Below are 72,089 nucleotides of genomic sequence, written 5' to 3'. Positions count from 1 at the left end.
AGGTTCAACTTTGTGCTTGTTCTTCATCAAATGTTTCCAGACCAATGATTGTCCAGTATGCCATTTTTTAGAGATAGGATTAGCCCTTTGACAATACTTGGCTTTGAGGAACTCACCTCATAAAGTGTTCTTAGTTCCAAAGATCCACCACTGTTTGTATTGGAAAGACTTAGCCACATCTGAAATTTGTGTCACATCAATACCTCTTTCATCATAAGGATAACTTAGATTCTTCCAAGAGGACTAATGGTATTTCCTCTTGTCATTTTTCCATCCCCAGAAGAAGTTTGTTATGATACTTTGAATTTGCTTGATGGTAGTTGATGGTGGAGAACTAGCTGAAAGCAAATGGATAGGAAGGGCTTGAATTAAATGTTTAACCAGTGTAACCCTTCCTCCATAACTGAGAATTTTGGCTTGCCAACTTATAATCCTAGCTACAACTTTAGAAGTAAGATCTGAGTAGTAGATGAATTTTTGCCTACCAATGTAGAGAGGACACCCCAGGAAGTGATAGGACTGCTCTTTTGCTTGAAACTTGTAACCTTTCTAATTCTTGTCACAGTAGAATTGAAAGCATTAGAAGGGATCAGGAAGTGACTCTTGTCTCTGTTGATCAACTGTCCTGAAACACTCTCATAAATCTTCAAAGTTTCCATGATGAGCTTCAAAGTATGGGTTCTCCCAGAAGCAAAGATGATTATGTCATCTACAAAACTGAGATGATTAATCTGAGGGACCCTATTTGCCTTAAAGAAACCATGATATTGAGGATGCTGGTGGAGATTATTCATGAGTCTAAATAGAACATCAGCACCAAGAATGAACAAGAATGGGAAGAGAGGATCCCCTTGTTTAAGACCTCTTATGGAATGGAAAAAGCCATGTCTTGAACCATTAACAATGATAGAGTACTAATTTTCTAACATAATACTCCATACCATGTCAATAAACCCTTTCTCAAAGCCCATTCTTCTCAAAACTAGATAAATATAGGACCAAGATACCCTATCATAGGCCTTGGCAATGTCAAGTTTGATTATAACATTGCCTCCCACATTTGGCTTTTTGATTTGGTGTATGATTTCTTATGCTAAGATAATGCTTTCTGCGATTCTCCTGTTCTTGAAAAACCCATATTGGTTGAGAGATATAAGATTGGGTAGAATAGGTGCTAGTCTAAGGCATAGGAGTTTGGAAATGATCTTGTTGGTGAAGTTGCTAAGGCTAATAGGTCTGAACTTAGATATTTTATTAGGATGGTTTACTTTTTGGAGAGAACCAAACAAGTATAGGTGTAGTATTTAGGCATAATTTGTCCACAAAAGAAAGATAGGACCACATTGAGGAGATCTTCTTTTATGATATCTCAGCACACTTGGAAAAACTTGCCATTTATACTGTCAAGGCCAGCTGTTGAATTAGAGTTCATTGTGGGTGATTGCGTATGGCTTAAAATATCGCCAATGAAGAGTGTGATGAGATTCATAAGGAAGGGAAAGCTTATCTCGAGGTTTGTTGTCCCATTAGAGATTCTAAGAAGAGTTGGTGGGGTGGATTATAGTTGGCCTTACCCCCTAGATTGTCAACTGTCCACCCGGTGTTTCATGTCTCCATGCTTTACAAGTATATACCGGATGAGTCCTATGTGATTTCGTATGATGCAGTAGAGTTGGGTCTAGATTTTATGTATGAGGAGGAGTTGGTAGCTATTCTAGATAGGTAGCTTCGTAGACTCAGAACCAAGGAGATCGCTTCGGTAAAGATGTAGTTGCAGCATCGGCCTATTGAGTAGATGACTTGGGAGTTAGAGTCTAATATGTGGGCTCGGTACCCTAAGCTTTCTGAGACTCTAGGTAATTTCCTTACTTTTATATTCGAGGACGAACATCATTTTTAGTGGTGGATGTTGTAAAAACCTTAAGGGTCATTTTTGGAAATTTTCATGAAATTATCGTTTTACCCCTCTTGTAATGACCCGTTAGTTAATTTTGAGAACGAGTCATTCTCCTTTCATAGAAGACCCTTTTTGTAAATTTAAACGAAAAATTTTGGACCTTTCGGTAACTTCGGTTAATTAGTTGAGGGATAATTTTGGACAATTAATTTAATTGGTGGGCTAAAGTGTTAATTTATTTAATACCCTATACCACTTTTCTTATATTTATTAAAATAGGTTAGTAGGGTTTGTAAATTTTAATACATAATAAGTTTGAGAAAAAAAAAAGAAGAACAACGGCGAACGCAGAAGCTGGAAAAAAAATACGGAGGAAGAAAGAAAAGAAAGGGGAAAAGAAAAATAAAGGAAACGAGAAAAATAGAGATTTTTATTCCAAAGCATCAAGATAATTATTCTCATCCTTTCCATTAAATTTTTATGTGATTATGAATATATTTTTAGGGTATATTGGTCGAGAAATAACGCTGAAATAAGAAAATATGACCCTAGGGTTCATCATATAAAATCTTGATTTAGGGGTTGAATAACGATCCGTTTTAGCTGAATTTTGACATGTGAATTTATTTTATCATGAGTGGACATAATTGAAAAGAAAATTTTAGATTAAACTTCAGTGACTCGAGATGACGTTTTGACCCAATTTTTGATCCGAAAATAAATATAGCAATATGGGTGTCATTGAATTCGTATTCTTATGAAGATTATGTATTTGAACAGATTTTGATCATTCAGAAGCATTATGAAAGGCTCAAGTTTTAAAGTTATTATTCAATTTAATTGAGGCAAGTGAATTTCGAAACCTCAGTTTAAGCTTGTAGATGCTTGTATTTTCGTGTTATATGTGCTAGGAAATAATGAGAATTGGACAAGGTTATTGATGTATGATTGGCATTAAAAATAAAGATGAGGGATATAAAATAGTGATCTATAACATGTATTGGTGGAATTGATATGTTGTGATTATAGGTTTATTTTGGACATGTGAAATGACTATATTGATGTGAGATAGGAAAAATTATTGTTGTTGTCATTTATTATTGTGAATTATATGAACATGAATTGATTGCATTGGTTCTGACATATTTTGTTGAGACTGAAAATGATATGAAATGAAAGGGGTCGGGCCACACGGTCCGTGTCAGGTATTATGAAATAAAGGGGTCAGGTCACACGCTCCATGGTAGGATATATATATTGAGGGGACGGGCCACACGCTCCATGGCAAGTAACATGGACAAAAATGTTCCCCATGGGTTTTGGACTGTAATTCAACAGATGTGTACCGATTGGACAGACATGCATCATCTTATTGCATTGCATCGCATTTTGTTGATATTTGTGAATTCGTGTTTATCACTTATTGCTCTGTATATGTTGAATTTAACTTGATATGATTCACTTGATAAGACTACCAATGAATATTTATGGACTGTATTATTATTATTGTGTAGAGTTGGACTGGTTTTATACAGGTTGTAGTTGAGGAGGTTCAGTTGGGATGACAAGAGTACTTGTATCTATCGAGCTTTGCTTAGTTTTAGTTATCCACTTGCTGAGTACCGTATTTTTTTATACTCACCCCTTGCTTCTACACTTGTATAGGTTGTGAGCCCGGACTTGCTTGATCTCCTCGCATTTTCTATCACATCTGCAGCTATCATTTCGAGTGTTGAGGTTGCTGTTACATCCATCTAGCGGACGCCTCTTACTCTTTTATTATGTTTTAGTCCTATTCTAGAGACAAAGACATTGTGACTATATTCTATTCTAGAGACAAAGACCAGTCTTGGGGGATTTTGAGATTTTTATTTTCTTTTTTTGACTAAGTTAAATCTTATTTTATCTCAAATACTTCCGCATTTACTTTCCATTGAGTTTTAGGCTGACTTGTCTCGGTGGGTTGAGATGAGTGCCATCACAGTCGGATTCGGGTCATGACACCTCTCGTTATTAACCTCGAGTGTTATTTGATCAGTTTGTGTAGTTGAATGTGTCAAAATCTTAATGGTTTGTGAATTGGGAAGTTTTTGATTTTTAAGGAGTTAAGCTGCTAAAAAGTGGTTTTCGGTACCAACCAAAGCTACGTATCTTAGAACGGGATTCATCAGTTCCATCAGTTCCAGAATGTGGAAATTCGTCTAGGAGAGTCCCAATCGGATTTGGGTTGATATGTGAATTTGTGGTCCCAATTTGGAAAGTTTTGTTTTAAATAAGCTAAGTTTAACTTTGGTCAACAAATCGAGTTCGGAGACTCGAATTGGATTTCTGATGATTTCAATGGTTTCGGGGGTGATTTTAATGCTAGAAAGACATTGTTGTAATTTTTAGAGGTTCCGAGGGTAATTTGGGTATATTAAGTGTCGAAACTAGTTAAGTTGCGACTTATCGGATTCCGGGTCAAGGAGACTCGAATTCAAATTTTGATGAATCCACTGAGTCTAGAATATCATATTTAGTAGGGATTCATATAAGGTTTGTATATACAGGATTCCGAACAAATCTAGAGGGTCGGACCGAAGAATTTCAATTTTGTTTCTGCTGCAGTTAATTTAACTCATCGCGATCGCGACCCTAGGTCACGCGATCGTGATATGTTGGGTCAGTGTGCTTCATGATCGCGAAGTTGAGCTCTATGATCGCGATGGGACATTGTGTCTAGTTCTCTTCGTGACCGCGAGGTTGAGTGACTCACGATTGCGAAGAGTATTTGATGCCAGAATAGTGTTTAATCGGGAAAACCCCCATTTCCTCCATTGTGGAGTCTTTGGAGCTTGGAGATGCGATTTGAGAAGAGATTTTCAAGTAAAATTGTTGGGTAAGTGAATTTTGACCTAACAACTTCCTTTTTCATTAATTATTTCATGATTTCAACTTCAAATTTTTAGTTTCAAACCCCAAATTACTTCGTTTCTTCCCTAACCCTAATTTTAAGGAAACTGGTGATTTCCAATTCGATTTCTACTCCATTTTTATGGTTTTTTCAACTATGAGTTTACTAGTAGAACGTGTTTTTGAAAGAAATTTTCAGATTCGACCTTTTTCGAAAATGATTAATTATTGGACTATTTTATCCCCAATTTTGAAAACTATCAATATGGATGTTATTGGACTCCTTATGACGTATATGTTTCATTCTTGATAGTAGTTTGTCATTTCGAGTATTAAATTAGAAAGTTGATCATCCGGTAGATGTGTTCGAGTGCGGTTTCGGCTATTAAGATAGATTTGGCTATCCTTCTTAGGGTGGAGTATCCCGACCCAACCCCGTAGGTCGTGACTGGGGTCCAACTTAGACACCCATCTACATATCTATCAGATGTAGTCAAATGCGCTTGATAACATACCCGGCCCATTATGGGACTCAGTGAAAGATGTATTAACAATATGCACGAGCAAAGTACCAAGTAACCATATGCAATTTAAATCATCATCTAAGACTCAATAGAATAGTCAAGTGAACCATCACTTGAAAATCAGGGTAGTAATCGTCTCAAGTACCCTCTAAATGTCATTAGGGATCATATCAAATGGAGCCTCAGGAATCATAGACATATATCAAGACAATGCTAAACAGCTTATGGAATCAGAGACATTTGTCATCATAGAGTCCTTAGGAATAGGAGCTTATACATCCAATTACTATTTAACATATAGAAGGATCGAGAGCAATAGCTCCATGACTTTAAGAGTTTTAACATCCAGAAATGAATAAGAGTCATGAATCATACTAGGAGCATTATGAATGGAACTACCCTCAAAGCTCATATCATATATCACTTATGTCTAAGACATGCCAAAATAAAAGAAGGATAGCTTTACATACTTCTACTTTCCATCATATAGAAGACTTGAGAGGCAATAACTCAATTATTGTAGGAGTTCTAACATCAAGAAGTGGATAAGCTTTACATACCTTTTATAGATCAACTATAACCAAGCTTGCTTCGTTACCCATTGAACCTATTTAACAAGAAAGTAACATTATTATGAATAACCTACAACGTTTTAACTTATAAATCTACAACCAACGACCCATAGGAATCATTTCCTCGTTCACACTTCTTGACTAGTATATCGATTGGTTAAGAAGTTATCAAAAATCGGGCAGCATGTCCCCTATATAACTTGCCCAATCCGAACTTCCATTTCACCTCCAATTAACGCAGCCATACCAACAACAATAACCACCATCCATATACAATAAAACTACTTCAACATTATTCAATTCAAGCTCCAAACAGCCCACCTAAAACCATGATATAAAAATATGGTTTTCAGTCTTTATTTCATAAAATTACAACCACACGGAAAAGAATATGACGTGGCTGCAAATGGCAGCACCTATACTCATTTTTAGCCCGCATTTCCAGCCCTTCAACAAGTATAATTTAGCTTCAAAAACAATACCATAATAACGACAACACTAATCAAAATTTAAATCCAATTAGAACGGCTTTAATTTTGTCCATTTACAACGTTAACAATAACTATGTAATTTTCTTACCTCCAACTTCACTTACTACAAATTAATCTCTCCATTACAACATCATTAACTCTAATTTGAAAGGAAGAAACCCTACCTTAGCAACTTGGCTCCGCAACTTGGCTGAAAGTTATAGTTTTACGTTGAACCTCTTTGCTGCCCCAACGATGAATCCCACGTAGTTAATCACCTTCCAATGGATTGACATTACCTTAGAGAATTAATTTACGGAGCAAAACCCAAAGTCCCACTTTGCAGCAGCCATGGACGAACTTGCCATGGCTTGAACTCTCATTCTTTCGCTACTTTTCTCTAACGCTAAGGATGAGAAAAGAATGAACTTAAGGCAAGTTCTTAGTCATCACTTGGAATTTATACACCACCTTTAAAGGTGACACGTGTCATCCCCTAAGGGTGACACGTGTCCAGCCCCAAGGGTGACATGTGTCCAGCTCCTATAGGTCTACCTCATCCATGCTCCAACCAGCTACTGTCACATGTCCTCTTAGGGCCCACCTTACTAGGTGCATCACCTACTCACTCCAAGTAGGTGCATCACCTACTTGGAGTGAGTAGGTGATTAATCTCATCTCACTTTAAGAACCTATGTGATTCTCGCTACTTAAGCTTAATATATACTCATGTAGTTTAATCATGTAAGACACCATAGTCGGTAGCTTAGACAAGTAGGTCAATTACCACGACTCATTACTTGGCCTCCACTTCTTTCGAATCCTTCCTTATAATTATTTGATAATGGCATAGATAACATGGATCATATGACAACTTTAGAGAAGCTAAACAAATGTTCCCATGTACCAAAATGGGGGGTATAACACTGAGATGGGGTGATTTTTCAAATTCTATATTGTAGGATTTGGGATGGGATCGTAGTGTAAATTGGGATTGTTATCTTACTTTGAGATGCTCGTGTGGGGGCTTAATTATATTGTGACAACTGTGTGGGTGGCTTAATTGTGTTGTGTGGACGCTCTGGGCTTTAATTGCTAACTTATCTATTTTAAGTATATATGATTCATGACTTGCCTGTGAGAGAAGCGTGAGGAGACTATTTGACTTGAAGTGCCTGCCTGAGGGGTTGAGTGGGGATTTTGAGGATACCTAAGTATTGAAAAACTATTGAAATCGGGTGAACACTTATTTTGATGTATTTTCTTCCTATTATTGTTGATTAAGGGTGAATATCATGTTTAGGTTAAGTTTTGAGAACTTTGAACCTTATATTACATGTTGAGTTGTATATTACCTCCATGCCTTATATGTTGTGAATGCATTCATCCTCATTCATGTTATCATTGATCATTGGAAAGCTGAGAACTGTGGAAAATTCTTTTTGAGAAAGAAAATGTGATACCTTTCCTATGTCCTTGATTACGAGTAGGTGGCAAGAGGAAGAGATATTAGTATCATGAGTCCGTGACCATAAGCTGGGTGGTCAGGTAGTTGATACATTGATATTGTGATAAGGTATATGTTCTACGAGACCCCCATGGGTCCTGCTTGGTAGCACAGCTGGGCAGGTGTAGACAGCCTTGATCACACCATACCATTATATCATTACATCATAATATTGCATCGCATTGGATTGATACTTATGATACTTGACCTATTTGTCTAACTGTGATATTGAATTATATTATGTGTTTACTTTAATCGCATTGTTCTATATAAATTGGCAGTAGCGTAGCCGGAGTGGACTTTTCTGCATGTAGTTGGAAGCGTTCCTTAGTTTATTTCATAGTTTTTGATTAATTCCTTATACTCAGTCAGTTAAACCTACTAAGTATATGTGGATTGTACTCACCCCTACTTCTGTGTCTCTTTTGATGCAAATTCTAGCTAGGGTATCCATTGCTGCATTTGATTTCTAGCAGATATATCATCATCGGATCAGTGGTGAGATCTTGGGATCGAGATCGCTATTAGTTCCATCTTTCATTTCTAGTCTTTACTGTATTTAGAGACTTATATTGTATATTCAGACTCATATTTGTATTAGATGCTCTTAAACTTATTACATCAGGTTTTGGGATAATTCTTTTATTTCCCTTTATGTTTCGTTTATTCGTGGCCTGACTTTCCTTTGGGAGTCTTGTATGGTTATACTTTTTAGGTTTACACATCGGATTGGGTTTGGAATGTGTGTCATCATGACCTTGGTTTTTGGGTCGTGATAATAATACTGTTTCAATATTTCTTATATACCTTATGTATTCTATGATAAGAGGCTTGGTTGGAGTGCTTCAGAATTCTAAGCATTGTGTCACGTGTAGGGCCTACTTTGGTCGTGACACCTCTAATGTAGTACAATAGATTAGAAGGAAATACAGTCTCAATGTCATTATTTCTAAAATAGAATAAGAACATAATAAAAGAGCAATAGTTGTCCGCCGAGAAGATAAGCAGCTACCTCACAACTAACCACAACAAGCCTCAAACGTAGAACAGAGAAAGAGTAATCAAGATGATCTGAGCTCATAACCTACACAAGGATAGAAATAAGGGAGTGAGTACCAAATAACACTATACTCGGCAAGCAAACAACTAACTCAAAGTAAATCAATATAGAACACATGTATCCTCGTCACTCCAAACGAACCTACACCGAATCAACCCAACCTAACAATTCACATAAAGTATAGTAAACAAAACGTACAACAACACTTTAGCTTAAACATGACATCAGTAAAGTATTTCATATCCATCAATCCCAATTTTCATAAAAGAACTCACAAAGATCACAATAGTATTGATGTGCAATATTATGAAATCACCACGCCTGTATTGTAAATATGCAGTTAGAAATAATCCAGCCAAAGTAATAGGAATTAGACCTATGTTACACATCCGCTAAATATCAGGCCGAAAACCATGAAGAACTCACAAGGTTCATGTATCCACCGGAATCATTTTCCTTCGGCATCATCATTATAATAGATCTCATCACAGTATTTTAGAATCAACGCAAATAGTCATGTTCACACAAATAGTGAGAAGATAAAAAATTTCATATCAATAAATAATTCATATCAACACAATCGGGATATATTACCAATAAAGTGTCAATATAACCATTCAAATCATCCACAACACATCATACACTAATATACCATCAAGTTGCCTTATTATAATTCCCTTTTCATCATTAGAATCATTCAATATGAACATGTGACCACAATATCAAATCCTTCACCAAATCAAATTACTCCCAAACACACACAATAAGGAAATACAAGGTTCTATACACATAACAAAGGATTAAGAAGTCCACTTGCCTCAAACACACAATCAATCAATCTGGTCCTTGTGCTTTCTCTCTCTGTTGGGCCTCCAGATCAACAAAATCTATTCAAAGATGAAATCACAATAAAAATTCAAAACTCCCAGATCAAAGATTTTGGAAACCAGAGCCAAATTGACCTAAAACCCCATTTCCAAAAATTAGGGTTGAATTTAAATTTTTATCAGAATACGCAAAAAGGTATTGAAACTCACCGGTGAAATCAACTCAAAGAGGGGTTAAAAATGAGCTCACAATCTCAAAATTTCTAAAATCCATGTCCTTGAGAAAACCCCCAATCCCGAATCCAAAATCTTGACTCAAATCTGAAATATTTCTTGAAAGAATATCTTGCCTGTGATTAAGAAGGTTCAAATATGAAATTTTATCAAAACAAATTTAAAATCGACCTTGAAATCTTTAATTTATCAAACTTTAACTTTATCGGGAAAACCTCAAATTATACGCGGTTAATATGATCAAAATAATTGATGAATCAACAAGTTTATGCCAAAATCAGTTTACTCATAACATAAGAATCCTAAATATACCTTTTTGTTTATCAAAAACAAAGTCAAAATCGATAAAACCTCAATTTTCTCAAAATATTAATGGATAGAAAAATAAAATCAGTTGAAGAAATCATGAGCCGAATTGAGGGTCAGATATTAACTCTAATATTAAATTAAGAAGAAAGCTCCAAGGATCACTACACTCCTAACTCTAAAACTCCCAATATGCTCAAAATACCAAATGAACATAGGCTGAAATTTATATACATGTACAACAATATCTTGCACCAGAAACCAGAAACTTAAATTTTCACTAAAAGAGTCGTAACTTTCTTATACGGTAGTGAAATGATCCGATTCTATTTCCTCAATCTTCCAAATAATAATATGGAACTACTCGTTTAATCGAAGCTCAATCCTCTACTTGTTTGCCCAGTCAAATATTATTTTTGCGATTGAAGCACAATTATGTAATTGTTTGCCCAGTCAAACATTATTTCTGCTCGGTAAATAATTATTTCCAAGTTCAATCTCGACTTAGCAAAAATGCACCAAACTTTGCAGATCAGTCCTATAATTCATGCTCAAACTTTCAAAAATTTTAAATAATTTTTAGATCCTTAAGACTAATAGCGAACATTTTAGTTGCCACAATTTGCTGAAACAACGCCAAAGCACCCAAGAAGCTTAAAAACTCACCAAAAACTCATTCGGAACTTTCGAACACAAACCAAATATGCTACTATCTTGGAAATAAATTTTGGACTCAATGAAATCATCAAAACTCATCTAAGTACCTCAAAACTTGAGTCAACAGTCCTACTAACCCAAGAGTCATGTTCCAAAGCTAATGAAAGTGATGAAACTTCATTCCGAGACTTGGAACTCCTAATATTGACTAAAGTGAATCACTTCAACTTTTAAACCTCCAAAATTTTGATCCATTTTCAAGTCTAACCTCATATACTGATCAAACATTACTCAAGGCAACTATTAGGAGGGGTAACATAGTAATTTTCTAACAATTTCCAAAAATGATCTTTGGGGTCATTGCATTATGCACCACTACCATGTTCGTCATCGAACATAACGTAGAAGAAAGAAGAGTACTCAATATTACCAAGAGCCTGAGGCATAATTTTTAAAGTCGGTATTTGTTTCTCTAAGTGAACTCATTCTTAGACCATACCATTAGGATCAACTACCCAAAACTAAACTTTTGAATTAAAATTGAAAATCTGCAACTCAGGAGTGATTACCAAGACACGGACTAACCCATGAACCAAACCTGAACCAAAACCCTCTAAACCACAGCACAAATACTAGGATAAATCTTTTTCTCACATAACCATGAGAGAATTTTGAACTAATACCCGTTAAAACCAGGAATGAAGCCAGAACCAACCACCAAACACTCATAATACGCAAAACCATTACTGACCATAGAAGAATTTCATGTTCTCAACATAATCTTCCCACAAACCTTAAGCTGCAAAAACCTAATCTTGGAAAATGCATACTCATCAAGGGAGAACCCAACTAATCTGATCCAAAATAGGAGATGACCAAGTAACCACTTAGTTAACAATCTACCCAAGCATACAGAAGCTCTAATAATGTTGTTGGGATGTTGGAACAGTTGTTGTGATTGTAGACAACACTTAAATACTACAGAACTAGGCCCAACGTAACTCTAAGTCAATCACATATAGCTGAAACATGTTCTCAATGACAAGATAAATACAAAGACTGACGAGAAACTGCAATTCCACATGATAGACCTCATACAAGCACTATCAACAAGGTTTGCATATGCAATGCGACTAGTATATCCTAATTGTCCAAATTCCTCTTTTATATTAATTCAGAATACTCCCTCTCTAGTATCCACAGTTTAAACTTCTCCAATATATTCACACCATAATCCAACAACTGACAACAAAAATTCATACTGAATATCTACTCATGCTTCCAAAACCATCATTAGTACCAAATTTCCTTTGAAATCACATTACCATTCTCCATAACTCTAAATAATGACTTCTCTTTTTTCCAAAAGAAAGATTACTATCCGCCCTAACCCTACTCAAAGCATTCCATATTGGAAACTAGCCCTACACAAGGCCGATAGCACTAACTACAAATTTGATAGTGCTTTTTCCTCGAGCTACAACTATTGAATCAGAAACCAATATCAACCACATGCAACCCTTTGCATGTTATGCCTCAACCACCATTTAGACAATCGTATATTCATGCAAATCTTATAGAAATCCTTGATCACCCCAAAAAATTGGTATAAGTATATTGTAAGTTTATAACCTTTATTCACCACCAAGTGTCTATGTAACTCATCATAATAGTTTGTGTAGCTTCCATCAACAAAGTAATATCAACCCGGCTCAAAATCCTCAATAACCATGTAGAAATGTAAGTCCTTCATGTAGTGCACCCATAAGTCACCTACCACAATTTGAACAATGCAACCCAACATAAAAATGCAAAATCTCTCATACATCACTATTTTTCACCCAAACCAAAACCAAATCTTCAGAAAAGTAGGTGATAACCCATCATAAATCTATGTCGAACCAACCCACCTTGCATTGTCATATCTAAACTTAAAGGCAAAAATCCATATAGTTCTCAACTTTGAATCAAAGATCTATACGTGATGTCATATTTCTTCACATTTCTTAACTTGTTTCCGTCACACAATGTTGCTAGGACATTCGAATTCTTCACTCATACTCACGATCCAATCCTAAATGCTTGAACTCTTTGATGCACAAGACTTTCTTCTTTTTCTTAACTCATTCATCATCATTATTCCTTCGCCAAAAATTCATGCCAAAAATCCATGAACTTTTACCTCGTACTCTAGACCAAAACTTTAAGTGAAACATTTCATTAGGCCTTTTACAGTCAAAATCTCTACAACCAAACCTATGCACAAGTCTTCCCAAATGCTCAATAATCAAAACGATCAATCATTTCTTACCTTATCAATCCATAACTTGACAAAACCTATTGCCACCAATCTATACTTACAATGTAAAACATGAATTCAAATTCAAACCATGTAAATTAATCTCTTATCAATCAACATTAACCCATATATTGAAGATTTTATGAAGTCGCATATCTTGGCTTATCATTGATCACCTCTCTATCAACCTTACCACATCCTTTGTTAGAAATCAAATTGTACCAGCTACCAAATTTGAAACCACAAAAGAACTTTTCACGAAACTTGAGCCGAACATATGTAGACTTCTTTCTCAAATCTTACCCAGCATTTTCTAACCCATATAATGAGAACGTTACCCTATTACCATAACCTGAACAAGACAAATAAAGCCACATCACCCCAAAAAACCAATCTTATAAGTATCATAACCCAAGATATACCAGCCAAATTCAATGAACTAACTAATTTCTACATGCACTTTTTTACTAACATTCTCAATTGCCTTCACACAAATATACTCATTGGGGATTCCTTTACCCACAAACTTATTCTCTCAATATCAATCCACTCCTTTTGGCTCAATATGAAATCTCCAGTCCCCAATTAGATCCTCAAAATACACTTCACCACCTAAACACATTAATACCTTACCAAAGATCCACTACTATAATTTTCCTTATAAATAATGTCTAACTCAAGCATCCGTAGTAACAACCAGTTGGTTTCTCAAATGTGAATGTAACATCGAACTTCATTACCTGAGTGGGTGAAATAAAGGACAACTCCTTAAGTTGCTAGTATTCGTACTTGAACTGATTACTCTACTTCCATATCTCACTATTACCACATCATGAGCATCCACAAGATCCACTACTAGAACACATCATACCCACTAAGAAGTTCCTATATAGATAGCCCACATCTTTCTACCCATTAAGTAACTACAATACATTACCAAATTTGTTCAGCCTCTAGGCTAACGCCATATGCACCCTTTCATAAACTAGTTTGATAGAAAAAGTAACACACTAATACAGGTAAGCAGTCGTATTATAATAATTAATCAATTAAAATTCTCTTTTTTGCTGAAATGCTAACGATAGAAGATAAGATGTTCATGCATTCCCTCAAACCACTGTTATCCCTTACCATTCAAGTATCCTCAAAATGCATCGTTGAACCATAACCTTACTCAATCTTTTTAAAGTGTAGAGCATTCCAAGTCTGACCATACATCTTTTTCATAGGTCTATCACTTCTCTGTTAGTAACATATCTAACTCTAAAAACATGTGATGACATCCTAACTGCACGCACGTAGGATCAAGCATGAGACATCACTATAAGTGAGAGAATAGAATGAAATGATAGGAATTAGACTAGATCAAGGATGCACGGTAGAGAATCAAGTAGTGAAGATTTTCCTAAAAGTCACTATAGCCCCTCGAAGATAAGTAACAAATGCTTCAGTATCGATCTTGAGACTCTATTAGAATTCACTTGTACACACATGTGTCCTATTAATATAGGGTTCTGATACCATTTTTTCAAGACCCAAAAGTGAATGTGATGGCACTTGTTTTATCCAATCAAGATAAGTCAGCTTAAAACCTAATGAATTCAAGAAAAATATAAAAGTATAACAGAATGAGAGTCTAATATAGTTTCAATGACACAGATAACATAACTAAAAAATAACCTCCAAAATTATGTTGTCACGTGTACAAGCTTCTAATGTAGTACAATAAATTAAAAAGAAATATAAGTCTCAATTTCATCGTTCCTTAAATAGAACAAGAACATAATAAAGGAGCAAGAAGATAGGAAGAGTAATCATGATGATCCAGGCTTGTAACCTACACACGTGTAAATAAAAGAGAGTGAGTACCAAATAACATGGCACTCAACAAGCAAACGACTAACTCTAAGTAAGAAAATATAGAAAACAGGTACTCTCGTCACTCGATCCAACCGAACATCCACAACTACAACCTACACAAAATCTGCCCAACTTAATAATTCACATAAAGTGTAGTACACAACATGTACACCAACACTTTAGCTTAAACAGGACATCAATACAATATTTCATATCCATCAATCACAATGTCAGTACAACACTTACAAAGATCACAATAGTAATGATGTGTAATGCAATGAAAAGAAATGTCAAGTAAAGTTATGCATGTTTGTCCTACGATATACATCCGTTGAATATCAGGCTGAAACCATGAGGGACTTACAAATTCAATGTATCCATCAGAACCATTCTTCTTCGGCATATCATCAATAGCCAAAATTATTTCTCGTCAACATCGCAGGAACCATTTCTCTTTGGCATCGCCAAAACCATTTTCCTTTGACATCATCATTAAAATAGATCTCATCATAGTATTTCAAAATCAATGCAAATAGGCATGTTCACACAAATAATGAGAAGATGACATATTCCATATCAATACATAATCCATATCAACACAATTGGGATATATCATCAATAAAGAGTCAATATAAACATACAAATCATCCACAACACATCACACATCAATATACCATCAGTTACCTTTATGTTATCCCCTTTCATCATCAGAACCATTCAATATGAACATTTGACCACAATATCAAACCTTTCACCAAATTTCATTACTCCCCAACACACATAATTAAGAAATATATGTTTATATACTTAACAAAGGGTTAAGAAATTCACTTTTCTCAAACAAACAATCAATCAAGCCAATACTTGAGATTTTCCTCTCAATTGGGTCTACAAATCAATATAATTTATTCAAAGACGGAATTCCAGTAAGAATTCAAAACTAACAATGCCCATATCAAAGATTTTGAAATTGGTACCATATTAACCCAAAAACCCATTTTCAAAACCTAGGGTTAAGTATAGAAATTTTTATAAAACCAAGCAACCCAAAGGGTTTGAAACTCACCGGTGAAAACCAATTTGGGAAAAAAAGTTAAAAATGAGCTCACAATCTCAATTTTTCTAAAATCCATGTTCTGAAGAAAACCCTCAATACGTGGATCCAAAATTTTGACTCAAATATAAAATATTTCTTGAAAATTATTTTACTCGTGATTAAAAAAGTTCAAATATGAAATTTATCGAAAACTAAGTAAACATCGACCTTGAAATCTTCAAATTATCAAACTTTAACTTTACTAGAAAATGACCCGATTCTTTTTCATCAATCTTCCAAATAATAATACAAACCTACTCATTCAATCGAAGCTCAATTATGTGCTCATTTGTCCAATCAAATATTATTTCTTTTTGGTAAATAATTATTTTATATTTTGAGATGAAAGTTCAATTTAGGCTTAGAGAAAATGCACGAAACTTTGCAGATCAGTCATATAATTCATGCTCAAACTTTTAGAAGTTTTGGAATAATATTTGTATCATTAAAACTAATAACTAACTTTTTAGTTGCCACAATTTGATGAAACGACAGAACACCCAAGAAGCTTAAAAACTCACCCAAAATTCATCCAAAACTTTTCGAACACCAAATATGCCACTAGTTTGGAACTGATATTTCAGAATCAATGAAATAATCAAAACACCCAAAAAAAGTCACCTTAACTCCATGTTGACCAAAGTCAATTTAAACTTAAGAATCTCTAAATTTCCAAGGACATAAAACTCTTCCAAACGTTTTGGGAACTGAACCAAATATTCAACTAGACCAAATACCACCCTTTGGACCTAGTGAAATCATCAAAACCCAAAAATGACCTTTCTAACCTCAAACATTGACTAAGTCAAACTTTAACCTTGACTTTTCCCGCATCTCGTCTAACGGCTCAAAATTAAACCAAAAGCCTTGAGACCCAAACCAACATTCCATATAGATCAAAAACTATATTCCGAAGCTAACGGAACTGTTAGAATTCCATTCCGAGCTTGCTATCACCAAATGTGGTCTTTGGTCAACTATATTATGCTTTCAACTTTTAAAATATCAAAACTCTTCCTTATATTGACTAAAGTCAATCATTTCAAATTTTAAATATACAAAACTCCAAAACATTAAAAAATCTCAACTTTTCGATTCGGTTTCAAATCTAACCTCATATTCTGATCAAATGTGACTCAAGAGAACTATTGGAAGGGGGTAAAATAACAATTTTCAAAAATGACCTTCTGGGACATTACAAAATTTGGGGGGGTCAACAAATTGAATATGGAATGTGAATGATTTCACAATTACTCTAGTTAGACAAATACAAATCTTAAAAACATGGATTTATCACAAATATGTGGAGATTCTCAGATGTGTGCTAGTATAGAACATAATTTTGTAATTTTGGTATTAATAATTGCTAAAATCAATTGAATATCATATGGTAAGCTAGATTTGAGGTAATGACAGTTATTCAGCAATCAACTTTTATATTTCACTTAGGATTTATCAAACCCCAATATGTAATCAACATAACCCAATCTATTTGTATTGATTCAACTCAACTATTTCTTACTTCAGCTGTTAACCGAATAAATTCGAACCATCATCAACTATTTCTTCTCAATCTAACATTCTTTCACAAGCAACATAAGATATTTATGATAAATCAGATTCGCAACCTCAGATTATAATTGAAACATGAAGAAACAACTAAACCCAATTCAATTCAATATTTAATAAGCAAATAAATGATACCCAAGTGTAGATTAATCATCCTTATATTGCACACCCCTAAGAATAGAGAAAGTTTGTTATTCATGGAAAGAATTAAAGAAAATATACAAAAATTCTCAACGATAATAATTGTTGAGTTGAATTCCTAAAGACTTGAATCTTCAAAAATCTTCAATCACATGAAGGTTTCCAAATCTCCAAGTATAAGATTCTTTACAATGCTAAGAATTTTTGTAGAAAATGTACTCAAAATTTCAGAAAGTGTAAAGTTGATTTTCTCTCACTTCAAAAATTTATTTATATTTTGGAGAAAACATTCACAAAAATGCTATTCGAGTCAATTTGACAATCTCGATCTGGCTCGCGAATTGGTTCAATGATATGTTGATTTGTCAGCCCACCTCGCTGAACCGACTTGTGCAGTTGAATTCTCCCTTCAGGCGACTATGACTATGGACAAGTCAATTCGGTGATATGCCGAGTGTTCTTTTTTGTCAACCTTTAAAGAATTTAAGAGATGGAAATAGTCATTTTTGGTAAGTTAAGAGCCAATTAGCGATGCGCCAAATTGGATGGGCGATGCGTCGAATTGAATGGGCAATGCTTAATGAAGATTCGACTTGTTCTTTTATTATTTTGGTTTCTTCCTTTTCCTTTTAACTCCAAGGTACCCTTAGAACTCCTTTAGGTGAAACAAAATCACATTATGATAGAAAAAGATATAATTAGCCATTGAATATATTAATTTTCATGAGAAAGATGCCTAAAATGAATCCTAAATCTCCGACTCATCATAACAGGTAGCAAAGTTCCTTGAGGATGTGTGTTTGATCCCGACTTGCAATATAATTATACTATTTGACTTCAATCATTTTCTTGTTGTCCAGATGAAATTTTGGGAGAAAAAATAAAAATCTTCAAGTGGAAACAAACTCCCTGTTAGCTAAACTCTTTGTCACCATTAATTCAATCTTTAAAAGTTCATCAAATTTCTTCATTTTTTCAATGAAATTCTTTTGTACTATTTTTTTCCATTCTTAATCAGTAAAATTTGACATCTTTTAATGTGATGTATCTTTCTCGCACTTTATTTCTTTTTCTAAATTTTGGTTGACTTATTTCTACTTTATTTTTTATAAACAAAAATCACAGAGCATCACCAATTTTCCTCTGAAAGGTTGAAAATAGGTTGTTTATATGTGAAAAATATATTTGTCTGATTCAGCAAATGAATTTTAGTATGAATGACCTGTGGAATTGGGTGAATGATGAACTTTTGAATAGTTGTTTGGTGCCTTATGTAGAAAAGTTTGTATTTAATAATGTTTCTAATATGCTATTATTTCATGTGTCATACAATTTTGGCAAAAATTGTTTAGCCATGAATTTTGTCAAGTTTTGAGAAACTTTTTCGGCAAAAGATCCAAAATTTCAAAATCTAAAAAAAAAAGTGATTTTAGGGACAAAATATACTTGTCTAGTTCTTTTAAAATTTTACAACTTACCCCAAACCTTTATATTTTATAACACCCCCCATCAATTATGACTCCAACTATAATTCTATCTTCTCAACCCTCAAAGTAGCAATGTTGATTCGACTTCTCGATCATCTGATTTGAAAATGCATTATCATAGTGAAGAGATTGTTCGTAGAACGTGAAAATTATATTAAAGAATATATAGTTACTATTGTTGTTATAATTTACTATTTATTTGCATCGATGAATCTTCATAACTAATTATAATTTGATGAATTTTAATAGCTGATAATTATGTTATTAGTAGTTTTTATTAAAATATCGTGTTATAATATTTGGATAATGTATTATCTAGTTCATTATAAAAATGTAATTTTGTGTCCAACCTACGAGTATCTTTTTTTTTGTAGTTTTTAGAACTTATATGTATAAATCATGTTTCATATTTTTTTTTTAAAAGTGAAATATATTTCCCCAAAAGATATGGTGAAACATGTTGAAATTGAATCCAAACTTCACTCAGATATGATTTTCCAAAAATATTTAGGAATCTATGACCAAACGCTAGCATAATATATATCAAAATGTCTTTTAATCTTGTTATGTTAAACATGTCATCTGTAAAGTTGAATTAAAGAATTATACAAGAAAAAAGAATACAAACTAAAAAAGAAAACAAACAAATTAAAAATGGAGAGAGTATTACATTAGTATTTTATAAAAGAAATTAGAAACAATTACCAGGGAGAACATTTTTTTAAAAAAATAATGACTAATTTTTGCGGTACTTTTTATTTATTATCATCTACAGCAATACATAGCAATATTATGATATATCTGTCATTTATTAAAAGTAAATTATGTATGCAATATAAATATTTTAAAATATATTATACTGGTTAAGTAAGAAATTGACACAATGTATTGTAAGTTTATTAAAGTGTGTGATAAATATATTATCCATGAATAAAACTTGTATTATATGAGTTTTATAAATTATTCTCACTAATATATATTAAAAATTATATTAAAACAATATTATAAATATATTATAAGTGTCCAGTAAAAAAAATATTATTGTTATAAACGGTAAATATTTTCTTAATATAGTTTATTTATGTAAGTTTCCCAAGAAATTAAGACCATTTTAATTATATTTATCACTACGTTTATTATCAATGGTTTATTATTTTGTCGGAATGACTTAAGAGACCCTCGTACTTGGCTCCATTTTTCCCTTGGACCCTTCTATTCACAACTTTGTCAAGTAAATACTTGAAATTATTAAAACACATAATTTTAAACCTTTTTAACCATAAGTGTCTCTCAATCGTGCTGATGTGGATAAAAATTGCCACATCATTTTATCATTACAAATGCTATTTTATAAAATCAAAATCTCAAATTCATCTCCAAAATTAGCCTTTTAAAACCGATTCACTGGGGAAAATGTCTCTCCAACCACTTTATTAAAAAATAGTCACCGCCGACGAGTTGTTTTGCCGGAAGATCCATCGAAACTAAAATTGGAGTACAAATTTATCTTCATTTTGTTTCTTGATTTCTTTAATTAAATATAATAAGTCTTAATCTTTCCCAGACTTTCATTTTTATCTCTCTTCTAAACCTTTTTATCTATTTGCTATTTAAATCTTGTTTTCTCTTCTTTGTTTCTTTTCCTCTATTTTTTCTCTTGCAAATTTTTTGTGTTAGAAGAGGAAAATAGAGAAACAAGTAGATGATAGAAAGAGGATGGAGAAAGATAGAAGAAGAAGAAGTGGGGGAAGGCAGAGGGTAGGGGGCAACGGCAGCAACAACGACAATGCATACTAGAAAGAAAAAGAAGAAAAAGAGTAAATAGGAATGGGGAAGATGAGATCTTTTAGCTTTTCTTTTTATTATTATATTTTTCTTTTTTATTTTAATATTTTTTAAAATAAAATTTTTATCTTCACTTGTTTTTAAACACGTATAATCATGCATTTCATCCAATTCAACAAATAAATGCCACATAAACATGGTTAATGGTCAGAGAGATTTAAAATAACATATTTTAATAACTTTAAATATTAATTTGGCAAAGTCGTGACTAGAAGGGACCAAATGACAAAGAGCCAAGTACAAGTGTAACAGCTCATACTATTCTAACTTAGATCGATCTCGAAAAGCCTTGAGAAGATGAAAAAATGAGGAAAAGTGTTGCCTGGTGGACCACGAGGTCACCTACGACCTGTAGAAGTTTTGACGAGTCGTAGGGTCCCTTAACACTTAGCCAAAATTTGAGTTGATAGACCCATTCCTACAATCCACTCTATGACCCGTCAACTTTTCTATTACTCGTAGGGTCCCATCATAGACCCAGCGACATATTCTAGTAGCTACTGGAATGAGAACTTAAGTCCTACGATCGGATTTATGACCCGTAACAAGTTCTACATACTGTATACCCCTAGTCCCAATTTCTTCTATGAATTTCTACGAGAGGTATTTAAGACCCGTTTTATGGTCTACAACCTGTAGAAGGGTGGTCATAGACCCATAGAGCCAATTTCCAGTAGAGTACAATTTTGGACGCCATCTTCTATGACCGGCCTTCTATGGTCTGTAAAAAGTTCTACGGTCCGTAAAAGGGCCCATGGTGCCCAGAGTTAATTTTTAATGAGGGTTAGTTTGGTCTTTTTCCACCTTTTCCAAACAAAAACCATAACATTTTGGGACTAACATAGGTCCCTTATTAGTACCCTAAGAGGTTTTTTACTCATTAACATTTAAAATATTTTTGAGAGCAAATGTTGGAGAGAAGGAGAAAAGCTAGGGTTCAAGAGTTTCAACCAAGATATTCAAGTTTCGCTTAGATAATCGCCATTTCAAGTATGTAAGGATAATCACAATTTTGTACTAAGTTCATCTTCATACCCAACATCTTCTTCATTCGCTTTGAGTTTGAGTTTCAATTTAGTTCCCGTTATATTGAGTTTCTAAGTTAATTATGAAATCTTTCGATGAGTTTTCTATATTTATTGAAATTGAGATTATTCCAATGAGTTAAAGTTCTTGAAACTGTTGTTTCTATTTGTAATCATATGAACCCTAGTTGAATATTTACATTACTTTTACCATACATTGTTTCTATTTAAAAAACTACATATTATGTGTCTTGATTCGAGAAAAGAGTTTAAGAACCTTATATTATTTGAGTTCAAAGAGCTATACATTGCAAATTTCATGCATAATGTTATCAAGTCTAAATGAGTTTGAGTATTGAGCATAAATAGTACTTTTGAGCAATAGTTTGAGAAAGAAGTTTGACAGTATGAGTTTAAGATACAAGAAAGCTAAAAGAAGCATTTTGAGTTTCTACTCACAGTTTTAGTATGAGCATTTAATTGAATGCTTTGGGAGTAGTATTGAGTACCGAGATGGGAGAGAGTTCAAACTACTTAAGTCCTATAAACTAGGTAGCCAGCGTAGATAGAATCGCACTGAAAGTCGAGTGACTCTTTATTGCCTCTAAGAAGGCTCATGAGATGGATCCATAAGTTAAAGATCGTCTCATATCTTGGCAAGGTATGAGATGGCTCTGGAAATGTAGGCAAGACCTTCTATCATCACGAAGCCCATAGTGGTGGTTATCGGTTAGAGAAACTCCCCAAGAAAAGTAACTTATGTTATTTTGTCTTGCTTTTATTGCATATCATAATTGTATAAATTTTAGATGATTTTTTACAACATGATCATAGTTTTCACTGTTGAGTTATATTCGGTCTTTAGTTTAGTTATATTGTTTCATTCTGCCATATTATATGTCATACATTCCATGTATTGACTTCATTCGACGCTGCATATTTTTATGATGCAGACACAGGTGCTAGAGATAATCAATAGGCGTATCGTTGAGGATCACCCTTCATCATCTTTTGGTGAGACCTCCTTGCTTTTGGAGGGATCCTTTACAATCGTGTCATTTTCTTATTATTTTGAGGTAGCCGTGAGCTTGTCCTGGTACTAATTCAGAGTTAGAGGCTTCTTAGACTGAGTATAGGTTTACTTTCAATTTTTAGAGCTTATCCTTTAAACATTTGTTTATTGCTATTTCAAGTATTTTCAGATATATCATGAGTCTTTTTTTAAGTATTTAAGTTGCTTAGTGCTTTTAAATTATCATCAAGATAAAGTCTTTCGCTTAATAATCAGCCAGGCCAAGGATTCTTTTAGGAACTAACAATGATTTTCGAATACCGACCACGCTTAGGGTGTGGACTCGGAGTGTGACAACATGTTTTTCAAGTCATTCCGCCTATTATTTTTGAACACTTCATTAGCTGTTTACAGTTTTTTTAATCAGTCACCTAATTCAAAGTAAATTACAAGTAAATTCAGATGGAAAAGGACTTCCCGGCTCATGACCATTTTATAAACAGCCGGAATCAATAATGAAAAAATTACCTGGTGAACACTTTTTAATAAATAATTATTAATTTTAGAAATATTTTTTTATTTATTATCATCTATAACAATATATAACAATATTATGATATATCTATCATGTATTAAAAGTGAATTATGCATGCAATATAAATATATTATAAGTGTTTTAAAATATATTATGCTTATTTGGTAAAAAATTGATACAATATATTATAAATATATTAAAGTGTGTAATAAATATATTATCCATGAATAAAACTTATATTATATGATTTTTATAAATTATTTTCGATAATATATATTAAAACTGTATTATAAATATATTATAAGTGTCTAATGAAAAAAATATTATTATTATAAATAGTAAATATTTTCTTAATATATTATATTTATGTAAATTATCATCAATAATCAACTGCTATTTCCAACTCCTCGATTAGGGCCACGGCCAGATCGGTGGTAACCTCTCCAATGGCTTCTTCTTCTCCATCATCTCTTTCTCCCCCGATGATCCCCATGGAACTCCACTCACTCAATCGAGAGAAGCTCTTCAACTCTCTGCGTGAGCACCTAACTTCATGCGCTCGTCCTCTCCAAGGCTTTGTTTTCCTACAGGTTCTCTATTCTTTCAGTATTTTTTCTTCTTCTTAACCTTCACTCATTTCATCTTTCTCTTCTGACTTCTTTCGTCTCGGAACTCAAAAATTGAATTAGGGTGGCGAGGAGCAAACTCGACATTGCACCGATCACCTAGAACTGTTCAGGTATAAGTAATCATATATCTGTTTATCTGCACTTGGTTATGCTTGTTTTTATCAGATGGATATATCTATAGTTATTACATGACAAATTGACATTTTATGTTCTGTTATACCGTAATTTCTAACAAATGATTGGAAGAGCGTATGACAATTAGGCCTTTCACCATTCTACGTCTTGTTGCCTGTGTCACTGAAAATAACAGTAGTTGGAGTACCCTTCACAAATTGGTCGGATTTGATTTGTATAAATGGATGCAACAATTGATGTCAAATATCGCTAAGTGATTGCAGACCATAATTTAATTTATCCGTGCATTCCTGTTACAACTTTTCTCTCATTTTGTTTATTTTCTCAATTACATTTCATTATAGAATCTCTGTCAGCAGGCTTAGAATTGAGCTTCAATGTTCTGTATCCTAACAGTTATCTGTTCATTGAGGAGAGTAATCGAACTATTTACTAACTTCTGTTGCTTATAGACAGGAGAGCTATTTCGCCTACTTGTTTGGAGTGAAAGAGCCGGGATTTTATGGAACTATTGTAAGATTTGCTATAAACAAGAGTTTTTTTTTCTTTCTAAAGATTCTCTGATAGTTCTCAAATGTCTAATCCCTTGTTCGAGAAATAGCTTATGATGTGCTGACTGATGTTGTCTAGATTCAATTGCATGTTTGTTTGAACTGATAGGGAGACTCAAATTCTCCCTTTCCAGTGATTACATTGCTAAAACTTCCTCTTTGTTTTTTGGTGAAGGTGATAACTTTTTGTTTGTATTCTTGAAGTCAATATAGGAGAAATGAACTTAAAGATTCAATTATTTGGGCTTCTCTAGGATCAAATTTCCCCTTACAAAGAGATTTAAGGCACTTAAATCACTCCATTATACTTATTGTTTGATTTTAGTCATCCTCAATAAATACTTTTGTGCAATCAATTTTTCTTTTGTTGAAATGGTATCAGAATTGTATTAAAATCACAAAAGGCTATGAAGGCCATAATTACAGTGAAAGTGAGGCAAATTATAATATAGACGAAAATTCTACTGTAGAACTTGTCATAGAAACTCAGGGGTCGTTTGATAGAGTGTATAAGAATAAATTGAATAGAGTGTATTAGTAATGTTGAGATTAGTTTATGCTAGGTATTTCCTATCCACTGTTTGGCTTTGTGTATTAGGAGCAGTTCTGTCTTTACTAATGCTTATCCATGTATTAATAACCAATGTATTGCAATACCATGGTTTGCTAAGTATTAGCTATACACCTTGTAATACTAAGGCTTATAACTAATACTATGTATAACTAATACTTAGTATTAGTTATACATAGACTAAAATTTCTACAAACAAAGGATTAAATAAATGCATTAAAATATAGCTTTTATTTCTCTACTCAGTCTCAAGATAAATAAATGTATAATTACTCTAACTCATTTAGAATTGATAGGAATCATGTATAAACTTGGTAATTTTTGTATTATAACTCAAGGGATATACTGTGCTCAAAACTTTTTCTCAATCAAGACATGAATATATATCATTCTTTAACTCAAACACTGCATACTAAAAGCAATTACAAATACTCAACTAGGGTTCATGTGAATGTAAGCTTAAACAACAAATTCAAGAATTTGAATTTATGTGAATGATCACAATAGAATAATTGTACAGAGAAATCAATGAAAGACATCATAGCTCACTCGAAACCTCAATATAATGGGACTAAAACTCAAGCTTGAACTCATAAGAACGGATTGTAGATGTAGGGTGCGAGGAAGAACTCAGTCCAATGTTATGATTAGCCTTACATAGCTAGAAGAACGATGTTCTTGGCGAAAATAGAAGAACTTGATTAATATGCTTGAATCCTAGCTTTTCTCCTCTCCAATCCTTGCTCTAAGTGTTTGAAGTGTTAATGAGGGGAAAAGGCACGTAGGGTACTGATAAGGGACCTAAATTTGTCCCAAAATGTTAGGGTTTTGGTTTGAAAAGGGTGGGAAAAGACCAAACTAACCCTCATTAAAAACTGTCTCTGGCCGTCTACAGGTCATCCTAGGACCGTAGGAACTCCTACGGGCCGTAGAAGACCCCTCGTGGAAATTGGGTGCTCAAATATGGGCTCATTGGAATTTGAAAAGTTGGGTCTACGGACCCCTTCTACGGGTCGTAATATTTTAAACCATATGAAAGATGTGTTACTAGTTGAGGCTTCTATAGGGAATATGTGATTCTTCCTTTTTCTTCAAGTCTATTAATGTTTTAATGTAAGGAAATTTAATAGATAGTGGCTGATGAACCTTATTAACTTTCTAATGCTTACAAATTTGAAGCATCCTTGAATATTGCTTTCTTGATGAAGGATATAGCAAGTGGGAAATCTATGCTCTTTATTCCTAGGTTACCGGCCGACTATGCTGTTTGGATGGGAGAAATAAAACCACCTTCTCACTTCCAGGTAACTATTCATTTTCAAACTTGTATTTCATTGCTGATCCTTTTCGTTAAGTGTTTAAGGCAATGCAAGGATTTGATTACCCTTTATTGGTCTTTTTCAGGAAAAGTACCAGGTTACCCAGGTCTTCTATACTGATGAGATTAAGGAAGTTTTGTTGGAGCAGTACCAAGCGACGGGAGCACCATTACTCTTTCTCTTGCATGGGCTTAATACTGATAGCAACAAGTATTCTAAACCAGCAGAATTTCAGGTTTATGTTTCTTCCAATGAACACCAATATACCTCTTGCATGGGCTTAATACTTATATCACAAGTGCTCTAAACCGGCAGATTTTAGGTTTATGTCTCATCAAATTGTTTACCAAGTCATTGCAAAGAATTATAGAAAATTTACCATGTTTTTGTCCAGTTGGTTCACATAGTTTAGCCGGAGATGGTAGTGCTAGAGTAATTACTACACCTTCTAGGAATGGCTCAGGGCCACACTGACTTATCAAGAATTCTGTGAAATGCGACATACAAAATATTGTACCTTGTCAAATTTTTTGCTTATGGTCACTTCTTCCATCCCAATGACGACAATTTTCCTATTTTAGGGCATCCCAAGGGTGTGACACATTTCATCTGTTGGTAATGTTTCATGCAACTTTCAAAAGTTTTAAGAATTTAAATTTAAACTATGCTATGATGTTTTCATGGTCAAATTAAGTTTTTGACAACTAGTTGAATGTAATTCTCTAGTCCTAGCAATAGACTTAAGACACTACTTATCTCTGTGCTGACCATGCCTGGTCAAATTGCCTCACAGAAAATGGGATGGAGGGAGTCATTTCTCTTCGCTGCAGTCTGCTTACTTAATTTAAATTATTTTAGGTATGATCTTGTCATCCCGTTGCACAGGATAAACTAAACACTGTTATATATACTAAAAATGATAAATTGGCGTGCTGGAAAACGAATAAAAAAAGGGAAAAAAGAAGAAAAAGATTAAGCATTTGCTGAAGAAGTAATTGTGTGGCAATTAGTGCTGGAGACATATCTAGTGAACTGATGAGGGCAGGCTTCCCATTATTTCTCCTACGAACGATTGAAATTAATAGAGGGTAAAGGTCTGAAACTCAGAAGGAAGATACAGGACCATTGGGATAAATATATCTACCTGACATTTTTTTGTCATCCTTATTGAGAATTCCGTTACTTGTGAGAAACTTCTACAAAAGGTAATTTTGTTGATAGTACCCAGGTGCTGGGGCATATTATAGCCAAAAAAGTTCCACCTTACAGGATGTGTAACGAGCTATGTAAATCTATCATGGTGTTAACATCGTAATTTACAACAGACATGTCACACCTAATGGCAAGCGAAAAAAATACATACTTGAGACTAGGGACTTATTTTTCCCCGCGAAGATCCCGCGGTTCTATTCCTTCTAAATTGTCCACCAAATGTGTGTGGGTATGGTGTTCCATAGGGTGATTTGCAAGTATGACTTCCATAAGGGGTGGTCTTGAACTTTTGGCCCCACGAACAAAACTTTTTAAAAAATGACCCCTGCTTAAGAAAATCCGTTTGACAAAACTTTTGTTGCCTATAAGGCCTAAGTTGTTGGCATAAATTAGTTTTGCCAATGAAGCAGGAGTTGAGACTTTTCAGTAAGTCAGAGACCGTGAACCCACTGAACTGACCACAAGTTTAGCCTTAAAAGAAAAAGTTGCATGTGTTGCTCAACTGTTCAGAATTTACAACAGATGAGCAACACTTGGTACTATTCATTCTACCTATCGTGTTAAATTAGTCACAGTCGTGATATATTGACAAATATTACCTGTATTGTTCAATTGCTTACAACTTTTTCCACCAATTTATTAAGGAGCCATTCTTATAATACACAAAATAATATTCTCCGCCTTTGTATGTTGTTAACTTATTATTGAAAAAATACATTGAATTTAATCATGATTACTTTTTGAAATGTAAGTCAGTCAATGGCTCAATGCAACTGAAAAATCTTTCGCAATATGCAACACATTGCACTATACAATTGAATTTAATCATGATTGCTTTTTGAAATGTAAGTCAGTCAATGGCTCAATGCAACTGAAAAATCTTTCGCAATAGGCAACACATTGCACTATCTTCAATCTCAGTAACTTACTGAAATGTCCCGAAATCCTGCCTAATAGGTAAAACTAACTTATGTGTATACTACAACTAGACTTATGTCTGATGGGCAACAAAGTTTTGCTCTATGGATTTTCTAAGTTGCGATCATTTTTTCCTTTATGGTATCCTATTTCTGCTATATAAACTGTTCCATACTGGGATAATTTGTTTTGTTGGTGCCTTTCCTGTACCAGCACTGAAGCAGTTCCAATCATGAGTTCGTGACCTAGGCATAGACCATTTAGACTTCAGAGTGTTGAGGAACATATCGCCAGCTTTGTGAACTGTGAAGTGACTTCGCAATGGAGAAATAAAAGATTGACCTCTACATATCCCGAAACAACAAACACATGTAACAATTCTGGAAACCGTTTTTCTGAAGGTTGTGTTAAATCCTACATGCTCCTTCTACAACCACCCAAGGAAAGCACCTCATTTCGTAGGGAGCCTTGTTCTTTCTTTAGGGAACTTCATTAAAGAATAAACTTCTGTATGGAGGAGATGACAATGGGGTCACAAGCACACATTTTTTGATAAATGTAACATTTTGTATATCAATCATCAGCTTAAAGCTGGTATCCAAAAATTTACAACATTTCCTACATCCACAGGTTGTGTCTATCAGAAGCAAAAGATAAAGAAAAAAAAAAGAAGAAAAAAAACTGCCCCTAGATCCTCCTTCATCTTTATAAGGATCCTAGAATGTCGAAAATAGCCACAGGATCATCTATAAACTCTGAACTGCACCAATAGCAAAAAGTGATAATGCAATTCAATTTAATCTTGTGTAAGGGACTGCTTTTGTTTTCAAAACTCCTAGAATTCCTTTCTTTCTATATGGTCCACCAAATAACTGCTGGGACAATTCTCCATCTTTTCTTGTCTGTGCTGCCATAGCTCTCCATATTCCAGCTCTCTAAAGCCTGTTCTGTTCTCTCAGGAACAGTCCAGCTCATGCCTCTAAAGCTAGTAAGCAAATTCCACAACTGACCAACTACTATGCAATGTAAGAAGAGATGGTTGAATGTCTCTGCAACCTGCTCACAAAAACAACATCTTGGGCTCATCTGTATTCTCCTCTTCATAAGATTCTCTTGTGTAAGTACAACCTCTTTCACCACCAACCAAGTAAAAACTGCCACTTTATATGGTATCTTGACCTTCCATATGAGCTTCCAAGGCAAAAAGTTAACTTGGGATCCCATCTGGTTCATCTCTCTATATGCAGAACTCACAGTGAACAATCCTTTGGTCTGGCATTTCCATTTAAGAGTGTCTTCTCCTTCCTTGAAACCTGGGAACTGATGAAGTGCACCGTAAAATTCAGCTAATCTCTCTATTTCCCAGTCTTGCATCAGTCTTCTGAAAGTGACATCCATGTTCAGACCATACTTCATGGAGAGTAGCCCCTTGCTGTTGTTTCAGGTAATGAATATCTGGAAACATGAGTTTGAGACTCCCATTCCCCAACCAGTTATTTTCCCAAAAACTAATCTTCCTCCCATTATTCACATTAAAATCTTTTTTGCATAGAAACCATGCCATAAGTTTCTAATTGATCTCCACACACTTGTTCCATATGTGGATGTCACTTCCATAATCTTCCAAGGCCCTTCCTTCCCATATTTGTCCTGGATCACCTTCCCCCATAAAGATTGTTCTTCTAAGGGAAGTCTCCACAGCCACTTCATGAGAAGCCATTTGTTTTGTTTCCGAAGATTTCTGATGTCTAGTCCTCCCTGTTTTTTGGAAAGTACCTGGGTCTTCCATTTGATTAGGTGGAAACCTTTATATTCCCTCTCACCATGTCAAAAAAAGTTCCTTCTCAGAGCATCAATTCTTTCTTCCACCTTTCCAGGAAGGTGAAACACTGACAGTAAGTAAGTTGGTAATGCATCTAAAACTGAGCTGCTGATCAGCACTAGTCTACCACCTCTTGATAAATATTGAGATTTCCACCTACACAATCTTTTCTCACATCTTTCCACAACTCCATTCCATATCTCTTTGGGTTTGCTTTTGGCTCCCAAAGGCATACCCAAATATGTTGAAGGTAGTTGTCCTATTTCTCCACCCAAAATATCCACCAACTGTTGTATTCTTGGCTCATCATTGATTGGAAAGATGTGACTCTTTCTCCAATTAATGTGCAGCCCTGATACTGACTCAAAGAGTATGAGGATTATCCTCAGAAGTTTTAGTTGGCTGTCTTCCGCATCACAAAAAATCAAAGTGTCGTCTGCATACTGCAAATGGGTGATTTCCAGTCTAGTGTTCGTCTCCTTGTCCACATTAAAACCCCTTATCCATTCATTCCTATGGGCTATTTTAATCATACTGCTCAAACCTTCCATGACTAGCAAAAATAAGAAAGGTGATAGTGGGTCTCCTTGTGCCAATCCTCTGCTTGCTGGAAAGAAACCTTTAGGAGAACCATTAATTAATACTGAGAATCTGATAGTGCTAATGCAAAACTTCATCCATCTAATCCACTTCTTCCCAAAACCCATACTATGCAAAATTCCAAGAAGATACTTCCGGTTGACATGATCATAAGCCTTCTCTATGTCAAGTTTACACTTTATACCTGGGATCTTATCCTTCAGTCTTGAATCAAGACACTCATTTGCAATGAGGACATCATTAGTAATTTGTCTTCCTTTCAGAAAGGCCATTTGTTGTGTGTCAACCAGCTTTGGCATCACCTTCTTTAACCTTTCTGTAAGGATTTTGGCAATCAGTTTGTAGACACTTCCAATGAGACTGATTGGTTTGACATCTCTCAATTCTTTGGCTCCATTCTTCTTTGGGATGAGTGCAATGTAAGTTGCATTGAGGTTCTTTTCAAAGACTTCCTGTGAGTGGAAGTTCTGGATAGTAGCCATCACATCCCCCTTTAAAATCTCCCAACACTTAATAAAGAAGCCCATAGTATACCCAGGTCCTGGTGCCTTGTCTAAAGCACAAGCCTTGAGCCCCTTTAGGACCTCATCTTCTTCAAAAGGCTTCTGTAAATCTTGTTGTTCCTCCCTGCTGATCACTGGGCAGGGATTTATGTTGTAAGAAGGTCTCCAGCTTTCACTCTCACAGTACAACTTCTTGTAGAAAGAAATCATCTCCCTCTTGATATCTGTTGCTTTTGTTAATTCGTTACCTTCCACCACCAGTTTATTAATATGATTGGCTCTCTTGTGAACATTTGCAATCCTTTGGAAGAATTTAGTATTCTTGTCTCCTTGTTTAATCCACAATGCCCTTGATCTTTTCCTCCAAGCTATCTCTTCTTTTTTAGCATAGTCTTCAAACTCCTTATTTAAATTGGCCTTTTGAATTTCTTCATCAACAGAAAGAGGTCTAGCCTGTTGAATATTGTCAAATTCAGTGGTTCTGTTTAGCAACTCTTTTTTCTTCTTCTCCAAATTTCCATATGTATTTGAACTCCACTCTTTTAGCTTGACCTTCAAAGCTCTCAGCTTAAAAGCTAAGATATAGTCTGGTCTTCCTTCAAAGTCAAAAGATGTCCACCACTCTTTGACCCTGTCATTAAAGCCTTCAGTCTCCAACCACCATCCTTCAAATTTAAAATAGGATTTGGTATAGATCCAACTGCCGCTTGTGAGTGCAATTGGTGAATGATCTGAACACACTCTTGGCATCAGTTCCTGCTTTACATTGTTGAACTTTTCCCCCCATTCAGTGGATTACAATATTCTGTCAATTCTGGAACCAAATTCTGAGCTATTCCCACCTGTCCATGTGTAATTATCTCCCTCCAATTGAGGATGAATCAGATCCATATCCTCAATCACATCAGAAAATTCAGCCATGTAAATAGAGTTTCTTGAGCAATTCTTTCTCTCCGAGGCATACCTTAAAGTCCCCCTTAGAATCCATGGTCCAGCAAATAAACTTCCAACAGCTCCAATTTCCCACCATACTTCTTGTCTTTCGAGATTGCAGGTAGTTGCATACACCCCTGTCATATGCCATTTACAAGGTTGAAGGTGAAAGTACTTTACAAGGTTGCATGTTTCACCTGGTTACTAGCCAAAGCATCAGTGCTCACCAGGATAACCTTAATAAGAGTGGATATCATTTTTGTTCTAGATGTTTTTTTTGTGGAGAGGAGTTGGAGACATTCCATATATTTGTTTTCCACCGTAAAGTGACTTTACAATTATGGAGAATGTTTCTCAGCTTCAGGGGTATAAGTTGGGCTATGTCTAGGAACATTGTAGATGTTCTAGCAAGTTGAATAGAGAAGGTACCAACTCAAGACAAAAGGAGAGACGAAAGGTCATTCCAACCTTTATTTAGTGGACAATATGGGATTAAAGGAACAAAAGATGCTTTGAGGATAAATCAAGTCATATCCAGAAGATAAAGTTGAAATGTTTGGTACTTTTGTATTTATGGTGTAAAGGAACATGTCTAGAAGATCATGATTCAATTTTTGATGTTTTAGATTCATTGTAGATGATAGAGGAGCTGTAAGTTTGGTCTCTTTACAGTCCTGTAATTATGGATGATCATTGTACAAGAACAAGGGTGATATCTAGAACTATAACAATTATAGGGGTATCAAATTGTTAAGCCACACTATGGAGGTTTGGGAGAGAGCAGTGGAAATGAGGGTAAGGAGAGGGGTGTCCATTTTCGAGAATCAATTTGGATTCATGCTAGGGCGATCGATTACTGAAACCATCCACCTTGTGTGGAGACTGGTGGAGAAATATAGAGAAAGGAAGAGGGACCTACATATGGTGTTCATTGACCTTGAAAAGGTCTATGACAAAGTTTCGAGGGATGTCCTCTGGAGATGTTTAGAGGCTAAAGGCATCCCGATGGTTTATATTAGGGCAATAAAGGATATATATGATGGAGCCAAGACTCGGGTTAGAATAGTGGGAGGAGACTCGGAGCATTTTTCAGTTGAGATAAGGCTACATTAGGGATCTGTTCGTAGCCCTTCCCCCTTTGCCTTGGTGATGGATGAGTTGACACGGTCTATTCAGGAGAAGGTTCTATAGTGTTTGGTATTTGCAGATGATATAATACTGATTGATGAGTCACAGGACAGAGTTAATGCTAGGTTGGAGGTTTGGAGACAGACTTTGGAGTTCAAAGGGTTCAGATTGAGCAGGACCAAAATGGAATATTTGGAGTGCAAATTCAGTGTTGCGTTGCATGAAGCGGACGTGGAAGTAAGGCTTGCCACACAGGCTATTTTCAAGATAGAGTTTTAAGTATTTGGGATCCGTAATCCTAGATTGTGGGGACATCGATGATGATGTCATACCTTGCATTGGGGTAACATGGATGAAATGGAGTCTTGCTTCTGGAGTCTTTTATGATAAGAAGGTACCGCCAAAACTTAAAGGTAAATTCTACGGAGTGGTGGTTAGACCGTCCTTGTTGTATGGGGTGGAATATTGGCCAGTCAAGAACTCACATGTTCAGAAGATGCATGTTGCGGAGATGAAGATGTTGAGATGGATATGTGGGCATAATAGGAGCAATAAGATTAGGAATGAGGTTATCCAGAAGAAGGTGGGAGTGACTTTTGTGGCGGACAAGATGAGGGGAGCGAGCCTAAAATGGTTTGGGCACGTGTAGAGAAGGTGCGCTGACACCCCAGTGAGGAGGTGCGAGAGTAGTTATAGGGGGTACGTGGAGGGATAGAGGTAGGCCGAAAATATATTGGAAAGAGGTGATTCGACATGACATGGCGCAACTTCATATTACCGAGGACATGACTCTAGATAGGAAGGAGTGAAGGTCGCCTATTAGGGTAGAAAGTTAGTAGAGGTGGAGTGTTGTCTTTCCTTGCGAAGGTTTAGGATTGTTAGTGCTTGTCGTAGTACTAGTCATACCCTTGTAGTTCTTGCCTTTATGTTCTTTATTGTGGTTCGATTATTACATTATTTTATTGTTGTTATTGTCTCTTTCTTATTAAGAGGTTGCTTTTTATTATTAACGACTGCTTTCTTCGTTGTTTTCTTCTTCTTTTCCTTGGGTTTGATGCATTTGAGCCGAGGGTCTTTTGGAAACAACCTCTCTACCTCCATGAGGTAGTGGTAAGGTCTGCGTGCACTCTACCCTCCCCAAACCCCACTTAGTGAGATTTCACTGGATATGTTGTTGTATACAATCTTTTGTATAATCTTACTATTTATATAAGATATGTTACCTCTTTCAAAATAAAGAAATAGTGAGTAGCATATTCTAACAGCATGTTTGTTTGCAAGCAGTTATTTAGTGAATGAAAATATGGTAGTTCAAAGCTATCCATAGTGTCTAGCTATCTTGTCATTTTTCCTGCCCAATAATATATTTTTGTCAATTACTTTTTTCAAACTGGGAAAGATGTCATTCAGCTGATATCCACTCCTGAAGCAGTTCTAGTTGGTGTTCAAACTTCTACAGTGGTTGTTGACCTGTTATGCCTGTGGACTGTACAGGGTATTGAGAAGTTCCAGACAGATTTAAACACATTGCACCCTATCCTGACTGAATGCCGTGTTGTAAAGTCTGACTTAGAGCTTGCTCTCATACAATATGCCAATGACATAAGCTCTGAAGCTCATGTTGAGGTCAGTATTGTTCTACTTTTTCATGGGAAATTTCATTTAGTCTTCTTAATTTCGTTATAATATCCTGCATATTTTGCTAATTAGATCTTGTACATCTCCTATTGGGTACCTGCAACTTACTGGAAAATATTTTGTCAAGACAGCCCGCAAGGCTTTGGTTTAGTAGAGCCGCTAGGGGAGTGAGTGGCTTTAGGTATAGATAGGGTTAAATCTGCAGGGGTCATGCAAATACATAGGCCCCTTCCCTTCTCTTTTGGATAAATGGGGTGGTTTAGAAGGCGCTTTCCCATCTACTATTTTCTTGAGTCGCAGTCATGTCTTGTCCCCCAGTATAGTGACCGCTTCCATGTTTTCCCCGAATACCATCAGTTCCAGGTTCAAGTGCCTGTTCATCCATCTTCATTTCAAACAAAGGTGAACATCTCCATTGAGTGACTGTAACTGCTATGCTGCTAGCTGGTTAGATGCGTGGGACAGAGGGCTCGTAGTACCTGCTAGCGCAACTACGAAGTTGAAGGGAAGGAGCCTAAATCGACCCCCTTCCTTTTTTCGAGCGTAGTGCGTGATATGTTGGTTAGGTGCATATCATGCATTTAGACCTTGTTGTGGACGAAATCCTGGTATTTAAGTGGAGAAAGGTAGAATAGCAGGCCCATTGTCCGCCATGTTTTGAACCATGTGCTAGCTAGCCCTTGGGGATTTCTCAATTATAAAAAGAAATTGTCAAGACATTGGAAATTGAGACACCTTTTTTCACAGAAAAATTTGCAACATTTTTGGCCAATGTTTTTATTTCTTATATATCCTTGATGATTCTAACAGTCAAATGTTGATATATATTAACTTGCAAGTCAGCACGCCATGACAGGTTTCTGTCTTTCATATTTTTTGAGATTTTTCTTTTCAGCTGTATTATTGATCCTCTTGTATTTCTATACTTCCCTTTCTTGTTTAACTTATCTTTCTGTCAAACCCACCAAATAACAAATACAAACACAACGTTGGTGATTAGGGGTAATAAACAATCAGAAACATCTTCTAATCCCTTAAGGAATGAGCAATTCTTTGCTTCTATCACCTTACCGTTTGAGATAAATGTTTGTATTCATCCCGAAAAAAGAGAGTAAATGATTGTATTCTATGGATGTGTTGTTGAGTCAGTAGGCTCTTTAAAAAGAGAGAGTGATGCTTCAATTGGTTGAGACAAGGTTGACCTTGGTTGGTGGCAGTCAAACATTTACGTGTTAGAAATCGATCAAATATGAAACCAATTTCTTTTCCCTAATGAAAGAATTTTACTATGTAATGCTGGGAAAGCACTTGAATGGTTTAGTAATATATTTTCTTTAGCAAGGATTTCCACTCTCCTATGTGTAGTTAATCTGGCTATTGTAAACGCAGCTTATTCCTAGTGTATCACTTACTCTTTCCATCATTTTTCTAGGGATTATTCATGATATAATTTTCTTTAGTGTCTTTCTTATTGTGTTTCTTAGCTATTGGTGTCCTAGTATATTATCTGCTCTCCACCTATTCTCTTATCTTTTTACTACCGGTTTTATTTTTGTGTAGGTTTTGAGGAAAACAAAGGTAGGGATGAAAGAATATCAGTTAGAAAGCATGTTTCTTTACCATACCTACATGTATGGCGGCTGTAGGCATTGTTCGTACACATGTATATGTGCTACTGGCGATAATAGGTAAGTTTGCTTTTCCTTGCATCTTCCATTTCAAGCAAAAATGCATTATAAATTTAAAAAATTGTAAATCAAATAGCTGACAATGGCATGCTAACTGCTATGTAACCTAAGGATAGCAGAATGAGAGTCTTTGGTCTCTATGTAATCTATATATGTATGATCTATATTGAACCAAGAGACATGCTCGCTGCAGTGTTGTCTTGCAGAGCTGGAAGTACGTTATCTAAGTGTCTGGACATGTATTTATTATATGTAGGCTATTAAGTAAGCTGAGTGGGTTCTTTCAGAGATACCTCCTTCCAGGTGACTAATGAGACTGACACTTTGGTTCAAATTTCAGTTGATTTTAGTTTCCTAGTTGAAGTACTTTCTGATAACCATGTTACATCGACTTCATAATGAGCTTAATTCATTACGTGTATATGGGCTGCTACCCTCAGAGATCTGGGAGTTCTGTAGAAAGAGAAAGTAGAGAGAACAACATGAAGGATGTCTTGATAAAGACTAAACGAGTCTACCCTAAAGAAACAAAAGGAGGTGTGAGACTATAGGAGAAATGATTAAAAGAAGAAACTTCACCCTATTATCCAAAAAAACAAAAACTACCTCACCCTTCCTTTTAATCCTAAGTTCTGGGTAGTTTACCATTGAAAGGAAAATGGAATTCATTTTATTCCCTTTTTTCTTAAGAATTAGTACTGTTGTCTTCTTCAGCATTGGGAATGCTGGCCACCATCAAAAATTGTTACAAAGAAGGTAGACTCTAAGCTTTTCAAAGCTCCTAGAAATTCTACTAACTCCTCTATTTCCTCTCTACAGTTTTGTTCACACCAAAAAAATAAATTTATCAGACAATTCCATTTCACATCAGGAACTGTTCTGACCTTGTCTCCAAAACACCTTCCATGTCTCCAAGAGGGTTCCTCCTCCATTTTTTCTGACTTTTACTTCCCCCTCTTTTCATCCAACAACTCATTAGATGAGCCGTGTGTTCAGGCATTGTCCACACTTTCTTTGTGAGACTGAAAAACAGGTTCCACTATTGAGCAGTGAATTTACAGTGTAGGAAGAGTGATTGTTTGTCTCCCCAATCTCATTGCACAAAAAAACATTTAGTCACCACAACTCTCCCCTTCTTTTGTAGCACTTCATGTGTAAGACATGCCTTTTTTTCACCACTAACCATGTGAAGCCACAAAAAACATCTAGTCACCACAACTCTCCCCTTCTTTTGTAGCACTTCATGTGTAAGGCATGCCTTTTTTCACCACTAGCCATGGGAAGCATTCCATATCCTCAAATCTTCCTCCTGCATAATGCTATCTTGTATAACTTATTTACTCTGAAACTTCTTTCTGAAATGTGCCTCCATCTAAGTCTGTCAGGCTCCATTGTTGTCCCACCAGAGTTGCCCACTTCTTTTAGCAAGTCAGCTACTCTTTCTATCTCCCAGTCATTTAATTGCCTTCTGAAGTTGAGATCCCAACCCTGGGGGACCAGCATTCCGACACAGTAATCTCAGGACTGCTAGATAGTGACATGAGATCTGGAAATGTATCTTGTAGTGGTACTTTCCATATCCAGTTATTCTTCCAGAACCTAACATTGTTACCATTGCAGAACCTAACATTGTTACCATTGCCCACTCTGATTCTAGAGTTTTCCTGGACTTTGACCTTAGACCTCTGATATCCCTCCATACACCCATCCCATAAGTGCAATTCACTTCATTAGAACACCAAGGACTGTTTTGACCAAACTTGTGGACAGTTTCCTCCTTCAAGAGAGAAGTTTCTTCATCACAGAATCTCCAAAGCCATTTCATCAGAAGGCATCTATTTTTAATTTTCATATTTCTTTTTCCTGGTCCTCCTTGTCCTTTGCTTAATTGAGTGACCTCACATTTAACCAGATTATATCCCCCCCTCTTTGATACCTTTCCACAAAAAAATTCTTCTTAGTCTATTTAGCTTCTTCACTACACTGGCAAGAATAGGAAACAGTGACATCACATATGTAAGTAAAGAGTCCAACACTGAGTTTATTAGTGTGACCCTCCCCCCTAAAGACAAATATTGTGCTTTCCACTGTGCTCTGACCTTTCGATAATGCTGTCCCATATCTCTACTTCTTTGTACTTCCGGCCTAGTGTCATGCCCAAATGCACATTGGGCAAAGTGTCCACTTCACCCCCCAGCACACTAGCCAAAGATTAAATATTTGTTACCCCTTTGATGGGGAAAATACTTCTTTTCCTCTAATTCACCTTTAGGCCAGAAACAACTTCAAATACCACAACATGGCTCTGACATACTATGTTGCGCGGACTCTTCTTTTTTGCCACCGAACCCGTCTCAACACGACACTAGTGCGGGTGCGGGGTGCGTCTCAGATTCGGTCAACCCCATCCGGATACTTTGACCAAAGTCAAGAACAATTTTTTCTCCGACGAAGCTAATAAATAAATAGCTAATAGAAGTTGCTGAGACTATAGAGGAGTGAAAGAGGTTTCAGGAAAGAAGAAAGAGAGGACAGATTTCTTGGAAAAAGAAATAGACAAACAAATTACTTTAATTATAAATTGTCTTGGGAAAAGAAGTAGAGACTAGAGAGAAGTGAAAAAAGTTTCTTGGAAGAAGAAAGATTTCTTGGAAGAAGAAAGAGACAACCAAATTACTTTAATTACAAATTGTACCATGTTTACCGTAAATAATCAAATTTTATGTAAATATCTAGGTTATGCTATTTATCATTATTTTTTTCTTATAAAATGAGTGATAATTTTTAAATTTATTAGTAGCATGTCAACATTTTTGATAATTTAGAATATCTTTATAAATCTATTTTTATAATGTTGCATATTTTTAGCCGAATTCCCGCACCCGTATCCATACTCGGATTCGCATCTCCGAATCTTAAAATTTAGATTTTTCCGAATCCGACTCTCGGATTCGCATCCGTCTCGGACACCCGCACCCGAGTCCGAGCAACTTAGCTGACATAAGTCAACTGTTCCACCGTAGCTTCACAAAAAATAATGGTTTCATCTGCATATAGCAGATGACATATCTCCAGACCACCCTCCCCTATTCTGAAACTCTTTAACCAATTGTTGTAAATTGCTATTTTTATCATGCAACTGAAACCTTCCATAGCCAAACTAAACAGGTAAGGGGATAAAGGGTCACCTTGTCCGCGTCTTTCATTAAAGGGAATATAATTCAAAGAAGAAATTTTCCTTTGTTTCTACCACATTTTGTCGTATTTTCCTTGTTTAATTTAAGGAGTTTGCATTGGTAATAAAAAAGTTCGTCACTATCTTATCGAGGTTGTAGGATACTTGATGTTTCTGGAGAGATGTCTATATGCCCACTCCCTTTCTAAAATTCAGTCTATGCCCTCATGGTTTTGATCAGATCCCAGGTCAGAATTAGGTGCTTCTGACTCTTCTCTTAGTTCTGTATCTAATTATATTCTGACACTGATACTCATTTTGATTGGCACGACTTGGATGTGGTTAGTTGGAACTGATGATAGAGGGATGTAAACTTTTTCTGAAAAAGTATGAAGGGTGATAAACTTAGGAATGAAGACCCGAGTTTTGGTTCTGGGGGAGTTGAGTGTTGCAGACCTAAATACAAAAATACAACTGTCATCTCTAATAACTTAAACTGTTAAATGAGATAGTTCACATGATTCAACATGGTTCGGAAAGGCAAAGCTCCTGGATTCATGTTTCATCACCACCGGTCATTCAACCAGATTTCCTTGTACAAGAAAAAGAACACACGCGAGGGATAAATAAATAAGTAAAATTTCCCGTCTCTAATAGCTTATACTTCTGGGTGGGATGGTTCTCACAAACAAGGGGAATCAGGTCACCTTATTTGAGAACTTAAGTAACTTGCTAAACAGGGTAGTGGGTCATCTGGTTAAGAAAGAAAAGTAGGAAGAATTATTTGTCTCTTTATACTCTTACTCCTGATTCTAGGCAACAAGTTGAGATTAGGGATGTTGCTGCTTAGTTTATTTTTGTAGCTGTCTAAATATTAGCCAATAGAAATACAAGTGAAGGTCTTAAATTATAATTTATCGACCAAATTCAGTTGTGTGCCTATAGCATCGGATTCTGCCTTTGTCAGTATGTGAGACTCAATCTCTTTATGGGTAGGGTGTTTAAATTTGGAATCAACTTATCTTACTTGTGAATAGTGAAGAGTTGAACCAACTAGCTTGGGATTGAAGCATAGTTAATGATAAAGTTAAACGAGGTTTGAGATCAATTTTCAAATTATCTGCCAACACTATCACATTCTATTGCAGTGCTGTACTTCATTATGGTCATGCAGCAGCTCCAAATGACAAGGTATGTTGCTTGTGTGTGTCTTTTATATCCATCCTATACTGCTGGTTGTCCGATCTGTATTGAAGTTGTACGAGAACTTATTTCATTTTGTGGGCAAACATAAATCAAGTGCCTCATTGTTATCTATGTTAATTATTGTGGTTGCATAGTGGTGTTGTAACCATCTTTTCCTTTCGGTGTGATAGAAATGATTATTTTGAATGTCTTTAGAAAGGCCGTCAACCTGGAAACCATTATTTGTCTGCTGTATGCTGACATTTTTACCTTGCACTAATATTGTTAGATAGTTGGTATATTATAATAATATAATAAGTGTTCCACATTGATAAGGATATGGATTGTGCAAAGTTTGAATATAAATAGGGCTCAGTGTAAGACAATTAGTGTATGTATCTGATATGACCCCCCACTTTTGAAGACATATTTTAGGAAAAGAAAGCGTAAAAAGGGTAGTAGATTCTAGAACTGCACATGGAACCAGTCAGCCAAACATGAAGTAACTGCCTCCTTGATACTCTCCAACAGTTACCAATATTCCAACTACTAAAAGATTAGGCTTTACAGTTTTCTAGTTGTTTGGTGTAGACAATATGTATCCTATAAATATTTAGTCATGATTATTTTTAAATATTATTGAATATATGTTTGAATATCAGTTTCTGGGAGTATTGTCCACTCCATGGGACAAATTTATTGGCTGTAAATTGTGTTAGATTTTTGTACAATCTATTACAAGTAGCAGTTTCCTTTCTTTCTCACCCACTTTGATAAGAATTTCCAGTTTCTAACATTTTGGAGAGCAGATCGATCCGACATGGTCAATACCATATCTTCTACTTCTCAAGAAGACATCCCCAATGTTGAATCCCTTGCTCGACAATTATCTTCCATAGCATCAAAACTAAATACAATTGATTCACTGGCAGCATTGCTACACTGAAAGGCCAGACTGGCCTCACCCAACAAGAGGAAACTAGTCACTGAACTCGTAATAGAGGAAAAACTCATACGTTTGGCAAGAAGAGGAAGAAGACATTGATAATCCAGGATGGCCGGAAAATCCTTCCCGGAGGCCATACACGAAGATGGAATTTCCTAGATTTGAAGGAGGGGACCCTAAAGGTTGAATTTTGAAGGCAGAAAAGTATTTCTGCTACTATCAAACTCCAGATGAACACAAAGTTGACATTGCTGCTATATATCTTGAAGGTGATGCTCTTGATCTTTTCTCTTGGATTAATCGTGAACAAACTTTTCTCTATTTGGAAGAACTTGTTAAAGAATTGCAAGAAAACTATGGTCCTGTGGTGTTTCAAACTCCGTACGAGCATCTTTGTAGCATCCGACAAACAGGTTTGATATGGGAGTACCGTCAAAAATTTGCAAAACATTCATCTAGAGTCACAAACTTTCCAGAATCCAGATCATTTTCTCTTAGGTATTTTCATGAACGGGCTAAAAGAGGAACTTAAATTTGATGTTAGGATTCACAAGCCTAGAGCCGTTTACAGGGCTATGAGTTTGGCACTTGAATTTGAAAATAAATTAAGCCCAATGCGCAGCAATAGAGGGCTCAATTGGACCCCAACCAACAGACCCACCACACAATTCATTGCATCCTATTAAATATACCCAAAACAACGCTACTTCTTCCTCTGCACATCAAAATTTATGAAGCAATGTTTCTTCCAACCCAGTTGTGTCCTAACCTTTTCAAATTCGATCATGGGATACCGAGAGGAGAAATTTATGGCGCAGGGACTCTTATCGTTGCCATGAAAAATTTGTACCCAGTCGTAGATGCAAATCTACAAAACTTTCTCTCATGGAGATGGATTACATGAGGAGATCAATTGAATATGTTGATGAAGTCAGTGCTACAGGTGTTGATGATTGCGACCCTCAAGAAACTGACATTGCTGAAATTTCTTTCCATGCCATCTCGGGAAATTCAGTTGGTAATACAATGAAGCTGTAGGGTGAAATCAATTAAGACAGGTTTTGATACTTGTGGATAGTGGTTCCACACATAATTTTGTGGCAGATGCCATTATACAGGAGCATAAATTTCCAGTAACATTCAGTGTGCAAATAGGAAACGAGGACATCATCCGGTGCAAGAAAGTCTGTCGGAATCTTCAAATTCAATTGTGGGGCTTTTCCATCACTCAAGATTACTATCCGTTTGCAATTGGAGCGGCTGATTTTAGTCTTCGGTATCAAATGGTTAGCTTCTCTTAATGTCATTCAAGCTAACTGGAAGGATATGTTCATAATTTTTTATTGGCAAGGGAAACATTACAAATTGCAATGGGTGAGATCGACAAATTCCACTACGGCTTCCCTTCAATCTCTTAACAAATTGTCAAAGAATCCAGGTAATCCAATTCAAACACTTTTAGACGAGTTTCGGTCTCTGTTTTCTGAGCCAATATTTCTTCCACCATTTAGAGCACATTCCTGTGCTATTCCTTTGTTACCAAATTCTAAACCTCCAAACATAAGACCTTATTGATACCCTCATGGCCAAAAGACTGAAATTGAGAACCAAATTGCTGCTTTACTAGAATCTGATTTCATTAGTCCTAGTTCAAGTCCATTCGCTAGCCCGTTTTACTAGTGAAAAGAAAGATGATTTGTGGAGGTTTTGTGTTGATTACCGCATCCTCAATAAGGTAAAATAAATATGCAATTCCTAATATAGATGAGTTACTGGATGAGTTGATGGAGCCACTATTTTTTCAAAGATAGATCTTCATTTAGGGTACCATCAAATTCGTGTCCAATCAGCGGATATCCATAAAACAACTTTCCGAACTCATTCTAGGCATTATGAATTTCTTGTACTGCCTTTCAGACTCACTAATGCTCCTGCCACTTTCCAATCCGCTATGAATGACCTTTTCAGACCATATCTCAGAAAATTCATCTTGGTTTTCTTTGACTTTGTTTAATCTATAATCCTACCCTTCAGCAACACCAAAACCATCTCTAGATAGTTCTTCACCTCCTTTCCACCAATCTTTTTTGCTAATCCCAAGAAGTGTCTGTTTGTACCACCTCAGATTGGTTTTTAGGTCATGTGATTTCCAGAAAGGGAGTAGAAGTAGCTGTGGATCCAGAAAAAATATCCACAGTCTTGGATGTCCTCTGCCAAAGAATGTGGAGGAAGTTTGAGGTTTTTTGGGACTTACGGGTTATTACTGAGGGCTGTCAAGAACTATGGTATTCTTGCTCGTCCCTCAACAGCTTTGACCAAAAAGGATGCTTTCATATGGAATCCAAAAACAGAAGAGGCTTTTCAGCATCTTAAAAGTGTCTCGAGTCTTGACATCAGTACTTGTTCTTCATCTACCCAATTTCACTCAACAATTTACTGTTGAATGTGATGCTTCAACTGATGGTGTTGGTGCCATTCTACTTCAACAAAGTCATCCTCTAACCTATTTCAGTAATTTCAGTAAGGGATATTCCTTTTCTAGTAGAGTTAAATCTACGTATGATCATTAGTTCTTGCATTATAAAAGTGGAAGCACTATCTATTGGGTCAGCATTTTGTCGTGATAACATATCATTGCAGCCTAAAATATCTCCTGAATCAGAGGATAACTACTGCTGAATAACATCGTTTGTTGATGAAGCTATTGCCGTTTGATTTCACTATTTTCTATAAGGTAGTGAAAATAAAGAAGCTGATGCGCTGTCTCGCTGCCTTGAACATTCTGATCTTTTGACTATAGGAATGCCTGTTTCTTTGGATTTTAGCACTTTAAGGGAAGCACTTAAAGCTGATCCATATACCAAGCAACTTTTAGATAAACTTTTTGTTGTCCCTTCTTCTCATTCGGATTTTTCATCGTCTGCCAGCCATCTTTACTACAAATCGCGGTTGGTAATTCCTAATTATCCCAAGGTTAAAGCCAAGATTTTAGCTGAGGCACAGGATTCTCTCTATCAAGAGGAGGACATGGGGGATATTTGAAAAACTCTCAAAAGAGTTATCTGCAATTTTTTTCTGGCCATGTTTGAAGCAGGATATTAAGTTGTTTGTCCAGAATTATTTGATTTGTCAGCAAAATAAATATGAAACTTTGGTTCCTTTGTCGATTCCCAACCGAGTTTGGGAAGACATTTCCCTGGGCTTTATTGTGGGTCTTCCTTCTTCAAATTGTGATGACACTATTCTTGTGTTAGTGGGTAGGTTCAGCAAATATAGTTATATTCTGGCTTTATCTCATCCGTTCACTGCCAAAACAGTGGCTCTTTGTTTTGTAGGGAAATTATTCAATTACATGGATTACCATGTTCTGTTTCAGATCATGATGTTATTTTCTTGAGTGCTTTCTAGCAAGAACTTTTTCCTCATAGTCGTAATTGTCTTGTTCGTATGGTCACTTCTTTCCTTGAAGCCATTTGCGTTGTTTTGCTCATGAAAAGCCTAAATTAGCGTTTGGCTATGGGTTCCCAAATATTTTTGACAAGTCAGTATTGGGTGAAGTTTCAACATGTGTTTGGCCAAAGTTTTTGGGAAACATATTTCACTTTTCTTTTAAAAAAAAACATCAAATATGATTTATACCCAGAAGTTCTAAAAACTATTAAAAATACCATAAGTTTGACACAAAATGGTCATTTTTTTAACGAACTAGATAATACATTATCCAAAATCATAACACGATATTTTAATAAAAACTACTAATAGCACAATTACCTAAGAAAATTCATACAACAAGAAAACATATGTACATTTTAGCAAATTACCTTTTATTGTGTCTTCTCCGTGGATTGCCCCATAGTCTAGCAAAACAATTTTCACTAGGGTTCTACTTTTTAGGTGTAACTTGCTTCTGTATATTGGTCGTAAATTCATTTGTTCTTTATATATAGGAATGGTTTAATGAAGGCTTGGTTGGATAGATAGATTATAGTTGGAGTAATAATTAATGTGTTCTTTTTGTAAAATATAAAAGTTAGGGGTAAGTTTTAAATTTTTAAAAGAAGCCAAAAACTAGATTTTTGCCCCAAAACCACTTTTTTCTAGTTTTTGGGATCTGTTTTTTTTCCCTAATTGTTTTGCCAAAAATTGACAAATTTTATGGCCAGACAAATTTTCGAAAACTTTTCCCAAAAACTACTTGGGATATCTATGGTCAAACAGGTCCTAAATTGTGGTATCAATATTTAGCTTGGGCCGAGTGTTCTTTCAACACGGGCTACCATTCATCGACTCATGACTCCTTTTCAAGTTGTGTATGGGAGGTAGCCACCATCATGACAGCCTTTTGTTCCCGGTGAAACTAAACATGCTGATCTTAAAGTGCAACTTTTGGTGCGTTACCAGATCTTATTACTGCACTCCAATCTCTTGAAGGCTCAATCTCGTATGAAATCCCAAGCTGATTCAAAGTGACGTAAATTGCCTTTTAACGTGGGTGATGCTGTTTTATTTCGTATGCAGCCTTATCGTCAGAAGAGTCTTGCCAAATGTCCTAATGAGAAGTCTCATCACTATTTTGGTCCATATAAATTATTCGCAAAATGTTTCTTGTTGCTTACGAATTGCAGCTGCCTCTAATGGTGAATGTACATCCAATTTTTCATGGTTCCTTGCTTCGTCCCACCGTTAGGTGAAAGGACCTGTGATTTCAACTTTAGAATTACTCATTCAATGGTGTCATCGTCTTGTTGAAAAAGCAGCTAGTTGGGAGGAGTATGACTTATTTGTTGGTTAGTTTCCTTTTTTTCTCCTCGAGGACATGGCGTCTTTTCAAGGGGGGTGCACTGGTATGACCCCACCTTTGAAGACATAATTTAGAAAAAAGAAAGTGTGAAAGGGGAAATAGAGATTCTGGAACTGTACATGGACCAGTTAGCCAAACATAAAGTAACTGCCTTCTTGATTCTCTCAAGTAGTTACCAATACTACTATAAGTTTAGACTTTTCGGTTTTCTAGTTGTTTTTTGTAGACAAGTGCATCCTATAAATATTTGTCAGGATTATTTTTAAAGATTATTGAATATATGTTTGAATATCAATTTTTGGGAGTTTTGTCCACTCCATACATACAAATTTATTGGCTATAAATTGTGTTTAAGATTCTTACAGTTTGTTACCACTAGTAATTTCCTTTCTTTCTAACTCACTTTCATAAGAATTTTCAGCATCTTACAACATCTTAATAATATTTTTCCATGCCTTTACTTCTCACATGTTATCAGAGCAGTGGTGAGAAACATCTTAGAAAGAGAACTCAGATAGCTGGTCGTCGTGCTTCAATTTTCGATGATTTTCTAAGGGATGTTTTGCGTTATTTATCCTTTAGTGTTCTGGAGAAACCATAGGGTCTCCCCACTCTCCAACAACCCTACGTGCGCTCACGCGCCACTTGAAGCTGCATCGTCAGTGATGCATTAGATCTATATAGTTTTTTTTTGGCGAGATGTGTCGTTTATCATTACAATAGATGGAAAGTGTAAGTGCACTGATGTATGCAACTTATGAACCCAGAGGTCTATATTGGATTTGGATAAGATTTCAGATCAATCTTTGTTGAGTGACTACCTTCATTATGTTGTTTCCCTCATTCACGATAAAAAGGGCAGCCCGGTGCACTAAAGCTCCCGCTATGCGCGGGGTCCGGGGAAGGGCCTGACCACAAGGATCTATTGTACGCAGCCTTGCCTTGCATTTCTGCCAGAGGCTGTTTCCAAGGCTTGAACCCGTGACCTCCTGGTCACATGGCAGCAACTTTACCAGTTACTCCAAGGCTTCCCTTCACGATAAAAACAAATAAAAAGATTAAAAGAAAAGCCATTCCATTTCAACCAAAAGACCCACACCCAACTCACGCGTGAGGCTTGCCACCTTTGGAAGCAAATCTGGTTCTTGGAGATCACAAAGTTGTTCCGAGCCAGAATATCCAGTTTTTCGTCAGTTTCTGATCTCCAAAACCCTAATATGATAACTCCTTTTGTCTGATTTTTTCGGTCAAGTTCGTGTTACCCTACAACCATTCAAAACTTCCATTTGCACTTAGAACTCGACCGAGCCTTTAGACCTCCCTTCATTACTTCCAGATTATTTTTAGGAACTTTCCATCCAACTCTATCAACCAACAACTTTTCGGTCAATTTGGCAATCTTCTCAGCTTACTTTGTTACTAAAGAATATACTTAGATATTTGGACTTGATTACAGTGATACTTTCTCTCCCATGGCTAAAATAGAAAAAGTCTACCGCTTTCTATCTTTGGTTGTTGCTCGCCATTAACCTATTTATCATTTGGACATTAAAAATGTTTTTCTCCACGATGACCTTGATGATGAAGGAGCCTCTTAGCGATCCTGCAAAATACAAGCGGTTGGTTGGAAAGTTGAATTACTACATGTGACATAAACCTGACATTTCCTTTTCAGTGAGTGTTGTAAGTTAGTTTATGTACTCTACTTGTAGTAATTATCTATAGTAATCATTGGGATGTAGTTGTCTGCATTCTTCAGTATATAAAATCAGCCCAAAGCAAAGGACTACCAGTCGAGAATTAAGGCCATGAGCGTAGGCTTGGATACACAAATGTTGATTGGGAAGGATCACCTTTTGATAGACGTTTTACATATGTGGATATTGTGTTTGAGTAGGAGATAATTTAGTGTCTTGAACAAGCAAGAAATTGAGTGTGGTTGCTCGATCTTGTGCAGAGGCAGAATATTGAGCAATGACTATGGCAACATGTGAGCTAGTTTGGATCAAATAGTTGCTCTGGGAGTTGAAATTTGGAGAAATTAGTCAGATGAAACTTTTGTGTGATAATCAAGACACCCTTCATATTGCATCAAATTCGGTGTTACATGATAGGACTAAACTTGAGATTGATTATCACTTCGTCAGAGAGAAAAGATGCTCTCAGGAGATATTATTACAAAGTTTGTGAAGTTGATCAACTTGCAGATATTTTCACAAGTCCTTGTATAAAATACATCTGTAACAAGCTCAATACATATGACTTATATGCACCAGCTTGAGGGGGAGTTAGGGTATATAATAATGTATTAATTGTCCCACATTGATAGGTCTATTGATTGTGTAAAATCTGTATGTAAATCAATGAAAGACAATTAGTTTATGCATCTTGATAATATTTTCCCGTGCTTTTACTTCTCACGAATATGCTCTCTTATTTGTCTTACATTGTGCAGACATTGCAAGAGGGAGATATGACACTTCTAGATATGGGAGCAGAATACCACTTTTACGGGGCTGACATAACTTGTTCCTTTCCAGTGAGTACATGTGTCCTTCACATTTGTAGGTACATTGTACTTTTATTTTGCATGTTAAAGTTCTTGTAGCGATTTTCACCTAGAAATATAACAATAAACATTCACATGAAGAATATATATGCTCTTCAGTGATCTGGAGGAAATGTGGACCATGTGTTCCTGGAACACATAAGCACACTGTAACATTGTTAATTATTATACATAAATTATATTGTGATAATTTGCTTGTTGAATACTCTGTTTATGCATTTGTTTGGATCTCTTTCAGTCTGTTCATTTTCTTTTTGCTTATTTCTTATCCAAAGCATTGATAGTGAGGCATCTGCCATGTCAATCACTAAGTTTTTTATCCCATATTTAGCTCTTTTTTGAGTAGCCACTGCATGATTGGCTCTTACATCATAGGTCTATGTGCCAGTAGTGCTTGTTGCTAGTAGACAAGTATTGATCTAGAGTTGGGAGTTAATGTTTAACTGTAAAAAAATGTGGTCTTTAATCTATAGAAAGTTCTTACTCACCATTGTATCTGTATGCTTGGATACCTTCTCCGCATAGCTTCCCCTCTTCTTGTGCTCACTACTTTAAATTGCACAAGTATCAATTATTTTACTTCTTAGCACTGACCATCTATACTATGGTGCAGCTCCTGGTGTGTTTTGGCTATAACCTGTAATGCTTATATTCCTTAAAATTTCCACTTGTGAATTTTGCAGGTAAATGGGAAATTTACTCGTGACCAGTCACTTTTATATACTGTGAGCATTCTCTCCTGCACGTAATACGATAATGCTTTTGCTGTCAGGCCTGTAGGAAAGCAAACATGCCCATGTAGGGTTCCAATGGAGTATGCATGATGTTCTCTTGTTGATGATTTTCCTTTAAAATGGGGAAATATGATGTGCATTTCATTGGTGCACAAGCTGTGGTTGTGAGCTGACAAGATTGTTTTTCTATTAAAAAGTGCATTACTTGGCTTAGGATCAAAATACAGACTTTAGTCTCTAGTGATCCCTTAACCTGACTGAAACCACTCGTTAGGAAGCGCACTCATGAACTTATGCAGCAAACTATGTACGTCTTTGAGCCTTCCACCTTCAACTTTTTTCCATTGGTAAGGCCTGTATTAAGACAGAATATGAAGCTTATAGGACCTTTGAATGTGATTTTCAATGTTCATGTGCTTTGACTTCACCTTGGAATATATCAAAACGTTTCATTATTATGTTATCACTCTTATTTGCAGGCTGTCCTTGATGCTCATGATGCTGTTATTTCTGCCATGAGGCCTGGAGTGAGTTGGGTCGATATGCATAAGTACGACTTTGCTGTCCAAATTTTGAGTTTGGTATAAGTTGTTGAGATCATCTTCATTTTTTCTTTTTCTGATTCACAAATCAACAGGTAGAATCGCTAGAAAACTTATGGCAGAACTTGGATCACTTAATGATGATATGCTTTGCCTAATGTCTTCGCAAAATCAGTTGATTCTATATTTCGTTTAGGTCATACAAATAACGAATTGTAGCTTGTCCCCTCAATTTCAAATTGAACATTTCTTTTTGAGGATGTTAAGATGATGTTCACTTTTCGAAAGTGGAATATCTCATTACTTATTATACGCAATCAGAATATCATTTGCCCCACTTCCAATAGTTCCCTAAACAAAAAGATTATCAACAAAAAAGAAAAATCTAGATAAACGAGAAGAGTAACTACAGACACACATTTGGAGTCCGTCCCTTATCATAAAGTTCTCTAGAGTAAACATTCTGACTTGATAAGTTTTTATGTCATTGTTTTAATAATCTTTTAGAGTCATGTAAAATTTGCTAGACATCAAAATCATAATGGAGGGTGTAATAATCTACATCCCTAACCACAAACCTCAGAAAGTTAGTTCTCTCTCTTCGGACATGGACAGAAGAAAGAATTTGTAAGTTTGGAGCTTTGAAATGAGTGTAAACACTATATACCCCTCTCCCAATCGCATTCTCTGGTCTAGTTTTTTTTTCCTGATGTATTTCTGATTTATCCACTAGGTCTGTTTGGTGTCAATTGAACAGATTGAGCAAACTCGATTTGACGCACATGAAAACTCTAAGGCCAAAAGCTCCATGGAGAGCTTTTAGAGTCAAGGTCCATCAATAAGGTTATAGTGCAAGTATCAGGAATATCATGAAGCAAAAAACTAAAAGTTTCTGACGTTAGAATTTGCTGAAGTTCTATTCTCGGAAGATGAATTTAACTGTCTTATTTTACCATGAAATTAGTGAAACTTGTGAATTGGAAGAGAAAATAAGAGGAACTCGGCTTGATATTCCCTCAAGCTATTGGGGGTTAAAATAGCTAAGTTTAGATGTCCTAAAAAAGAAAGGAAATCAATACCTAAATTTCTATAGGAGTAAATTAAGCTACCTACTGTATTTACATATATTTTAGAATATTCACAAAGATTCTAACAAAACTGTCCCTGAACAATTAATTGACGTTACCCTTCTTTTTTGGAAATAATGAGATGCTATGACAAGTTCAAACATGTTGTAGTTTATGCTATAATAGAAACATGAAGCTTTATCTGCATCTATAGGTGTTTATGACTGCCAAAAATCAGGTGAAATAGGGTCTAACTGTCGGCTACCACATGGCATGAATAGCTGCCTTTACACAAATCATTGTCTCTTGTTTCTCACTTGTATTTCACCATGAATTGCAGATTAGCTGAAAGGGTCATTTTGGAATCACTGAAGAAAGGGCACCTACTTGTTGGGTATCTTCTATTCCCTTGTTGAATTACTCTGTCATGAGCCCCTGTCCTATAGAGTCTGGAATAGCTGATATGGAATAGGGATTTCTTTACTTTGGTCAAAGGGATGTTGATAAAATGATGACCGAGCGACTTGGTGCTGTTTTCATGCCTCATGGATTGGGGCACCTTCTTGGAATTGACACTCATGATCCTGGGGGTTACTTGAAGGTTTAATATTTTCTTCGATTAATGTCTTCCTTCGATAAGTAGCCTGCAGTTCTTCGTATATTATCTGGATACAATTAAGAGGTGAATAACTGACTTACAATTTCAGGGAGCTGAAAGACCAAAAGAACCTGGATTGAGCTCTCTACGTACGAGCAGAAAGCTCTTGAAGGGAATGGTCAGTAGTCTATGTTTTGGTGACATTACATATTCGATTTAAACTATTAGGTCTAAACTACTATTTCGTGAATTGTCACTGAATAACCACTAATGTGGTTCTTGAAAATTCACCCAACATGGACGTGTTAGCCATGCAATCGATCAATGGTAATGAGTACAAACAACATGCTCATGTCTTTTCAATGACACTTTTGTTAATAGATCTGAAATGACTTCTTCAATACCACCTGCATTATTTGTTGGTCTTAAAATTTACTTGACAAAGTCACAGCTTATTGCCACAATTAAAAAAGATAAATTCAAGCTTGATTATTGACCTAGCGAACTTCTATGTTTTTTGGTTAAAATAACATGAAAGTATATTAAAAGCAACATAGTGGGTATGGCCGTATGGTAGCTGAAATAGTCCATTGGGTTCAAAGTAATTCATGGAATCTAGACATCAATGGGCCATTTTTTGTATCTGTCTGCAAAACCTCCACCCAGATAAAGTTTCTTAATCCTCACTATTCCTAGAAATAATGAAAGAAAAACCACTAGTAGAGATATGGATGGAGTCTCGCTCAGTAAAGAGAGTTAAATCTATTCAGGCTCTTTACATTGTTCCCTTGCCGTTTTGAATGATTAGCATATTGCAAATTTGGTTATGCTATAATCGTGCGGATTGCTTTTAGGTGATCACTGTGGAGCCTGGTTGTTACTTCATTGATGCCTTGCTACTTCCTGCCTTGGAGAATCCAGAGGTGTCACAGTTTTTGAATCGTGTTGAGATCAACAAGTTTAGAGCTTTTGGTGGAGTCAGAATTGAAAGTGATGTGGTGTGTTCACTGACTTCCTTTGGTGTTATTGGGATAACTGTTATATCATTTGCCTATTAGCATGGATGTGGTTCTTTTTTGACCTCTACACCTTTGTCAAGTTGTACCTATCTGTTAAATCTTTCCTTTTCTTGTCCTTGCAGTGTGTTACTTCCAGTGGATGTGTTAACATGAGCAAATGTCCGCGGAAGATTGAAGAGATTGAGGCAGTGATGGCAGGGGTTCCTTGGCCGATAGAAAAGACTACCTTTCCTTCTGAAATTGGAGACGTGTAATTCTCCCAAATACTGCATTACATCAAGAAACAAGAATAATTGGCACTCTACACATGTTATCCTCGGTGTGTGGACCCTCTGAACAACTAGACATAATCTTCTAGTCTCTTCTGAGAGGCAACTCTGTACTTGTTCTTGAATACCTAGCAGATAAGTATGTAGCGTCTAAGTTTGAAACATGCATTTGTAAATGAAGGGAATATTATGGATTATGTTGCTATTGCCTCCTCCTATGGACTAGTCTTATTAGATGAACTAATTGGTGTTATGTTAATTTTATGAATATCCTTGGAACTAATTGGTGTTATGTTAATTTTATGAGTATCCTTGAAATATTCGCCGCAGATTGCATTTTCTACATTTCCGCATTTATGTTTGCCGTACACTTATATGCCGTCTGCTTATGTATGAATTGCAGAGTAATTGTCTAGATCATTATGAACTGACAAGTAACTAATAAATTTGGTTTCTAGACTAGTATATTTGATAATGGTGATTGGACAGCCAAGTGACCAAAGACATGGATAGGCTAGAAATTCATTTAAAAGGCATCATGTGTCATAAGGTAGAGGCAAATTGAAAAAGTATTTGGAGAAAGTGATTATATGTATGTTATTATTATTATTGTTGCTTGATCCTGAAATATCCACCTATTTCACATACCAAATGACCTAATATGTAATTGCAAGCTACATGAGAACTGTATTATGAGTTTTTCAAAAGCATTTGTAATTTGACAAAACATAAACATTTTAAAGACTTTTAAATTGCATCAAAATTTGATCAAAACATGAATCAAAGAATTATTTCCTTACAAAGTTACTGAAGCCCCACATGCTACAAATTAATCAATTTTTAATTCGTCTTAACCTTAACTTTGAACTATTTTAGTGTTGGGATTGTGCTCAGTAGAAGCGGCTTTGCTTTTCTAGTTGTGTTTTAATCGTCAAACTTTTATAACGATTAAATTTATAAACTATCATATCGTTTAAAGGTGAAAATTATTTATATTCCTCAACTTCACTATAAAAATCAAACTTCCCGTCAACTTTGAAAAATAGTCATTCTCTCATTTTTTTTTGCTTAATTGACTTTTTAAATGTTGAATCTATCTTTACATTATCAACTTTTACCTTCTTCTTTTTATACTTCTTTAAAATTATAGCATTTTTTTGTCATTTAATTTATGCAAAAAGTTTTCAATTAAAAATATAAATTTCGTCCAAAAAAAAGCCAAATATTGATTGAGTATATAAGCTAATATGTACCCTGCGCATAGCGGGAGTTTAAGTACACCGGGCTGCCCTTTTTATTGAAACATATGAACAAAATAAAAAAATATAATTTTATTAATTTTAACGAAATTTATAATGTGATAACCTTATAAGCATATTCGATGCAAGTAATACATAAATTGAAGAATCTAATCAAACACTTAGTTTGCAGGATCATTGAATTCGTTTCACTAGTAGAAAATGCAATCACATACAAAGATGAACTACACCATATAAAACTACAGTCTATAATCATGTACCTGTCATATTTGTTCACTTTCCGAGGAAGAAATCATCACAAAATTCTTCACTTGAACTTTATAGAAATTGGAGAGGGAAAAAGAAAGAAGGAAAGACACATTCTTTTTTCTTTTTTCTGTTTGCAAGAAAGATGAGTTTGTTTCTCTTTAAGAGAAACCTTTTATAATCCCAAAGACACACAACTTTTCAAATAGTTGTGTCTCTTCCTTTTTATTAATAAATTATATATAATAATTATATATTATATATTTATTAATATGGATCCGGATTGGCTCACATGAGTGACCTAATCCAATTTTCTTCATTTTCCACTCACGCATAGTGGGTCAACTCTCATTCCTATTCTGTTACTTCATACTTAACGACTAAACAGTGTGACTAGTGCATAATTTGAAAGTTTCGTTACTATACATCTACTAGGAATATAAATCATCCCGATCAATAAAATTTAGAGTAGATTATAGTATGCAATACCCTAGATTATTTATCACATTCATATTTTTCATCATCTCTTTTTCTTAATTTTGAGTTCATCATTATGTACTTATCTCATAGACAAGCATAAAGTACGTCAATGAACACAATTGATGTGAAGATATCCAATGATCTTCCTCATCTCATGAATCTCTTAATCTCAATGTGATATGTTTTTTTTGAAATATTCTGTCAGACCGAATCAAGCATGATCTCTTGGCAACATACCAAGGTAGTAAACACCAAACTGAATCTCAAGAAACTGCTTAAAGTCATAAGGATATAATGTGAAAATTATTTATAATTTTCTGGGCTTCACATGATAGCATGTAGAGACTAAACTTGTATCGCCCTTATGGGTCACTATATGCATACATGACATGAAACATGTATCACAGTACTGACTTCTTTCTCATGGAGCGTATATCTTTCATTAATTAAATAATGGACAAATGATAGTTCAGACAATTCATGTCTAACTTTGAGTTCACAAATCTACTCATCATTTTATTCTTCAAAACTCACATATGGTATTATAAAGAAAGTAACTCATTTTTAATCACATATCATTAAAAAAAACTAACAAATGATATTCGGATAATAAACTTTTAGCTCTTTATTATCACCAATTATGACATTAATTAGTTTATAACTGTTTTATCTCCACTTGTAACTTAGATAACAGGAGCGATTACCTCAGCAAATAGGCCAATTTTTTTGTCTGTTTGACATACTTTTTATCCTCAGAATTTAATGTACACTACATAAAAATAATATATGTATATGAACCAACAAAAATGAAAAATTAGGTATAAATCATCATTAACTTCAATAATTTGAATTTACAAAAATATGCTCGGGAAAAAACAAAATATAAATACATCAGCATCTATGTAAACCCAATGACTTCACAAGTCTCTCATAAACATCACTTGCTATGAGTTCCGTTTAGGGATCTGCTATCATTTGATGCATAGATATGTATTTCACGTTCACTTTCTTTTGTACTAGTCTCTTACAAAATTATATTTTCAGTCAATATTTTTTGTTTTCCCATGATATTTTGGATTCTTTGTGTAGGCTATTGCAGCATGAATATCATAATTGATTGTGATGGGCTCAACAATATCATATCATATATTATTAAAAGTAAGTGGGAAGAGTTAAACTGCAAAGTTGGATTACCATTTTACTCCTACACTAAATTAAAATTTTATAAAATATTTAATTAAGTAAATATTATATAGTAATCATATCATATTTTATATTATACTAAATACTAAAAGTTGAAAGGTGTTAAGTCAAAAGTTAAAAAATAAAAATATCTATAAAAAGTTGTTAAATATTTTATCCTTTCAAAACCTAAATTAGTTACATTTTATTTTCTTTTTCTTCTTTTTGTATTTGTTTCATATAGGCCAAGAATTCTATTTATTTATTTATTTATTTTCTTTTCTAAAAGCCTTTTTCTCTCACTTTCTTAATTATTTTATTTTATAATACCATCTCCATATTTTTTTTATGATTTCAATGTGGAATTTGAGGAGACTAAAACCCTTAATCCTTAATTTAACGTGATAGTTAATCCATAGACTATTTTTTTTTCATCTTCTCCTCTCGCCTACTTGCAGATTTTAATTCTAATATATTAAGTGAGAGTAATGATATCTGATTTTAATTAAAAAATTTAAAATGAAAGTAATGGAAAGATCTTATTTATTGTGTTAAAACACTATATCAATTCAATACATATAAATATTTGGTAACGTTAAACTTCATAACTACAACAATAGTTGTTGCAATTATTGTCAGTACCTGCATTTATTTGCATATGCTCTTCATTCCCTTTTTTCTTTTGCATTTTATGGAATCACAATTTGAATAACATATATGTCAAGGAGGAATTAAAAATAAGGCTTTTCTATTGAACTTTATTTATTACTTATAGTTTTTTTTTTAAATTTCACAGTGAGTTTTAAGTGATATGATCACTAAAATATTATCTGCACTAATTTTTTCCTTTCCTTAATTTATTTATTGTTTTCTCTTTTATTTGCATTAAATATCCATCTTCATAACTCATATCTAATTATGTATTCAATTGATACTTTTAATATTCATTAATCTTATGTTTTTCATATTCATAATCTTCAAATATTTAATTTAAAATATTATAAGATATCTTTTGATATTTCTCCAACTTTATGTATATAAATTAATCTTTTTTTGTTTAATGAAATTCCTACCTAAAATTATCCTTTTCATTCTATAGTTAAAGTAGTGAAGTGTTTACATCATTATTGTACTATTTGACTCATGATTTAGTCCCTTTCATCTATATTGTTATGATTAAAGTCTTATGCATAATGTATATGTTCCGTTTTTTTGTATGTCTTTTCACTTTTCATTCATTTAATTTTCTATGAATTTTTGATTGTCGTAAGCCTATTTTGTTTTGCAAAATTTGAACTTAGGTAAGTGTTTGAGTGTTTGCTAACTACTAACCAAAGTTTCAAATTTACCGTTGGTTGTTTCAAAGAATTCATTTTGAACATTAAAATACACCCCTCATTTAGTGTTTGTTGACATATTTTTAAAGATTTATTTTGTAATTGTTGCATTTTATTACTCATTACACACATTTTCATAGAACTATAATTGTACTAATGGATGTATATAAAATATATGGGACACACGTGAAAGCACGTGTCCAGAAATTAGTTGTTATATACACCCAAGTGAACCAAAAAATGCTTAAGCGAAACAACTGCTTGCACAATAGATGAAAGTGCTACAAATTCAGCTTTCATAGTAGACAAGGCTATGCATTACTGCTTCTTGCTACTCCATGATATTGCACCATTATTAAGCAACAATGCTTATCGAAAGGTGGATTTTATCTCATCTAAATCTCCTCCCCAATCAGCATCAGTGTAGCCTTTGAGTTGCAGATCATTTTTTTGATAACATAAGAAATGGTCGCCTTTACTTTCGAGATATCTCAATATTCTTTTAACTATTTTCTAATATTTTGGTTCTAGATCAGATTGATATCTTCTAACTAAATCAATGCCATAACAAATATCTGGTCTAGTTCACATCATAACACATAAGACTTTCTACTGCATTAGCATAAGAAACTTTTCTAATTAGTTTCTTCTCATGTGGAGACTGAACATCATTCCATTTAAAACTTCACTTTTAGAAACTGGAGTCTTTATGAATATGCAATCTTGCATATTAAAGCGTTCAAGAACTTTCTTAATTTAAGGCTCTTGTGAAAGAGATAACAATCTCTTCGAACTATCTCTTAAAGTCTTAATTTCAAGAATGTATGCTGCTTTACCCATATCTTTCATCTCAAAAGTAGATTATAACTACAATTTTGTTTCTTTTACAAAGTCACTTTCACTTGCAACTATTAGTATGTTGTCTACATACAATGATAAAATCACAAACTTATCTTTGAATCTTTTGATATACACAAAATGGTCTTCATGAATCATAACAAATTCATATGATATAATCGCATTATGAAAACGTAAGTACCATTGTCTAGAAGATTGTTTAAGTCAATAAATCGACTTTTGAAATTGACATACTTTATTTTCTTCACTTGTTTTTCACAAAACCTACAAGTTATTTCTTATAGATTTCTTCTTCTAGTTCTCCATTTAGAAATGCATTTTTCACATCCATTTGATGCAATTCAAGATCCAACATAGTCACTATAGACAAAATTAATCTTATTAAAGCATAGCGTACAACAGGTGAAAAAGTTTTTTCATAATCAATTCCTTCCTGTTGTGTGTATCCTTTAGCTAGCAGGCAATTTTTGAATCTTTAGATACTACCATGTGCCTTACACTTGACTTTAAGAATGCACTTATTTTCAATAGCTTTTTGGACTATAGGTAGATCAATCAATTTCCACACTTGATTAGATTTCATTGACTCCATTTCCTTATCCATTGCTTTTATCCATTTTCTTTAGAGGAAAATGTAAAAGCCTTATTTATATTTCTTGTCTGTTCATCATTCAGAGTAATTATACTTTCCTTTCGATCTCAAATCGATGACTGAGAATTTGTGGGTGACTTGTTCGTCGAGGTTAAGATTGACAAATTGCTTTATCAATTGGTAAGTTACTCCCACTCAGACCAACAATATCTATAGAATTTAATTCAGATGGTGTATATATGAAAATAAAAATTAATCCATTATTATTAAAATGACTCTCACTTAAATTCATTTGAACTTCAACAGTGGAAACGGTCTAGTCTGTAATTTCATATGGAGAAAAGTCTTGATCTATCTTGTGCCGCTTAGGAAAAGCATTCTTTATGAATTTAAAATCACGTGACTCAACTTTAGTTAAAGCGCTATTTTTTTCACCTATGAATATATAATTCTTTGATTGTTCAGAGTATATTATAAAGATATATTTTCTTCCCCTTGGACCTAATATTTCATATTGATAAGAAGGATTATGAATAAAAACAACACAACCCCAAGGCCTCAAATGCTCAAATCGGGCTTTCATTTAGTCCATAACTCATATGGTTAGTCGTATCTAATTTTAAAGGGACACAATTAAGTACAAATGTACCAGAGAGAAAAGCATCACCCCAATATGTGATTGAAATTTTTTCTTCTACCATCATCGACCTAACTATTTCTAACAAGGTTCTATTTTGTCATTCCGCAATATTATTTTATTATGGAATATAAGGAGTAGTTAATTGTCTTTGAATTCTCTTTTCTTCACATAATCGTTTGAATTCATCAGAAAAATACTCTCTTCCTCGATGGGTTCTTACAACTTTTATTTTTCTATCCAATTGATTATCAACTAGGTTCATAAATTTAATGAATCAACTTAAAGCTTCAGATTTGTGAGAAATCAATTATCATAATCCAATCGAGTAATCATCAATAAAAGTGATGAAGTAAATAACATCATGTCTTACCCTTACTTTCATTGGACCACAAATGTTAAAAATAATTAATTACAATGGAGTATCAAGTCTTGTGCCTTTCTCAAATGGTTTTCTTACGGGTTTTCCGGCTAGGCGAGATTCACAAGTAGATAATTATACATTTTCTATTATGCTAAGAAACTATTTTTTAGCTAAGCGATTCATTCTTTGCTAGCCAATATGGGCAAGCCTTGTATGCCATGGATTTAGATCATTCTCACAATTAGAAGTTGATGTAAACAAGAAAAAACTGAACATTATTATTATTGAAACTCTGAATAATATCCAATATAAAGAACTGATCATAAAAATAATAAGTTTCATATTGTGTCTTGGCCAAATATATAACCATATCATTTTCATGAAAGAAAAAATTAAATCCAAACTTAATCAACATTGGAACATACACTAGATTATGATGAATTGATGGGAAAAATAGTACATCATGTAAAAATAGAATTCGGCCACCAGCCCACCACATATTTTTAGTTTGCAGGTACCAATCCCTTTGACCTCCTCTTTGGAGTGATTTTCTACATACACCTATTTGGATCCTCATGGAATTTATCGATAATCTACAAAAACATATCTTTCTGACGCTATATGTTTGGTGGCTCCCAAATCTACAATTTATATAGGAAGTGGTTTGTCACGATCGATTTCTCAAATCATGATGACATCTACTATAGCCCGCCAGTAGGTAAGTCAACCCTTAACCCGAAATAGCTAGTAATGAATTTTAATGGTAGAAACTAAGAAACAGCTAGTAATGGGTTTTAAGGGTAGAAAACATAAACAACATAGATAAGCCGAAGACAAGACAAAATAACTATATACAACTAATCCCTCTTAGAATTTGGAAGTCACTAATACAGAGCTGACTAACCAAAAGAGTACAAGTCCCAAAAGTGGACCACAGAAACAAGACCTATCTCAAAAGTAAAAGACTAGTCAATATATACAGATGGAGACCAGATTAGTACAAAATGCCAAGTGCTCACCCCATCTCCAGATCAAACTGCTCCAAGCTCGAATCAACGCTGACCATTGGTGCTTGAACCTGCATCACAAAAACAGATGCAGAGTATAGTATGAGTATCAAAACAACAGGTACCCAGTAGGCATCATAGGCCGACTAAGCTTGAAAAGTAAAATTAACATGAAAAGAAGGAATATGACAAAACAAGGTCAAGAGAGGAAGTCTAAAATAATGTAAAGAAGTGCATAATTGTGTAGAAAAGACTAACTAAAATAATCTACAGTTAAACTATACCTAACTGGACCCCCATAAGCCAGACGGTACACTCTTGCGAAAGTTTAATAAAAATCTGATTGGACCTCCATAAGCCCGACAAGTATACTTAATAACTATAACTACTAAGAAATGATGCTGAGAACCCAATAACGGAGAATATAGAACAAAAAACTCAACCCAATTTTGTAGAATCTAACAGAATGGAGGCTGAACCTCTAACCAAATGCTTAACAAAAGTGTCCAAGTAACCTATCAAGTATCATGTACTTGAGGTCGAACCTCTAACCGGATGCTCTTTATAAGGATCTGAATGTTTGAGTTCAGACCTCTAACCGGATGCTCATCGAAAGTGTCAATACAATCTAGGCCAGATCTTGAATTCGGATGCCCGACAGTGTGCCCAATATAGCTAATGAAATTTCTACCTAAGATCAATAGTTTCCAATCTCTGTGGATCACCGTAAACACTTACTTAATCAACCAACCATCTGAGCTGAACCCCAAACGAATCTCAAATCGCAGAACAGAACTGGGTGTCGCTGAAAACTCAAAAAACCCATAGAGTCGGGGTGTAAGGATAGAAAGTCATCAAAGCAATAAAACCACCTAGATAAGGATTAGACTACCAGACTTAAGTCATCTATGCCAGTCTACAAGGTTCTAAGCCAGCCGAAACAACGTCGGGGCAAAACTAAGGCCTATCGGGTCTAAATCATGCATTTCTAAGGCAAGCACTAGTCAAACCTATACTAAGACCAGACATGTTCCAAATAGACAATAAAACAAGCACACAAAGACACCACAAGGTATGGATGATCAACAAGAAAAGTAGCATGCTCATAGGTACCCGATAAAATCCCGAAATAGGCCTAAGGCATAAATTCTAAATGTTCAAGCATGATTTAATACTACCTAATACCAAATTCTAAATAATAAGCAAGCAATCACATTCTCAAGCTCAATCTAAAGAGGGAGAAACTGTAGCCTACCTGCAGGCCGATCACATGAGCTCCAAAATCACTAGACCCAAACTTTCCCCTTCCTAACAACATTTGAACGTTGCCATGCTATGAAAAATAGGTACACAGTGTTAATATGGTCATTTCTATTTTAAAATTACTAAATTCAGAGATGGACTACTGTTGGAGTTAAAAATGAAAATATGGGACCCGCTCCGATAATTCTAGAATTAACTCCGTAAAAAGGTCCTAAATACTACCCTAAATTTGTTTTCCAAAATGGAACACATTTCAAGGCTTGAATCAGCGGAAACAAAATCATGCAAGGGAAATCATAACTTAGCCTCTAAAACACACAATGCAGCAGGTTTACAAGAGATTTTACCTCAAATGAAGGTTCTAAATCACTTTTCGAAAGCTCCATCACCTTCTCCTAAAAATTGCCCACAAATTAGCCTTTGAATCACCAAAGTTTTCATAGGCATTTAGAGTTTTCATGATGAGCTTTAGTGAAGACTTTCTCCCAGAGGCAAATATGATGACATCATCTGTAAAGCTGAGATGGTTATTTTGAGGGCCTCTCTTTTTCATATAAAAACCATGATAACCAGGATCCAAGTGTAATCTGTTCATCAGCCTGGATAACACTTCATCCCCAAGGATGAAAATTGCAAGAGAGATTAGGTCATCCTGTTTGAATCCACTAGTTGAGTGGAAGAACCCATGCCTAGAACCATTTACAATCATAGTTGTTGGACATAATCCTCCAAGCCATGTCAATGAAGAATTCTCCAAAACCCATTCTTCCAAGGACTAGACAAATGTAGGACCAAGAGACCCTATCATATGCCTTAGCCATGTCCAATTTGATAATCACATTTCCACTTATATTTGGTTTCCTAAAAACGGAAGCGGTCAAGAATTGGCCTACACCATTATCTCCTTTGGACATTAGAAGCTTTTTAGGTCTAGCCGATTACTATAGAAGGTTCGTTCAAGGATTTTCTTCCATCTCATATCCTATGACAAAGTTGACTTAAAAGAAGGCGAAGTTCATATGGACAGATGAGTGTGAGAGGAGTTTCTAAACCTTGAAAGATAGACTTACCTCCGCTCCTATTTTGACTCTACCGAAAGGATTAGAAGGGTTTGTGGTTTATTATGATGCTTCGAATATTGGTTTGGGTTGTGTCTTAATGCAAAATGGTAAGGTCATAGCCTATGCTTCTAGACAATTGAAAATTCATGAGCATAACTACCCTACCCATGATCTTGAGTTGGCAGCCGTGGTTTTTGCTTTGAAAATTTGGCGGCACTACCTCTATGGAGTATATGTAGATGTGTATACCGATCATAAAAGCCTTCAATATGTTTTCACCCAAAAGGACCTCAATCTAAGACAAAGAAGGTGGCTAGAGCTTCTCAAGGACTATGACATGAGTGTGCATTATCATCCGGGTAAAGCCAATGTGGTGGCCGATGCACTTAGTAGAGTGTCTATGGGGAGTGTGGCCCATGTTGATGAAGGAAAGAGGGATTTGGTGAAAGATGTTCACCGTTTGGCTAGATTAGGGGTGAAGTTATGTGGTACCGATGATGGTGGTATGGTTGTCCAAAATGGGTTCGAATCCTCTTTGGTAGTGAATGTCAAGGTCGAAACAAGACCTTGACCTAACACTTGTCGAGTTAAAGAAGTTGGTGAAGGAAAAGAAGGTAGAGGTCTTTTCACACAGAGGAGATGGGGTGTTATATTAACAAGGTTGGTTATGTGCTCCAGATGTGGATGGCCTAAGGAGTTTGATTTTAATGGAAGCACATAATTTTGCATACTCTATTTACCCTAGTTCGACGAAAATGTATCAAGACTTGAAGGAGTTGTATTGGTGGGGTGGCATGAAGAAGGACATAGCAAGTTTCGTGTCCAAATGTCCAAATTATCAACAAGTGAAGGACGACACCAAGATATTAAAATCTCTACTTGGAAATGGGAAGATGTTAATTTGGATTTTGTAGTGTGTTTTCCTTACACTCGGAAGCAAACTAATTCTATTTGGGTGATTATTGATAGAATTACTAAGTCGGCTCACTTTCTACCAGTTAAGACTTCCTATAGGGCTGAAGATTATGCCAAGTTATATATTCGAGAGTTGGTAAGGTTGCATGGTGTGCCGTTGTCCATTATTTCAGATTGTGGTACCCAATTCACTTCTCACTTTTGGAGATTATTTCAAAAGAGCCTCGGTACTAAGGTAAAGTTGAGCACCGCATTTCATCCTCAAACCGATGGGCAAACCAAAAGGAAAATTCAAACACTAGAGGATATGTTAAGGTCTTATGTGTTGGAGTTTAAAAGAAATTGGGATGATCATCTACTGCTCATCGAGTTTGCCTATAATAATAGTTACCACTCAAGTATTGAGATGACACCATTCGAGGCTTTGTATAGGTGATGATGTAGGTCCCCGATTGGTTGGTTTGAAGTAGGTGAGATGATCTTGTTGGGCCCTGACTTGTTACTTGATTCCTTGGAGAAGGTGAAGATCAGAAGGTTGAAGGCGGCTCAAAGTCGTCAAAAGTCTTATTCCGACACTAGAAGAAGGGATCTTGAGTTTGAGGTGGTGATTGGGTGTATTTGAAGATTTCACCCTTGAAAGATGTGGTTTGATTTGGTAAGAATGGTAAATTGAGTCCTAGGTATGTAGGGCCATATAGAATCTTAAGATGTGTGGGCAAAGTTGCTTAAGAGTTGGAATTTCTATTAGAGATGGCCATGGTTCACCGGTGTTCCATGTGTCTGTGCTAAGAAAATGTGCGGGTGACCCTAACTTTATTGTGACTTTGGAGGTAGTGACTGTTGAGGAGAACTTGACCTATGAAGAAGTCCCAGTTGAAATTTTAGACTGGCAAGTTAAGAGGTTAAGGAACAAAGAAGTTGCATCCATTAAACTCCTTTGGAGGAATCACTAAGTTGAAAGTGCTACGTGGGAAGCAAAAACAAAATATGATGAAACGTTACCTCATATTTTTCATTCTACTCAAGTCTAAGGTACTAAGTTACTCATGCTCAATGTTTAAGACTCGTATGTTTTAGTTTTCTTACGTCCTCATATGCATTCATGTTCATGAAGTTAAATTTTAAAGTCATGTTTTATGCTAAGTTTAAAGATCTCATGTTTTATGTATTGCATGTGCCATTTTATTCATGTTAGGTTGCTAGTCCTCTTTCCCTGTCCTTCCTAAGATAAGTTAATCTCATTTAAGGACGAATGTTTCCAAGGGGGAGATATTTTAGGACTCCGTAAGTCAGAAAGTTGGAACCAAAGAGGAAAGTCTCAAAATTTCAAACCCATCCATATGAACGAGCCCTTATATGGCTCGTAGGTCCTTAGATGGATCGTAAGTTGGGTCATAGAGGGACCCTTCAAGAAGAAAATTTAGAGTCCCCCTTAGGAGAGGTTGTATGACCTTCCATGATGAGCCATCCTACGAAAGATGGGTCATAGAAACCTCTCATAGGCTAAGTTTAGAGGCCGAGTCTCAAGGACCTCTCAGGGCCAAGTCTATGAGCCAAATAAATGGGTTATTTACTTGAGGATGGGTCGTATACAATGGTCGTTTAGAAACTTTATAGGCTTGAATTTTGTAGGTTTTGGGGACCTGCCGGATGAGCCAAGGAGGTGGGTCATTTCCTTGAGAATGGGTTGTTTACACGATTCATTCCCAAACTTCAGAGACTATGTTTTAGGTCCTTTTCTCAGGCTTGAAAGACAAGTTGTTTGCATGACTCATCATTTCGATAATGACCCATGTAGGGGTACCATAGGGCCAATTTTTCTAGATTTAATGAAGGGAAATTGTGTCTTTTCCTAAGTTCGGTTCAATGAACCTAGACACTTTTATGGCAAGTTTAAAGTCTGAAAACACTCTTATCTTCAAGACCCCCTCCTATTCTATTCATTCTCTCAAGATTTCCAAGGCGAGAACTCATATGTTCCCTTAGGTTTCTCTCCAAATTCAAGCTAGGGTTTCCAATTTCTTCAAGGTTCTTCTTCAATTCTTAGTGAATTCAAGCAAGGTATGTGAGTTTTCATCCATGGGTTCTTCCACTCATAGAGCCCAAATATTTTTTCAACTTGATAATTCAAATTCTAAATGGTGAATTCTTATGGGCTTTTACATGATGATCCCAAATGCATATATTATGGTATATTTGAAGTTTATTTACTTAAATTGATATATATTGACTCTACATTTCATGAAATGAATGGTTTTGTTAGGGTTCTTATATGATAGCTTGAAAGGTAGTTTTAAAGTATACATGGTGGGTTGTTTTAAGATCTTTCACATGATGCATTTCCATCACTCTCATGCATTAAATGTATTTGAAAGTTATACGAAATGATCCCACCTAGTCTCTTTATGTTGAAATGAAGTTGAATTAAAAGTTTAAGAAGCAAATGCCTATATTTAAGGGAGTCTTGTGAAATGATTGAATGATGATGAAATAGCTCTTAGACAAAGAAAGGATTCAATGTGATATCATATATTTGAATTAAATGAAATGTTTTAATGAGCTATTCCACCGATGATGATTTGATGTCTAAAGTTATACAATGCTTATGTTATTATGATATTTAAATATTATTTCATAGGATTGACCTAGCACCGAATGTAGATTGTAGATGGGATTCGACCTAAGGGGTCCTTAAGTGAAGTCTCATATTGCATTAACTATGCACCAACATAGGAGCCCTTGTAGGCTATTTAAGCTAGTGGATCCACAATTAGCCCTTAAAATCAGAGTTAAAGAATGAATGTAATGTTGATGGAGTTCTACCCGGCAAATAGTCTCTCCATGCCAACGTAGGGAGTTATGTTGGATTCCATATAATAACTCGCATGGTCTTAAATGTCGGTTAAGTTCGCTTCCCATAAAATAAATAATTTAGGGATTCATATGATGATTTTTCATGCATGCATTCACTTATGCATATTGCCTATACATGGCTCTCTGTGATGTTCTTTATTTCATAGAACACTCACATACTTAGTACATTCAAAGTACTAACACATACTTTTGCCTACATGATATCACCATATAGGGGCCGACGTTACTCCACACTCTTCTCTCTGTGGCTAAGTTGAGCGTTGAAGGCTACTACTTTGGTGAATTTCCATGTTTCGAGAAATACACTCCTATCTTATCTAACTTATGTTATGTTTAGACGTTATCTTGAGGGTGAGATAAGGATATGTCTTAGCCCTCACCAAGTCTAAATGTAGAAGGTATTGTTGGACATAGTCAAAGATGTTATGTTGTTTTGACTCTTATTAACATGAAGTCCCTTATCCCCTATTTCCCTCATGTTTTCTGCTTGTTTTATTTATCATTACCTATGAAATGCTTAATAAATGCTAAGAGGCTTCGATGAGATACGTCCAAGTGTCTCATTCACTTACTCACGTCTAGGCCCAAGACTTGGGTTGTGAAAGATTTCCTGAGCTAGCATAATGTTTTCATAAATGCTCCTATTTTTAACAAATATTGAATGGTTCAAAGAAATAAGATTAGGAAGAATAGGGGCTAGACTTAAGAAAAGAAGTTTAGATATCATCTTGTTGGTGAAGTTTCTAAGGCATATAGGCCTAAACTCAGAAATGTTGTTAGGATGGTCTACTTTTGAGAGTAAAACCAAACATGCATGAGAATTATTTTTTGGCATACTATGACCACTGAATAAAGATTGAATGATCCTCATGATATCAATGGATAATTTTCCAACATACTTGGAAAAAATGACCACTCATCCCATTTGGACCAGCTGTAGAGTTGGGGTTCATAGAGAAAACCACACTTTTCAATTCTTTTAAAGTGGGATCAGCTTAGAGTTGTATGTTTTGCTCTTCAGTAACCATTTTAGGAATACAGTTCAGTGCTTCCTCCTGAATATACTTATTCTTCCCAATGAAAATCTATTGGAAATGACTGTATGCAACCTTAGCAATATTCTCATCTCCTTGCAACCAAGTACACCCTTCATCTTGAATTCTATGAATGTATAACTTTTTCCTTCTCCCTATGATCAAGGCATGAAAGTACTTTGAGTTTAGATCACCCTCCTTGAACCACTGTAATTGAGATTTTCGCTTAAGTATAGTGTCCTCCATTTTCAAAAATCTATTGTACTCAATATTCGGTGCATGGAGAGTGATTTTGTTATCTTATGAGTTCATATTGATCAAATTTTCCTCAATAATTATAACTTTTTCTTCAAACTCTTTTACCTTGGCATAGATGTTACCAAACTCCCTTATTGACCAAGTACTCAAAGTAGCTGATAAACTCTTCATTTTCTGGTGAAAGATCAATATTGGGTTTCCCTTAATCTCCCATTCCAATAGTTGCTAACATTATCCATGAAGTCAGGGTATTCAGATCAACAGTTGAGGAATTTAAAATACTTAATATGACTGCTTTGTTTTTCCACCATTTCTATAAGAAGTGGACAATGATCTTATCCAATTGTTGGCAGGTGGGATATGGAAGTGTGAGGCATAATTTCAAGCCACTTATCATTCACCATATCTCTATACAGTCTTTTCCAAATTTTGAATTGGATATCCCTCTGATTAGACCAGGTAAATCTCTGACCACTGTAGCCAAGAACCAATAAGCCTCAATGATGCTAATGAATTCAAAGCTTTTAGTCATATTGTAAGGGACACCTCCAAGTTTTTCTTCAAGTGTAGTAATCACATTAAATCACCCATAGTGCACTAAGGTAAGTTGATATTGACATGATGTAACAAACTATTCCATAGGGGTCTTCTGAGAGAGTCCATACACTTAGCATGCACAAATATGGTCAAAAACTTCTGAGGAGACATCACATGATTGATCTCACAAGTTATATATTGTTCCTCATTTTCCAAAATCCTGCAATCCAAATCCTTAGACCAAAAAAGCCAAAATTTTCCATTAGGATTATAAGCTGCATAGTCCATACTGAGGTTGACTCTGAAACTTTAGATTTGAGAGTTGACTGATAATGGTTCCAATAAGGCAATCAAGGTAATGTGATGGATATTTTTGAGACTCTTGAGTCTTTCCATGTCACCTTGGGTATTGACACCCCTTATATTCCATATGATTGTACTAATCATTGGATAGTTTAAGCTTGGAACAATCTAGTGTTTGGTCTTTGATAGGGCAGAATTTGTAGAACTGGTAGGTTTTGAAGAAAACATAGTTTTATGGATAGCTATAGGGGATAATCCCTAGTTGTTAGTGACCTATTGAAGTTCCTCTTCCACTCCATTATTATTAGAGGGACTGAAGGCTTTAATTAACTGCTCACTAACTTCATCATCCTCATCAGGATCCTCTACAGGTAGAGTATCCTTATCTATATCATCATCTGAGTGTAGGAAATCATAGGGATTAGGAGGGGATTTAGGATTATTATTAAGGGTACATTTGGTGATTTGGACGTTGGGAGGTTTTTTAGGAGGTTTACAAGGTTATCAGGTTTATCAGAGGGTAGAGTAGTGTATTGGACTTGGAGAGGGGTAATATCCATACCCACTTGCTCATCTTTAATCACAAAATTCTGACTATTATTCTCCCCAGGCTGATCAATTTGTTGATTTTCCTCTTTTTTCTTTTTGATGTATCCCTTTACTTCTTACTCAACTTGTTCTTTTTGGCAGTAGATCCTTGGGCACTAGTCCCTGTAACAGACCCCATATCCTTGGCCATGGCCCTTTTGATCTGGTTTTGTACATTGGTAGGTTCAGTACCATGCTGATGATTCTTATTTTGAGTTTGATTCAAAGTGGTAGCAGAGGCTCTAAGGTTACACCTAGGGTCAATCATAGGATTCTCATGCAGAACATGAGACAAATACCTACCCCCTTTGGTTACCTCATCCTACAGATTAGTGATTTCCTCCTTTCCTTTCCTATCCAAACCACCATCAATTTCTGAAACAATAGTAGTAGACATAATAGAGGGGTTTGAGGGGTTGGGAGCATTGAGTTAATGCCTGCATTCCTAGTATTTTTGCCAATATCAATTTCTCCATATTGAATATCAGGTTCATTACCTGTGCAGTCACTATTAGGGGTGTGGGATTTTGGGAGTATTAAGTCAATACCTGATCCTTGAGACTTGGTTTCCTCTTGGTTACTTGAGATCCCCTTAAAGGAATGATTTTCTTTTGAAGTTTGTTGTCTTGAAGCTTGGCTAGTAGACCGATCTTGTGTATCAAGATTAATATAATTATTATGAATAAAAATAGGATTAGTGACCTTACCTGACTGATTGAGCTCTTTTTGGTGGTGATGTTGATCTCTTTTTTCTAAGGAGAGGTAGGTCTAGGCAGCTTGTTTTATTGAGTGGTGTTCTGACTTTTAGAGTTTTTATTCTTCTGTGTTTGCCACTCTTCATCTTTTTGCTTAGTAACTTTTGCTTGTGACCGTGGCTGAGTACTAGAGGTTAAGACATCATTTTTCATCTGCACCTCAGCTTCTTTT

General features: G+C 35.3%; 1 protein-coding gene across 1 annotated transcript; it reads left to right on the top strand.

Moving 5' to 3' along the window:
• The first annotated feature begins 24,202 nt into the window (after positions 1 to 24,202).
• LOC129891125 (uncharacterized) lies at positions 24,203 to 54,707 on the top strand. The gene is made up of 16 exons (XM_055966382.1): positions 24,203 to 24,405; positions 24,505 to 24,554; positions 25,032 to 25,092; positions 26,910 to 27,005; positions 27,106 to 27,255; positions 35,631 to 35,762; positions 37,335 to 37,462; positions 41,786 to 41,828; positions 50,025 to 50,108; positions 50,822 to 50,863; positions 51,352 to 51,422; positions 52,822 to 52,875; positions 52,977 to 53,082; positions 53,189 to 53,257; positions 53,934 to 54,077; positions 54,221 to 54,707. The coding sequence occupies exons 1-16, from the start codon at positions 24,262 to 24,264 to the stop codon at positions 54,350 to 54,352; spliced, it is 1,506 nt and encodes a 501-aa protein (XP_055822357.1). The 5' UTR covers positions 24,203 to 24,261; the 3' UTR covers positions 54,353 to 54,707.
• The last annotated feature ends 17,382 nt before the right edge of the window (positions 54,708 to 72,089 follow it).

This window comes from Solanum dulcamara, chromosome 6, assembly GCF_947179165.1.
Source record: "Solanum dulcamara chromosome 6, daSolDulc1.2, whole genome shotgun sequence".
Taxonomy (NCBI): Eukaryota; Viridiplantae; Streptophyta; class Magnoliopsida; order Solanales; family Solanaceae; genus Solanum; species Solanum dulcamara.
The sequence above is the reverse complement of the archived record's forward strand: the minus strand, read 5'-3'. Positions and strand labels throughout refer to the sequence as shown.

What these genes read in the sequence shown, in the direction of transcription:
- LOC129891125 (XM_055966382.1), top strand. Translation starts at nt 24,262, where the DNA reads ATGGCTTCTTCTTCTCCATCATCTCTTTCTCCCCCGATGATCCCCATG. An exon ending in ACCAGTCACTTTTATATACT is followed by an intron (nt 50,864 to 51,351) that starts GTGAGCATTCTC and finishes TCTTATTTGCAG; the next exon opens with GCTGTCCTTGATGCTCATGA. An exon ending in TCAGAATTGAAAGTGATGTG is followed by an intron (nt 54,078 to 54,220) that starts GTGTGTTCACTG and finishes TTGTCCTTGCAG; the next exon opens with TGTGTTACTTCCAGTGGATG.